This window comes from Callithrix jacchus, chromosome 7 (assembly GCF_049354715.1).
Source record: "Callithrix jacchus isolate 240 chromosome 7, calJac240_pri, whole genome shotgun sequence".
In the NCBI taxonomy this organism is placed as follows: domain Eukaryota; kingdom Metazoa; phylum Chordata; class Mammalia; order Primates; family Cebidae; genus Callithrix; species Callithrix jacchus.
This window is the reverse complement of record NC_133508.1, coordinates 47,076,587-47,137,534: the sequence shown is the minus strand read 5'-3', so window position 1 is coordinate 47,137,534 and position 60,948 is coordinate 47,076,587. Positions and strand designations below refer to the sequence as shown.

At 49.9% G+C, this 60,948-nt stretch overlaps 1 protein-coding gene across 3 annotated transcripts; it reads right to left on the bottom strand.

Annotated features, from left to right (window-relative positions):
• Positions 1-594: 594 nt before the first annotated feature.
• H6PD (hexose-6-phosphate dehydrogenase/glucose 1-dehydrogenase) lies at positions 595-37,579 on the bottom strand. Of its 3 annotated transcripts, none has more exons than XM_009000371.5 (5): positions 37,283-37,579; positions 27,035-27,671; positions 25,531-25,648; positions 9,668-9,937; positions 595-8,477 (listed from the first exon to the last, which is right to left on the bottom strand). In XM_009000371.5, exons 2-5 carry the CDS (start codon positions 27,659-27,661, stop codon positions 7,117-7,119), a joined length of 2,376 nt encoding a protein of 791 aa, XP_008998619.2. In that variant the 5' UTR covers positions 27,662-27,671; positions 37,283-37,579; the 3' UTR covers positions 595-7,116. The 3 variants fall into 3 exon arrangements, with proteins under 3 accessions (XP_008998619.2, XP_035163520.1, XP_002750296.3); XM_035307629.3 differs by having other exon boundaries at positions 37,408-37,579; XM_002750250.6 differs by lacking the exon at positions 37,283-37,579 and adding an exon at positions 32,253-32,494.
• Positions 37,580-60,948: the final 23,369 nt, after the last annotated feature.

Genomic DNA, 60,948 nt, shown 5'->3' with positions numbered 1-60,948 from the left:
ATCTATTCCAGATGGGCACGCTGCTCCTTTTGCCACCTTGTGATGTCACCATGCCTGCATGGGTCCTGCATGCTATTGGTGACAATCTGCAAATCTCTAACTCCTGTACCTCGAGTGGTCCTGAAATCCTATCTGACTTCCCCAGAACACTTAGGTTCCTAGGAGTGTGACACAGCTTGGACTTAGGGGACAGGAGAGAAGACAAATGAAGGCATCAGGCTCTAGTGTCTTCAAAGACCCTCACCTCTTGACATCTCCCATCAGGTATCCCCATGTGCTCCCTTAGGGGTGAGCTCCTTCCCCTCCCGTGGGCTTCTGGGAAGGTTGGGGGACTCTTCCCAGACTGCTTGGGAATCTATGAGATGCAATCATTCTCCCCACCGCTGTCTCTCCCATGAGGCTCACGAACCCTCTTGCAAATGGAACGCACTGGCTTGCTCAGACACACTCACACTTGCAATGGGCATGTGGCTGTCCGAGGTTCAGGTCCCTCACCCACCCGAAACCTCCCCTTCCTCTAAGAACACACCAGCACGATGCCGGGGCCCACAGACCCCTGTATCCCATCCCCCAAAGAAAGAATTAAAGCATGGATTTTGGCAAATCAGTTTTATTGTTTAAAAAATAAGTGTTACATTTGACATAGAAAAAGGCATTTTGAAAACGTTTTTTAAAGGTTTAAAAAGGCAATTGTTCTGGCCAAGTCTGGTAGCTCATGCCTGTAATCCCAGCACTTTGGGAGGCTGGTGGCAGCCTGCCCCCAGCACTTTGGGGGCAGGTGGATCGCCTGAGGTCAGGAGTTTGAGACCAGCCTGGCCAACAGGGTGAAACCCATCTCTACTGAAAATACAAAAATTTGCTGGGCATGGTGGTGTAAGCCCAGCTCTTAGGAGGCTGAGGTAGGAGAATCACTTGAACTCAGGAGGTAAAATTTGCAGTGAACCGATATTGTGCCACTGCACTCCAGCCTGGGCAACAGAGCAAGACTCTGTCTCAAAAAAAAAAAAAAAAAAAAAAAAAAATGGCATTTGTTCTGAATGTGTCTCGTGTCTCATCATCCCAGGGATCTTTGAGTTTCCAGTGTTTCCATAAAAACCAGTGGGGTTCCCCTGTCTAAAAAAAAGCACGAACATTCTTGCTGCTTGGCAATGGGTGGCTCTCATGCCCATGCCTCTCCACCCAAGGGAACAGCCTCTTTGCTCCTCACCTGGCAGAAGCCCAGACCCCGAGTCCCTGGCACAGGGCAGAGCGCAGGAACGTGATCCAGATGCAGCAGGCCCCGCCCCTGTCTAGTTCTCCTGTAACAGCCTCTCAGCACTGCTCCAATGTGACATGTCCAGCTGGAATCACAGTTCCCTCTCAGACACAGGTAAAGACACGCTCCTGGGACTCAGCAGGGGCTCTGCCCCTGGGATCTGCTGCCAGCTGGCTCTTCCCGGTGGACAGAACCAGGAAGTGAAGGCTGTTTCTAGCACATCTCAGAGAGGTAAAGGCAAGTCGGGTTCCTGATTTCTGGCTAACACAGATCCTTCCTCCTACATGCAGGCAACCCATAATGCTTCACAACAGACCCCTCTAGGCTTCTGTGGGGATAGAGTGAAGGACCCAAACTGACACAGGTGGGGTCTGTTAACACTTCCACTTTCAAAGCTAACTACCAGCTGTTCAAATACACTCCATACAGCTTTCAGCAAATCCAAGTGATTACCTCTCCCACACCAAGGGAAGAAAAGATGCAGACTGCCTTTAAAGCCCCTGACGGCAAGGTGAGGGTTTAAACAAAGATCAGCCTTGAGAATCAAAACAGCAGCAGAAGTGTAATTACTCTAATGCTCCTGCTTCCCATGTGTGGGTCACACAGAGATGGGCACCTCCCCGGCGACTTCCTTTGCAAACAGAAGCAGTCCCAAAAGTTGGCTAGAAGGAAAGCTTCAGCAAAGGGATCGCATTCCCCCTGGCTTGCTGGAATCTCAGAAATGCATCTGAAAGCCCTTGCCATCCCGTCTAGTGCTGACCACAGCGTGAGTCAAGTTGCACCTTGCTCAGCAACGAGCTGCGAGAGCCTCAGTTTCTCACTCACACCCTGCCTTGCAATGCTGATGGTGGGTTGGAGAACCATGTGTGTGGCTCTTCCTGGATGGCATCTGCTGCCCAGGGTTCCTGCTCCTTTCCCCGGTGGCCAGATTTTGCAGGGAAGACTGAAGAGATGGGAGGGAGAGCTCTGCTCTGGAGCAGAAGGCACAGGAGGAGGTGGGCTGTTTTATAGGGAGACTGCCCAGGGCACTGCTAAAGGAAAACCAAGAACCTGGGAGTGTCCAACTCAACTCCTCTGCATGAGCAAATGAAGACGGACATTGGACTGTGCCAAATGACACCTGGGCTCACACATGCTGTGGACAAGAGACAGAAGCAGGCAAGACTATAGCAATAAATCTGCATTTCCAACGAGGCAGCTCCCATGACTGAGTTACAATGCTTGGTGCCTCCAAAGGCAGACGGCACCAGCCGGGAGGTTCGTATGGCATCACCGCTTCGGATGCCCTCACAGGCTCAGATTCGCTGCCAGATGCTGGTGAGACTGAAAGCACTTCCTTCCTTCCTGTGTACAGTATGAACGGTACTGCTTCAACTGCCACCCACACAGGTGCAGCCTCATGGGAGAGTTGTAGAGAGAGGGAATGTGTTCAGTTCAGCCAGCGGATGACAAGGGGTAAGTGGCCCCTAGTGGGTCACATGGCCTGTGACATCTGGTCTCCACAGATCTTCGCCCTCTGGAGCCTCATTTGCAGGGCGAATGGGTGCTAGGGTGTCATCCGGTCACTGCGGCCACCTCGCCCTTGTCACCACGGGCCTTTCCTGTGCCGTGCTCACTCTGACACTGAGATGCTGCCAGGGTGCTTTTGTTTTTCTAACCAGTGGAGTAAGTTCTAAGGGAGCTCCATGTGCTGAAGATAAAAATGTAGCTGGGGAAAACGGATGCACAGGCTGCTTCTCTGAGGCTGCATATATCATACAGGACAAAAAGAGTTTTGTACCTGAAAACCAAATTCTGGGAAACAGTCCTGTGGCTTTGGAAGCTTCTCCCTCCCTGAGAGGTGTTCCACCTGGGCCCTCTCGGAGAACAGGAACAGAAGAAACTCAAGAAAAACACCAGGGGCCAGACTAGGGAGCCTGAGCCCTGCATAGTTTGGAATGAAACCCCTCGAGGGAATAGTCTGGAATATTAGGCCAAAAGGTAGGAAGCTTTGAGTATGATTATAATTTGGGGGCCCAAGAGTAAGGTTAAAGTATTGTCTCCAGAGAAACAACAGGGAAATTCAGTAGGATGGGCCTATTTTAACTTGAAGTTGGCAGAAAATTTGCCCCCAGATTTTGATCTATCTTACATCTAGCTTCAAGTCCCTTGATTCCTTCCCCTCTACAAATGGTGATCATGCTTGCTCTAGAGCTGCTGACTGAAAAGGTCTCCCAAAGGAGGGGCCCTTCTGCCATTTATAGGCCCCCAAGTGCACATGTGAGCCTCCATGTGGATGGAATCATTGGTCCACACCAGGGCACCTGGACTGTGGTGACTGCTGCCACCATAGGCCTCAAGGGCTCCCAGGCCAGGAAGAGGCCAGAAGCATGCCTGGGAACACAGCCCTGGAATCCCACAGACCTGGGTTCTGAGCAGGGCTGCTGCCTGGGCTGTTGTCATCATTCTTTCCTTTTCTTTTTTCTTTCTTTTTTTGAGAGAGGCTCACTCTGTCTTCCAGGCTAGAGTGCACTAGTGCAATCACACCTTACTGCAGCCTCAGCCTCCTGCACTCTGGTGATCCTCCTACCTCAGCCTCCCGAGTAGCTGAGACTACAGGTAGGCACCACCATGCCTGGCTAATTTTTTAAAAACCTTTTGTAGACGGGGGTCTCACCATGTTGCCCAGGCTGGTTTCAACCTTCTGAGCTCAAGTGAACCTCTCACCTCAGCCTCCCACAGTACTGGGATTACAGGCACTAGCCAGGGCACCTAGCCCAATTTAGTGAAATTTAAGAAGCATTTTTTAAAATGAAAACTACAAAATAGAGGATATCCAAAGTCCTAAAAATAAGAATTTTTTTTTTTATGAAACTTGCTTGAGACACAGTTGTAAACGAATGGACTAATTTATGATGGAAGGCACATTTCTTGCTGCAGACTCTGGTCTGAAGTTTGAAAGCCACCAGCCCAGAAGGTTCCAAGAACTTCTGCTTCCTAACTCAGGTGAAGGGAAAGGGGTGGGCAGGGGCAGGGGAACATGAAAAGCTCCAAGTTTGGACTTTTCCAACATGATCTGAAGAAGGCACTTGATTCTGGAAAGACAACCTTTGGCCTTTTGACCCCCACTCACACTCCCACCCACGATCTGCACAGACCCATGGTGCATCCCAGGCAAGGCTGAGCTAGAACACGACATCCCAGACTCGGCGTCAGTGACTACTATTCAGAAATGGTGACTTCAAGGGCCGGCTCGCCCTTCATCCTGCAGGGGTACTTGGGCATGTGAAGGCCCCTTTCTCTCTGGCGTTGCCACTGCAGAGGAGTCAGTTCCTGAAGAATAGATGGGAGAGTGCTGGGGCCAGGCATCCGGGGAGAGAGGAGGGAAATGAGAAATCAGGCACAGGAGCTGCTCAGGGACCAGGCACTCAGGAGGTGGCAGTGTAGTGCAAGGGCTCCCCCACGAGGGCAGCTGTGAAACTTCCACTGAGACCCCCTGTACTCTCCTGAGCCCGCCCATCACGTGCAGAAGCAGACACTGGGCGCCGGGATGGGGTCTTCCCGGCTCTGGGCTCTATGGTTCTGTCCTAATGAGGGGCACTCTTCAGGTTTATAAAGACAGATGTACTGGCTGGGTGTGGTGGCCACACTTGTAATCCCAGCACTTTGGGAGACTGAGGTGGGTAGACTGCCTGAGCTCCGGAGTTTGAGACAAGCCTGGGCAACGTGGTGACACCCTTGTCTATGAAAATACAAAAATTAACTAGGCATGGTGGTTGGCACCTGTAGTCCCATCTACTCATGACGTTGAGGCACGAGAATTGCTTGAACCCAAGAGGTGGAGGTTGTAGTGAGCCAAGACCTTGCCACTGTGTTCCTGTCTGGGCGACACAGAAAGACTGTCTCAAAAAAAAACAAAAAAAAAAACGAGAGAGAGAAAGATCCCTCTGTCTGGTCTGGGTTGGTGGCCAGAGTAAGCAGTCTGAAAAAGAGCCCCGGCTTGGGAACCAGGTCTCAGGCTGGCATTGCAAATGAAAGCCAAGATTCCTTGAAATCCATAGCCTTGAAGTGTAAATAGTCCAGAAAGAAACTGACTTTGCCATGCTCCCTCATCCATGAAAGCCCCCTCTGAAAATGTGGTCGAAATTTTTTATCTGCCCAAACGAGTTCAAGTGTAAGGTGGGGGAGAAGCCAGACAGAAAAATTGACCTTAACCAAGAGTTCTGTCTCCCAGCCTTGACTGTGGGATGTTGAACAAACAAAACTACACATGTCCTGGGAATTTTGCTTTGTGTTGTTTTTTAAAAGAATGTCAGAGCCTTCCTTGGGGGTGTCAGAAAAGCAGGTATTGCTGGCCCATGGCTTCTCAAGATCACAGTCCCCAACCTATGCTTATGGAGAAGCTATCCACTTACTTCCCCAGTCTTGGCAGTGTTAGTGGTGAGGTGAGAAGTGGCAGGAGAGATAGCAGACGGGAAGTCATGGGGCCACCAAGGGGTAGGGAGAGAAGGCCTGGCTGCAGCCCTGTCAACTGCCAAGCGAGCCCCTGAAGGGCTGTGGACAGCCGCCCTGCCAGTGAGGCCTGGCTCCTATCTTGGTGGGAGCAGAGCCGTCTGGATGACCCTGTGTCACTTGATGCTCCATCTCTCTCCCCACTAATGAGCTGTCACCTCAGTTGGTGATTTAACTGGATCTGTCCTGGTAAAACAAGAAGGGCTACTGAGAGTGGAACACCCACCTGGGAGTCCCCTGAGATGTAACTGACCCTCTTAAATTGGGGCTCCCCAGGATTATGTGCACCCTGATTATGTGCACCCAGCATGCTTCATGGAAGAAGACTAGCAGGACAGAGAAGCAGCAGAGGTCGGGGGTCCTCTCTGAGGATGCTGGGGGCGTAAGACCCCACCTCGCCATGCAGAGCAGGTCATCAGCTGAGAAAGGGAGCTCCAGACAGCACTCTGAGATTTCTGGGGCCTGGCACAGTGGCTCACACGTGTAATCCCAGCACTTGGGGAGGCTGAGATGGGAGGATCGCTTGAGCTCGGGGGTTTGAGACTAGCCTGGGCAACTAGAAGGGCTCATCTCTGCAAATATTTTTTTTTAATTAAAAAAAAGTTCTGGAATCTTTTTCATTGCCTAATCTGTGCTGCTGTATTCCGGTTATCAGCCCTGATCTCTCTATAAACGGAGTCTGAGGAATAGCAAAGATGCAGGCAGGAGACTGGAATTCCCACTGCACAGCCAGGATGGAGGAGAGAGGGTCAGTGAGTGGGAGCCGGTGGAGGCAGCAAAGAGGAGAGACAGAGGCTGGATGTGCAGAGGTTCTAGAAGAAGGGGCAGCTGGGGAAGGAGGGGCTTGACCCCTTCAAGGTCTCAAGATGGTCAGCAGCGCCCCTGCCTTGCACAGGGTAATGTACTCCCCTGGGTACCTCTGCACCCTTCTGTCTGCCAATCATGCTCTTTGAATGTTCCCCAGGAGCCAGTTCAAGGACCACCTCCCCCAGGAAACTTTCCCTGATTAACCTCAGCCCACCACGTCTCCTCCTGTGAACACGGGAGCTGGGCGCCATCTGCGTTGTGCTGGCTGATGGGAATGTGTGACTGCTGCAGGGCTTTTCTTAAGGTTTCTCTCCTGGCCTGGATTTGGAGCTTCTCAGGAGCAGATTCCATTTCTTCTTTGTTTCTGCATCTATCCACCACTAGACAGAGCTGCCTGTCAAAGGTATTGGGACAAGACCTTGTCCTGCCCTCTCTGGGGCCTGACTGTGGGGCAGCAGGGTCTGGAGAGCCAGGGCATGCTGGCAGGTGGTGGAGCCGAGAGGGGAGGGAGACAGAGGTGAAGGAAAGCACAGGAGCAGACCGGGCAAGGGGCGCAGACACCCTCATCCCAGGAAGGCGTCGTAGTCCATGTACCACACCAGCTGACCGGAGTGTGGCAGGACACCTGAGATGGGCCACTTCTTGGGCTCATGGCCCACCCGGCTCACCAGTGTGGTGATTTCACGCTTCATCCTGCCCATGACCAGGACCGCCACCTTCTTGGCGCGGTTGATGAGAGGCAGGCTGAGGCTCATGCGGCGGTGTGGCTGGGAGGGGCTTGTGGTCAGCACGACCAGCTGCTCGCCATCCAGGCCAGTGGGCGACTGTGGGAAGAGGGAGGCTGTGTGTCCATCAGTGCCCATGCCCAGCAGCACCAGGTCGAAGCTGCTGTTGGCCACTAGGGTTGAGATCTCCCTGGCATAGAGCTGGGCACCCTGGTCCTCCTCAGCACAGAGCCGCTGCTGCAGGTGCACCGGCATGGGGTGGATGTTGAGGTAGGGGACCCGGACGTGCTGCAGCAGGTGGGCTTGCAGGCCCTGGAAGTTGGACTCTGGATCAGAGAGCGGGACACAGCGCTCGTCAACCAGCCACAGGTGCGTGTGGGCCCAGGGGAAGCCATAGTGTGCTGTGGCCAGCTGCTGGAATAGGGCCACAGGACTTGAGCCCCCTGACAGCGCCAGGTGGAACTGGCCAAAGCGCCGTACAGCCTGCACAGCGGTGGCCTCGATGTCAGTGGCCAGCTTAGAGATCAGCTCCTCAGACCAGGCAGACACCAGCGGGCTCTCTCGGTACTTGGCCCGGAGGACCTGGAAGTCACTGGGCATTGGGGCTGACCCTGGCCCTGGCACCAGCTGCTCCGGCTGCTGCTGGGAAAAGAACAACCGGCCGCTACTGAACTCAAAGTCCAGCAGATGGCCGTTCTCAGCTCCTCCAGGATACAGGCGTGGGACCGTGTGGGCCAGGCTTTCCAGTAGGGGCGTCCAGAAGCCCCAAGAGGCCAGCAGGTTCTCTGTGGTGATGAAGGAATCCTTCCGGCCGTGGTAGATGTGGGATAAGAGGATGGAGTAGGCGTCCCGCTCCTGCACGGGGCTGTAGGCATAGTAACTGGACAGAGGGCTGCCAAAAATGCGGAGCCCGGGCGGGCCCTCCACTTCCTTCCAGCTGGAGGGCAGAGAGGGCCTGAACAGGTTCTTGCTGACCAGCACAGCCGGGCTACCCAGGTCACCATGGCCAATGTGGAAGACGAGCTGCCGAGGCAGGCACTGGCTCTGCGCTGCGGCCCAGTGCTTTTCGCTCTGGACACAGCATGCCTGGTTCTTGAACAAGATCCGAGCGTAGCCCACTCTCTCATCCAAGGCTTTGCCAGACATCAGGATGAAAGGCACACCCTCCCAGCGAAGGTTGTCAACGTGCACGAGAACGCCTGGGGCGAGGGAACAGCAGAAGGTGACTCTCCGGCACAGACCAGGACTCTCTGGCCAGCCCTCTCCTCGCCGGCCCCTCCTCCGGGCGTCCCCCTGCCTGTGGGAAGCCCCTTGCCTTGTCATGATCACCCCTCAGCTGGCCTCTCTTCTATGACCTTCTCTTCCTGGTCCATGCTGAAAAACTGGCCTCTGGGGTTATCTCTACAGCTTTGCCACCTCCCTTCCTTGAGGCCTCTCTTAGAGTCATGGTCCCCCAGCAAAGAAGAGCCTGGCTGAGAGCCTCCAAGCTGGAGATTCTACAGGAAGCCCCACAGTGGGGGCAAGCAGGGTGGGGGATCCTGACTCAGCTGTATAAGGGGGCGGGGGCCCTACAGAGAAATGTTCTCCCCTCCTCTGTTTGTGAAGCATTCACGATGCACCCGACCCAGGGTCAGATGCAGGGGGGTGGGGAGACAGTCACTCAACCAGAGGCCCATGGGCGGGGTATCAGCGGGGAGGATGACTTTGGGGAGGGCAAGGGCTGGTGGCAAGAGCCCAGAGCTGACAGGACTCCCTGGCCAAGTTCCAAGCCTGGTTCATTTTCATGACATCACCGAGCCTGACATTTCCTCACATATAAAACAGGGCTAATGACCCCCGCCTCTTGGTTTGTGCGTGAGACTTGCAAGAGAGACGTCTACAAGGCACCTGGCACGTGGCACATGCTCCGCAGGCAGCGCTGTTCTTGCTGCCTCGCTGCTAGCTGCCGAGGAGTCAGCCTCTCCCAGAAAGCCCTGGGCCTCTGGAACTGCCTACAGGACAACCCTAGTCTGGCACTTGCCCACTGGAAGTGTCTCCAGCTGTGGCCAGGCCAGGCCAAAGGCTTGCGGCCTTGCTGGGTAGGCCCTATGAGGCGGGAACCAGGTCTGTCTGAGCCTCCCATGACAAACCCTTGGGAAGCATCTGGGACTGAAGTGGGGCTGACGCGAGGCCAAGGCCATCAGGACTTCCTTCACCCTGAGAGCACCAGCAGGTGGCCTGCTGCTCTGAGCTGGTAGGAGGCCAGGGAGACAGGGGAACGCTTTCTGCCAAGCACCCTGGGAGAAATTCCACTGCAAGTCCCCTCCACCCCACCCAAAGGAGTGTGGGTTTGGAAAGTTGCTCCCGGAAGTCAGCAGCCCAGCGCCCCGTGCCCGACCCCAGGGCCCACCTGCAAAGGTCGGTGTCAGGCTGTGGAAGCTGTCTAGCTTCTGCAGCTCCCTGCGCACCTGCTCGCTGTAAGCCTGGTACTGGCCCACGACGGCACTGACCCTCTGCAGGCCCCGCAGTGCCTGGAAGAGCCGAAGCTTGTGCCGCAGCACCGCCTCCACGCTGCTGACGCTGTGGGGCAGCTCCATGGCCACCAGGGTGAGGATCTCTGTCAGGTGGTTCTGGAGGACGTCACGAATGACACCGTACTCCTCATAGAAGCTGGTGCGCCCTGGTGAAGGGAGGTGGAGAAGGGGAGGATGTAAAGAGAGGCCAGGGCATCAGATTTCCCCAAGGTGCACCAAGACCCCAGCCCCACATTCGTCCTGCATCCAAGCATCCTTGCCCCTGAGTCCACAGATCCTATAAAAATGGTGCATACCAAAGCCAACCTCACCAAGAGAAGGGAGGAAGTCTTAAAGCCACCGTCTCTGTCAAACAATGAGAACTTCTGTAAGAGAATGCGTTAAATCCATAAGCCTCTCCAGAAATCCACATGAAGAAAGCTCTATTCCCAGTAAAGGCCAGATTGCACCTGCAGATACTGGCCAGCCCCTCACCCTGCCCTGCCTGGCCACTGGCGGCAGACGGCTTGGCACTGTGGGGGCTATGGTGCCATGGTGGGGGCAGCAGCACTGTGGCAGGGGCTCGGGCCCTAGAGTGTGACTGCCACTTACTAATGTGTGATCTTGGGCAAGTAACTTGACTTTTGTTCCTGCATCCTGCCCTCTGATGGGACCAACAAATGGCACCTCACTACCAGGCGCACATCTGTGCCAAGCAGTGTGCAGGGGAGTGGGAAAGAGGGAAAGAGGGAAGGAGAGAAAAGGAAGCAAATAAAACTACAGACTGGCTGTGACTGAGGGTAATGAAAAGGCTCCTGTGAGACCCGAAGAGCCAGCCGGGCAAAAGACCAGGGAGAGAGCGTCTCAGATGCATGGACCCTCCAGTGCCAAAGCCCCGAGGCAGGAAGGAACTTGGCGTGCTGGGGGCCAGATGGAGGTGAGCAAAGAGTGGGGACAGCAGTGAGGCTGGAGAGGAGTGCAGGGGTCTTGCAGGACAAGGCAAAGAGGATGCACTTTTTCTAAGCTCACTGGGGGACGCTGAAGGGTTTGAGTCAAAAGACGAGACCCATATTGGGGAACAACCCCTGGCCTGCAGGGGAGAATGGGTGCAGAAGCAGGGAAGGCAAGAAGGAGGCTGCACGGCTGCCCAGCGGAGACGACAGGGCCTGGACTAATGGGTAGTACAGGAGCTGCGGGGGAGGGAGATGCACCTGGAGTCAGGATTGGCTGGACCTGCTGACAGACAGGGTGGGCGTGAGCAACACGGAGGCCCCAAATACGAGCCCTGGAAGTGGGGCCTGAGTGGAGGGATGGGCAGTAGAGGCGCTCACAGACACAGGGAGGCTGGGAGTGGAGGAGTTTGGTGGAGGATTTAGATGTGTTTATGCTGAAGATCCCAAGGTGCACACGTCCAGTTGTCAGGTGTATGGGGTGACTGTGAGAATAAAAGGGAAGAACACCTGGAGAACACAGAGCAGCAGGCCCAGCGTTAACAGCAACATAACAATACAGGTGTAAAAACAACATAACACTGGCATAACAACAGCAACATAACACCACCAGTATAACAACAACATAACACTGACATAACAACAATGTAACAACACCAGCATAAGGACATAACACCAGCGTAACAATATAACACCAATGTAACAACAATGTAACAACACTGGTGTAACAACAACATAACAAAACCAGTGTAACATAACACTGGCCTAGCAACATAACAACACTGGTGTAACCACAGCAACATAACAATACCAGTGTAACAACATAACAGTGACATAACATTACAACACCAGCATAACAACAGCAACATAACACCAGCTTAACAACAATATAACACTGGCATAACAAAACCAACATAACACCAGTGTAACAACACCAACATATCAACACTAGCATAACAACACTGGTGTTAACAACACCAGCATAACACCAACAACGTAACACCAGCATAACAACACTGGCATAACAACAATGTAACAACACCAGCATAACAACAATGTAACAACACCAGCATAAGAATGTAACACCAGCATAACAACATAATACCAACATAACAACAGTGTAATAACATCAGCATAACAATGTAACAATAGAGTAACACCAGCAACATAACACTGGTGTAACAACAATGTAACAACACCAGCATAACAACATAACACTGGTGTAGCAACATAACAACACTGATATAACAACATAACACTGGCATAATGTTACAAAACCAGTGTAACAGCAGCAACATAAGACCAGCTTACAACGATGTGACAACACTGGCATAACAACACCAGCATAACACTGTAACATCAATATAACAACAATGTAACAATACTGGCATAATATACCACTACTGTAACCCCAGCATTACAATGTAACAACACTGGCATAACACCACCACCAGCATAACAGCAATGTAACAACACTGGCATAACACCAGCAACATAAAACCGGTGTAACAAAGTAACAACACTGGCATAACACCAGCAACATAACACTAGTGTAACAATGTAACAATACTGGTATAACAGCAACATAATGACATTGGCATAACATAACAACACCAGCCTAACAATGTACCACCAGCATAACAACAGCAACATAATACTGGCATGACAATATGTAACCACACTGGTGTAACAGCAGCAACATAACCCCAATGTAACACCATAACACTGGTGCAACAACCTGCCACTATGTAACAATGTAATAATACCCGTGTAACACTAACACTGGCATAACAACAGTGTAACAACACTGGTGTAACAGCAACATAACACTGGCATGTTACAACACTGGCATAACACTAGCAACATAACCCCAGTGTAACAATATGACAACACTGGCGTAACAACACCAACATAACAATACCAGTGTAACAACAAAACATCAACATGACAACACTGGCATTAACATCAACATATCAATGGCATAACAGCAACATAACACGGGTGTAACAACATAACACCAGCATAATGGCAACATAACACAGGCGTAACAATAGCAACATAACACTGGCATAATATAACACTGGTATAACAGCAACATAACACCAGCGTAACAACAGCAACATAAAACATGATAGTGGCATAACACTGCTGTGACAACAATGTAACAGTGTAACAACAGCAACCTAACAACAGCATAACAATGTAACAACACTAGCATAACAACAATGTAGTAACACAGTTGTAACAACATAACACCGAGCAATGTAACAACACTGGCATAACAGCCACCTAACACCAGTGAAACAATGTAACACCACCAGCATAACAATAGCAACACCATATAACAACAATGTAACAACACTGGTGTAATAACACCAACACAATGTAACACCACCAGTGTAACAGGAACACTGGCATAACAACACCAGCATAACAGCAACACAGCATAAAAATGTAACAACACTGGCATAACAACACCAGTGTAATAATGTAACACTAGCATAACAACATATCAACACCAGTATAACAAAATCAGCATAATAACAATGTAATACTGGCATAACACCACCAGCATAACACCATATAACAACAGCAACAGCGTAATGACTACACCAGTGTAAAAACATCAGCCTAACAACACTGGCATAGCAATCCCGGCGTAACACTGGCATAACAGCAACATAACACTGGCATAACACAACCAACATAACAACACTGGTGTAACAACACCAACATAACACCGGCGTACATAACAGCAACAACATAACAGCACCAGCGTAACACTAATGCAACAACACTGGCATAACAACAGCAATGTAACGACACCAGCGTATCAACAACAATACTGGTGTAACAACATAACGCTGGTATAACAACAACATAACAATACTGGTGTAACAACAATGTAATAACATGGTGTAACAACAGCAATATAACACCAGCTAACAACAGCATAACCTCAGTGTAACAAAACTGGTGTAGCAACACTGGTGTAACAATGTAATACTGGCATAACACTGGCGGAATACCCACATAACACTGGTGTAACAACAGCAACGTAACACTGGAGTAACAACATAACACTGGTGTAATAATGACATAACAGCAGCATAACAATGTAACAAACCGGCAAAACAACATAATACCGGTGCTCCTCCCCACACTCACAGAGACCCGGCACACAGGCACCGTGGTCACCCCTGCTTCATGTGTGAGGAAGGACGTGGGTGACCAGGCTGGCGGGGCAGAAGCAGGAACTGCTTAACCACGAGCTCCACTCCACTCCCTCCTCCAAGGCTCGACCCCTCAGTGAGTGCTGTTTATCAGTGACTCAAATATACAGGACAGTCCCAGAGCTCAGGGTTCCAATGCATACCACCTTACATGCGAGTTCCAATACCCAAGTCTCCTCACAACCTCACCTACACAGAGAGCCTGGCCTCATGACATGAGGCACCATCGTTCCTCAAAGGCTTCTGCATGCAGGACCTCTAACCTGGGATTCGTTTGTTCACCCAGCAAACTCCCTCTCAGCCTTATGGGCTCAGCTTGTAGGAGCTTTGGCCTACCCCTTCTGAAGGGCCCTATCTTTTCCTAGGCCAGCCGACTGTAATTCAGCGTCCATTTCTCCTTCTTCCCCACTACAAGGGAGGCTTCATCTGAGCTGTATCTGCCCTCTGCTGCATCCCTAGCCAGTCATACAGCACTATGTTCAGAGAGTGGATAGCAGAGAAAATGAAGACACAGATACTGTCATGGATAAACCTCAAAAACGTAACGTGGTGAGAAAGCAATATGATTACTTTGATAAAATAAAGATTAATTTGAAAATAGGATGTAGGCCAGGAGGAGTGGCTCATGCTGGTAATCCCAGCACTCTGGGAGGCCAAGGCAGGAGGATCACTTGAGCCCAGAGTCCAGGAGTCCAAGACAATCATGGGCAACAAAGTGGGACCCTGTTTCTACAAAAAATAAAAATAAATTAGCCAAGTGTGGTCCCAACTATTTGGGAGGCTGGGGTGGGAGGACTGCTTGAGCCCAGGAGGTCAAGGCTGCAGTGAACTGTGATCATGCCACTGCATTCCAGCCTGGACAATAGAGTGAGAACCTATCTCAAAAAAAAAAAAAAGAGAGAGAATGATAATAGGATATAAAGTGACCAGAATAAACAGAACTTCAATAAATGAAAAATATAATTGGAAATTAGAAATTCAGTAGATGGGCTTTACAGACGAAAAACAGCTGTAAAAAAGTCAGCTAGCAGAAGACAGATCTGAAGCGATTATTCCAAATGCTGGACATACAGACAGAAGGAGCCACACTCGGACACATACAGGATGACTCTTGTTCAAAATTAAACAACAGACTGTCTAGGGAAGCAGGCATGCATGGAAACAAGAAAGAGAAGCAAGGGAGTCATCATCCACAACTTAGAAGTGTGAAAAGAGGAAACAGGACAGAATGTGGGGAGGCACACACAGGAGAAGAAAGTTGTTTTTAAAAACAGGTAGTGGGGCATAGGCGTTTGTTCTACCATAGTGCTGTAGCTCTTCCATGCATTCTGTAAACTCTGATTTTACCTAGTAACTAATTAACATTTAATTCAAACAGACAAAAAGCAGCGGGTCCTAAGTTCAGGCCTGCTGAGCCCCGTGTGGTCCTGAGGGAAGGTGTTCTCTTTCCAGGTCCACAAGGGGGCGTGATTTTGAGGGCAGAACTTCCTAGCGCAATGTCCCCTCCCATCTCTCTCCCTCTGGGAGATTTAACGATTTATGTTTAAATTTCGCTGGCGAGGGAAGAAACTAAGAGTCAATCACTCCAGCGGAAGTTCTAAGGAACTTCTTTCATTGGCCAGGGGTCTTAGAGAAGGTGGGGATTCCTTCCAGGTTAAAAGTCCCCTTCTTCCACACCCCTTCAGACTCCATGTTTGGGTCCGCTTCCACGAACGCTCCCTTCGTGGAAGCCGTCTTTCTGTCTCCGGGATCTCCCCTCTGGAGTCCCCTTCCACGCTCTCTCATGGAAGCCTGTCTTCCCCTCCTAAACTCCATCTCTCTCGCTCTATTCCCTTCCACTCAGTGTGGAAGCTGCTTTCCTCTCCTGGATTCCATCTTTCTGGATTCTCTAACTCAGTGTGAGTTAGCTGTTTCTTTCTCTCTCCTCCTGTTTCTCTCTCCCTAAATAAATAAATCACTTTCTACAAACACTTTTGAGTCTGGCATTTACTGTGCATTGTGCCGTCGTCCCCTCTCTCATTCTTGAGAGGGCAGGAGACCAAGAACCTGGGGAAACATCCTCTCAGGGGAGCTGAGGGCACCCTGAACCCCAGTGTTACAGTTCCTCCCAGCAGCCACCAGGTCCATGATGCCTGTCCTGACCGGGTTGGTGGTGTGCTCTCTCTCTCTCTCTCTCCAGCGAGACAGCAAGCATGCCAGGTCATGGCTGGGGAACACTCTGCCCTTAATCAGCCTGATATGCCATTCCAACAGCAGCACCAGTGTCAGGGGGCAAGATATGAACCCAGCAGCCACTCATATAGCAAGGCATACTGTCCCCAGACATAGCAACTGAAGCTTGAGGGTGCAGCTCTGTCCAGGGACAGTCTGAAATGAGCAGGACAGTCCAGCCCAACTGTGCCAACCAAAATGCCAAGAGTGGTCTCCACAGGGAAAACAATGGGTGGGCTCCTGCAACTCCGTAGGGTTGAGGCCTTCAAAGTTTTTGTGCTGTTGTTGAGAAGACATCCAGAAAAAGAGAATACTGATGACAGCAATGTTTGTGGATCAGTCCATTTATCCTCATAATAATGACATAAGGAAGGCCTTCTATTGCCCCTATTTTAATATATTTTAATATATTAAAATATAAGGAAACTGAGGTTCAGAGAAGTTAGATAACTTACCCAAGGTCACATAGCTGGCAAAGAGGTTAAAATGAGATTGAAATCCAGGCAGTTGGCCCCAGAGCCTGCAATTCTTACCACCAAAACATTTCCCTTTTAATTACCTACTACTCAACCCTACAAAAGAACAGGGTGGAGTGGCGTGGGCACCCCTGGCCTTTAGAAACAGCACAATGAAGATGCCTATTGAGCTTCTGGAAGGAGGGGTCTAGAGCAAAGGTCAGGGATTCCAATGCCTACCGGGGCCAGCAAAAGAGAGGAGGATGGAGTAAGGCTGGCGTCCCTCAGAGGAACAGTTAAGTGCCTCAGCTGTAGTCAGGTGGTGCCTCACAGGAGTGTGGGCCCAGGGTGACCAAATCTTCCAATTTTTCGGAAGAAGGTAAAAATGCAGATGATTAAGTATAATCTCAAGGCTTTAAAATGTGTGCAAATAATTTCGATTTTAAAAAAATGCTATGGGTCTCAAAGAAATATATGTGTGGGCTGACTGCAGTGGGCCACATCCTAGGTGGGGTGAACAGCATGTGACTGACAGCAGAGGCCTCCACACAGAGGCCAAACGACAGCAGTGAGCTTGACAGCCGGTCTGTGATTCAGAAGAGCAGAAACTGAGAACACACGGAAGGGGTCTTAGAAACTAGACTAAGTAGTTTAAGGAGCTTCTAAGAGTTCTTGAGGTCAGGCACAGTGGCTCACACTTGTAATCCCAGCACTTTGGGAGGCTGAGGCAGGCAGATCCTCCTGAGTCCAGGAGTTTGAGATCAGCCTAGGCAACATAGCAAAACCCCGTCTAATATAAAAATTAGCTGGGCATGGTAGCATGCATCTGTGGTCCCAGCTACTTGGGAGGCTGAGGTGGGAGGATCACTTGAGCCCAGGAGGTCGAGGCTGCAGTGAGCTATGACTGCACCACTGCACTCCAGCCAGACTGACAGATCAAGACCCTGTCTCCAAAAATTAAAAAATAAATAAGTAAATAAGAGTTCTTGGCCTCAAACAGTTTAAACAGAGTCATGATCCAGCAACTCCACTGCTGGGTTTATACTCAAGAGAAATAAAAACACAGGTCCACACAAAAGCTTGTACATGAATGCCCACTGCAGCATTATTCATAATAGCCAAAGAGTAGAGACAACCCAAATGCCTGCCAACTGGTGACTGGAGATCACGGCAGATCTATACAGTAAGGCATTATGCAGCAGTAAAAGGAAATGAAGGGCTGATACATGCTAGAGCATGGGTGAACTCTGAACATAGGATGCTAAGTGATAGAAACCACACACCGTATGATCCCGGATGTATGAAATATCCAGAATAGGCAAACCCACTGAGAGAATGCAGATCTGTGGTTGGCAGGAGCTGAGGGAAAGGGGAAGTCAGGGGATGACAACTAAGGGGCACAGGGCTTCCTTTGGGGTGATGAACATGTTCTGATGTCGACTGTGGTACTGACGCACGATCTTTGGATATACTAAAGTTCACTGGCCTGTCCACCTCAACTGGGTAAACTGTAGGATTTGTGAGTTACAGCTCAATAAGACTTTTTAAAAAAGGTTTAGAGCAGGGAAGCAGAACCATGAAAGAGGTACTTCAGAAAGATGAAGCTGTCTGTGACCTGCAAGATGAACGGGATGGAACTGGTGGTAATGGAATCAACGAGGCAGCCTTTGCTGCAATCAAAGTAACAAAGGTAGGAGGGAACAAAGCCACCGTAAGACGCAGAGACGTTATTACAGTAGATGAATAAAAGCTACTTAGTGACTGGCTGGATCTGTGAATGGTGGTGGTGCAGAGATGTGGTCTGGAGTGTGGTCTCTGGAGCCAGGTGGCCCTGGTTTTTTATTTTTGTTTATTTTACCTTACTTTTTTGGGAGTCTCCCTGTCACCCAAGGGAGTGTGCAGTGGCACAATCTCGGCTCACTATAACCTCTGCCTCCCGGGTTCAAGCGATTCTCCCGTCTCAGCAGCCCAAATAGCTGGGATTATAGGCACGTGCTATCACACCTGGCTAATTTTTGTATTTTTAGTGGAGATGGGGTTTCTCCTTGTTGGCCAGGCTGGTCTTGAACTCCTAACCTCAAGTGTTCTACCCGTCTTGGCCTCCCCAGGTGCTGAGATTATAGGTATAAACCACCATGCCCAGCCTGCCCTGGTTTAAATACCAGCTCTGGCCTCTTTCAGCCCTGTGATCGCCAGCAAGTGACATCACCTCACATGTGGAAAAGCAATAATCCCTGCACCTCCCTTGCAGGGCTGCTGTGAGGCTTAAGGAGTTAATATCCAAACAGGGCTTTGAACAGTGGCTAGCACACAGGAAACACTGAATAAATATTGGTTGGGATTTTTCTTATGATAGACGCTGAAAGAGAGGGACGACCAGCCTGGGCACTCAGAGAGCACTGTTCCCATTTGGCATAAAGAACTTAGAAAAGGAGGTTGGTATTTCATAAGAAAAATGCAGTGATGGTTTGAATTCTAAATCTGCTGAATCTGAAGTGATGGTGCGACACCCCATGAAACTATCTTAAATGCGGCTGGAGGTATAAATGAAGGCCTGGAGAGACAATGGACATTGCAGATAAACTGGGTTTCATAAAACCTGAAATGCCATCAGTGGTGGAAGCATCGCTGTTTTATAACCACTAAGAAAGAAAAGGGCTTCCAGTTCCACTATTAAGGATAATCCCAACTTCAGAGATGTCCAAATATGAAAAATATGCCTTCCAATCAATGAATTATAGTAGATTTATATGTAAAGAGCATAGTTAAAGCTTTAAAAACAGATGAATTTTTGATGAAGGAACACAGCAGAGTCCCTAAAAGCCCTATTATCTGCTTACTATTCATTAATTTAGCGAGTCCCTAAGTGGCCCCTTTCCTATTTTTATCCTGTCTCAATTCTCAGAGAGAATGCATTCCCTGGGTTTACTACCTGATGGGTAAAAGAGAGCTTCCTTTATTCCTTAATTTCAAGCTTCAGGGGGTGCGCCTGTGTTTAACACAGGCCTGCAGATTTATGGATGTTGCTCCTCTCCTGGTTAGCTCTGTCTCTTGAGGGTTTACTGCAGTGACCGGATGGTGGCCTGGCACCTCCCTGGGAAGAGGCCATGCAGCTGAGTGCAAGGACAGGAAGTGAGGGGCTGGCCCTCCTCCTGGTGCTGATCTTTCCTAGTTACTGCCAGTTATGGTGGACTGATTTCTCCTAAAAATGATCTATATTGGCTCCTAGTATGTGTGTTTTCCTGGGTTGAAAGTTGAAGGCCGAAACCCATTAGTATATGAAAAGGATAGAGAAAAGCACAACGAAGTTAGACACTGGGAGGAAAGACCTCCTGTAAACCTGGCTCCCACCTGTGCAGGTCCAGAGCTCGCCAAGGTCACAGGGCAACAAAGCGGGGGGGCCATGGCAGCGCCCACCAGCTGTGCTGCTCAGTTCAGAAGAGGGAGTAACAGCCAGGAAGCATTTCTTCCCCTTCGGCCCAGTCATCCCTCTGCAGAAGTTTACTAAAGGGAAGATGTTTTTTAAAATGCTCATAAATGTTCTCAAATTAGATAGTGGTTGCATAACTTTGTGAATATACTAAAAACCACTTAATTTTATATTTTAAAAGTATAAATTTTGTGGTATGTGCATTGTACCTCAATTTTTTTAAAGGCTCCCAAAGTATTATCTAAAACAGAAGCCGGAGGAGGTGGCACACACCTGTAGTCTCAGCTACTTGTGAGGTCAAGGTGAGAGAGGATCACTTGAGACCAGGTGTTCAAGACCAGCCTGGGCAACACAGCAAGACTCATCTCTAAGATAATAATTCTAAAACAGCAAAAAGCTATAAACAACCAGAAAGCTTACTAACAGAGTTTATAACACGTATTCTGTGGCATGCACAGAACTGAACATAAATATAAATATTAAAAGGTATATATTATGCATACTGCTAATACATAGAGATTTAAATACATATACAACTGAGTGTGTATATGTGAGAGAGAAATATTACATAAAGAATGGACATAAAAGAGTATGATAGATTAATTACAGGATTTACATAATAATCCAATATAAGTCATGTGGAACTCAGACACACTGCAAGATCACTGCCACTACCTCTCCTTGCAAACTTGGAAGAAGAACAACACTTCCATTTGTAAGGTATTTCCGTGTGCATTATCTGATTTAATCCTTAAAACTACCAAGAGAGAGGTATTGGGGCTATCGGCATTGCACAGAGGTGTGCTGAAGGTCACAGCCTTCAGAATTGGGACCAGAAGCCCCTTCCTTATTGCTTCCACATTGTGGGAAATCCAGGTTTTCCTAACAAAAAATAGATTAAAAAAGAGAAAGACAAACAACTACGAGCCAACTGCAATCCCTATCGACACCTTCTGGGATTACTAAAAATAAAAAGAGGTGAGGGCCAAGGAGAGTACAGTGTGCTGGCTGGTGCTCTCTCTGGACAGGAGGTCCAGCAGCTGCCCTGGGCTCACCTTGCAGACAGCTCTGCAGATGAGGTGGGAAGGGGAACTGGCCCTGCTGAGCGAGCTCCCGGCCCCTTCTGGCACACCAAGCTGGAAGGCAGGACAGCTGGTGTGTGCCTGGAAGGACCCTGGCTGCCCTGGTCCCTCGGTGAGAGGCACTGAATGGTCACTCCAGCCCTCAGAGATGGGCACGCATCAGGCTCCTCTCCCCATGTCAGGACAGCGACCCTCCCTCCCAGCAGTGACATCCTTATCTGCCTCCTGCCTTCTAAAACAACAACAGGCCTTCTATACAGAGGGAAGCCAGGGTAACAGAGAGCCTGGCCCTGAGTGCGTGCCAGCAGGGAGGCCAGCTACTGAGGGCCTGGCCAGATTGGGAGGCTATGGAGCTCAGTGGTTAGAAGCTTGGGCTCTGAGGTGCCGGAGAGAGACCTTGGTTCTGATTCCAGCACTCCTGACAGAAAAGGCAGCTGACCCAGACAGCTGAACATGGCCCATTAATCACATGGGCCTGCCTGTCTGCAGAGCCCCTCGTGACGCCATGATGAGGGCCAGCCAGGGTCGTCTCTGGGATGAAGATGGTGCAGTGACTCTCCTTCTATGGTTCATGCTGCTTCAAGAGACGCCAGTCAGGGTACCCTGGGTACTCATACTCTCAGGGGCTCAGAGACTGGATGAATGGGAGAAGTACCCCAGGTCAGGCTGTATGGGAGCTGAGCACCAGATCGCTTCTTCCTTTCCTCCTCCCTACCCCCTCCGGCCTGTGCAGCAGACTTGACTCTGCAGCAAAGTCCTCTGGGCCAGAGGCTGCAGCATTAAAAAAAAAAACAACACTCACCCAGCATGGAGGATGGAGGGAAAGGGAGGGGAGGGAGCTGGGGAAGCCACTTCCACCCACTTAGATGTGTGTGATGGGGGTGGGGAAGACATCCAAACGACCTTGCAGCTCAGAAGTCCCTTTCCTGGGCCCTGCAGCAGCTCTGGACAAGGAACACTCTATTTCCCAGGCCTGGCTTGCAGCCCCTCCCTTCCCAGTACTCAGGGTGCTGGCTTGGGTTATGCAGGTGTCACTCCTGCCTAGGAGTCAGCTAGGGTTGCACAACTGCAGAGGTGGGGGGCAGCTGGGATCTACCAGAACTTCTGGCAGGGGCAGAGCACAGGGTGGGGGAGTGAGGGAGAATGGCCTGTGGTGTACATGGGGCAGGGAGTTGAGGAGAATGGTCTGCCCTGAACTTTGCCCCTCTGCTTAGCAGTCAGACTGTGGGGCTCTGAATCTGGCCTTGGAAAAGTTCTGCCCACGCTGAGCCCCACTGCAGCGGCACTCACCTGCTAACCCACCAAAGTCCAGCAGGAGACAGCATTTCCTCCTGCCTGTTTCCCATCTTCACCCAAGGCACAGTGGCAGCCGAGGCCCTGCTGTGCTGGGTACCAGGATCCTGGCGTTGCTAAGGTACACTGCAGGTTGGCGGTGCCTGTCCCCTCTCTCCAGCCTGAACCACAGGCAGGGGGCCTCTGAGGGGCTGGCTCCAAAGCAGGACCCAGAGGGGACAGCACAGAGCAGTGCTGGGGCCAGTGGGGCTGCACCAGGCCACCTTCTTGGGATGCAGACAGAATGTGTCCTCTGGCACGCAGGCACACAAAATTGAGAGAGACAGAGAGAGAGCAAGCGAGCTCATTCTGTTGCCAAAGCACCTTGTGTCCAAGGCCCTCTTGCTGGGGGCTGGGTGCAGCAGCAGGCAGTCCCTCCCTGCTACCAGCTGTCTCAGGCCTCTGTCTGTAAATGGCAGGTAAACAAGCCATTGAGGCCCAAACTCCAGGACAGCTGCAGTCCTGGCCACCTCTGACAAGGAGCATGAACTGAACCAGCCCCACTCAGGCCTCAGCATGACAGGCTGCAAGCCCCCAGGACTAGTGGATCCCCCACTGCCTGTCCTGTGCTGAGGCCCCTTTGCCCCTGGGCTGAAAGTGCAGGGCCCAGCTGAATGAAAGGCCTTGCACTCTGGAGCTTAGGAGCATCGGACCCTCCCTTAGAGCCCCCCTTGGCAGGCAAGGCTGGGCCTGCTTTAGTGACAACAGGGCCCCGGGTGCCTCTCCCTCCTGGGCCCTGAGGATAGCCAGCCCAGGCTGTTGTATTGAGGACGTTCAAACTCAACATCCTCAGACCATCTCGGCAGACAGACCTGCCCAGAGCTCCGCCTGTCTTTCTGTCTTGTCTACTGTTTTTCTTTCTCCAAAATCCGAAAGTACCTTTGCTAGGGTAATCAGGCCTGAAATCTGCCTGGTCCCTGGCTCCACAGGACCTGCAAAGAACCCACATATGACACTAGATACCAAGAAGGAAACAAGGTAGGAAGGTTGGAAAAACTAAGAGGCAAAGCACCAACAGATAAACTCCAGACATCACAGCTCTTCCCCAGCCCAGGGTGGGGATAGGAAGGAGTTGCCAGAAAGGGGAGAGGGGAGGAGTCCTGGTATCCCAGCCTCGCTGGGGATGGGGCCAAGTCCAGGAGGAGAGGTGCAGGTGCTAGCCTGTAGGCTGCAGCAGGGGCAGGGGCCCCTCCCATTCTGCTCCATGCTCTCTGCACCAGGTGCAGCTCACTTCTCTGAAGACAAAGCAGGGATAGGCCCACCACACATGCCTGCCAGGATATCACACACACACAGGTGCGGGAGGAAACCCACGGCCGGAGCCCTGGCTGAGGACAGGGAGGGGAAACTTGCAAGGGCTGGAGGACAATTCCCTGAGACCCACGAAGGCTCACTGCAGGGGGCAGGGCCTCTTTTCTGCTGTGGGTTCTGGAGTAGAGAAACCTAGTACCTTTTAGAGCCCAGCAATGTCCTTCAAGGCTTGGCTGGGGAAGTCCTGCTTGGCCTCCTGCCCATCCCCCATGTCGTCCCCCTACCGCGCTGCCTACCTACAACACCCGTCACCCATATTGTTTTCTTTTTCAGAGATGGGGTCTCACTATGCTGCCCAGGCTGGTGTCCAATTCCTGAGCTCAAATGATCCTCTTGCCTCTGCCCCCGAGTAGCTGGGACTACGGGTGCACCACTGAGCCTGGCTGGCTCCATTTTGGCGTCTGTCCTACCAGCGCGAGTGATGAGAATCCAAGCACCCAAGAATCTGAGCAGTATTAGGGAGACGTATCTGAGAAGCTGAGTTTGGTACCTCACTGGCATCTCAGCCCCTCAGAGAGCTTCTGGCACTAAATACACATTCAGAGAGGAATGGAGAAACAGCTGAAGAGAGAAATCAAAGGGGAAAAAAAAGAACAAGACAATGGCCCAGAGAAAGAGCAAGGTAGAGAGAAAAAGAGGAGAAACCTCCTGGCCCACCCCGGGTCCAGGGCTCTGGGCCCTGCCCTGTGGCGGCATGCACTGCGGGGGCTGGGGGGGAACAGTGGCCTCGGGTGCTCCCACTGCAGCTGCAGAAAGTGGCCACGGGGATGAGCTGGCCACTGACGCAGAGCTGGCAGCACCAGGCGGCAGCGCCAGGTCCGGGTGCTGGGGCCAGACTGTTGCCCCCAGAATCAGGCTCCACCACCTTCCACCATGGGCTGTGGACTCGCCACCATCCTCATCTGGAAGGAGGCTAATAACGGCGCACACCTCACCTGGCGGCTGGGGGAACGGGAACACAGTAAACATTAGCTGTCATCATTACTGGGCAAGAGCCAGGGCTTTACATATTCACAGTCAATGCTCCAAAACTTTGCTACCATCACGAATGCCAGGTCCCAAAGGGACATTAGCTGTCCTCGTTGACAGGACGTGCTCATCTCACAGCTGCAAGGAGTGACATGCCACCCAGCTGAAGGCAGAGGTGGGCCTGATGCAGGCCCCCCGCCTCCTGGGTGCATCTGAGGTGTGTGGCAGGTGCCAGAGAGGAGGTGCCCTCCTGGAGCCTACAGGCTGGCAGGAGAGACAGGATGGACAAGGACAAGGCAAGGGCATCATCATGCAGGGCAGGGGAGGGAGGAGTGCGGCACCGTAAGGGTGAGAGGAGTGGGCCTACAGGGCTCAGAAAGCCTTCCTAGAGGGCCATGGAGCTGAGAACTTACACGAGAGAGGGGTCAGGAGCTGAGGGGGACCCGAGGGGCAGTGCCCAGATAGGGGCACCACAGCTGCAAGCACCACAGTCAGAGAAGCCCTCACACAGCTCCCAGTCTCTACATACTTGGGAACTTGGGGGAACTCCAGCCTCTGCTGTGTGCCAGTGGTTTCGGGAGTCTGTGCCAGGCCTACTTCTCTGGACTATATGCTCTCCACGGGCAGCAATGGCTACTTGGGCTTTGCCAGCCAGCACCCTGGGGTTTAGTCCAGCTCAGAGCAGGGCACACGGGAGGCTTGAAGGGAGACCATACACCCACAGAAAACCTCCCTCTAAGAAGTGCCCAAGGCCTACTGCAGACAGCGGGCAGGGCCACTCACACACCTTTGGCATCCACGGTCTCCTTCATGATGATCTCCACCCGCTCCACGTGGTGCTGGTTCCAGAGGCCGTCCAAAGCCTTGCGGTTCTGGTCTCGGAAAGGCAGGATCTGTGCCACAGCCTGTTGGGAGGAAGATGGTGTGCTGCAGGGTCCTCTCACGATGAAGGAGGAACTCTGGGCCCCAGGAAGGGCTCTGCCCGCTCTATTCCCTTCTTAGACCAGAAGATGCCCTCTGAGCAATCGTTCTGGACTTCAGGGTCTCATGGGCCAGTAAAGCCTCCAAAAATTTGCAAGTTACCTCCAAAGGGTTACCAGATTTGTATTTTGCCAAGAAAAAGAATATTCAAAATCACGTATCTTTTAGTATAACCACTTTTTAATAAATATAGGTTTAACACCAAGAATGTAGCAAGAAAAGCTTCAAATTGAGCACATTCAGTTTTTCTTCTCATCTTGCCATTAACAAGTGAAAACCTCCCCAGGAATGGCCTAGGTCTGAGGACCACTATTTGGGAATCCGGCTATGGGCAACTCCAGACAGGATGTGATAGAAACCATGTCTCTGTTCTCAACAGCCGCCTGTGCCCACCCGCACCGCCTGGGCTCAGTACCAGAACACAGGGCTGCTGTGCTCTCTGCTGGGGTTCCTGGGACAGGATGCCCCTAAGGGCCTCCAAGGCATTTTGAGTGACTGACATGTGTCACACAGGAGGTTACCCCATGTTCCTCCCCAGGGCCTGGGCTTAGGGTCCCACTGCTCCCTGGTTTAAGCTCTGATTGCTGACCTTCTGGCTCAACACAGAACTCAGGAAGAAAAAGATTTTGAAAAGAGGTAGATGAGGCCAGGTGTGGTGCCTCACTCCTGTAATCCCAGCTCTTTAGGAAGCCAAAGTGGGCAGATCACTTGAGGTCCGGAATTCGAGACCAGCCTGAGCAATATGGTGAAACCCCGTCTCTACTAAAAATGCAAAAAATTAGCCAGGCATGCTGGTGTGTGCCTGTTACTTGGAAGGCTACTAGGGAGGCTGGGGTGGGAGAATCACTGGACCCAGGAGGTAGAGGTTGCAGTGAGCCAAGATCATGCCACTGCACTCCAACCTGGGTGACAAAGACTCTGTCTCAAGAAAAAAAAAAAAAAAAAGAAAAAAAAGGTAGATGAGTGCAGGAGAAGAAAGCTCATTCTAAGTCCCACAGCACACCCAACAGGAAGCCAGATCCAGACACTGGAGTCCCTGGGCCACCTCTACAGAGGATGCAGGGCACATGTGAGAAGCTAGAGCCCAAAGGACAAAAGAGGCCAGACACATGGACAGGGACCCAACAGTCCTGCCTGCTGCTGTCTTTCCTTCGACCCCTCACCTCCTGCCCACTTTCAGGAGACCATGGGAGCTCTGAGTTCACAGTGCCCTGGGGCCCAGCTCCACAATGAGTAGGTGGTCTTGTTGCTGGGGTCTGCCACCACCCAGCTCCTACTCTAACCCTGGCAGGCTCCGTGCTGATGCTCACCTGCTTGCCCAAGTAATGGTCCACCCGGTACATCTCCTCCTCCTGGAAAAAACTCCCGAGTTCTGTGGCCAACTGCTGGGCTGAGAGGTGGTCATGGCCAAAGGGTTTCTCAAGGACAACCCGCAGCCAGGCGCCTGGGCCTGGCCGGCAGCTGCTGTTGATGTTACGGGCAATGTCTGTATAGGCGAAGGGCGGCACTGAGAAGTAGAAGATCCTGCCAGCCTCCCGGAGGCCCTTGGGCTGGAGCTGTGCCTCAATGTCCTTGTTCAGGGCCTGATAGTCCTCTGCCGTCTTCAGCTGGTGGTACCCGCTCAGCTGCAGGAACTGATCCTTGTACTCTGCACAGTGACTGGGTTCCATGTCCTTGGGGCAGGAGAGGGATTCCAGAGCCTTGGCCATGAGCTCTTGGCCCTGCTTAGGGGCTGTCAGAGCAGCTCCATGGAAGCTAAAACTGTGGCCCCTCCCCGCTTCATCCAGGTACAGCTGGAACAGTCCCTGCCACAAGTACTTCTTAGCCAGGTCCCCAGTTGCTCCCAGCAGGATGATGGAGACATGTCCCTGGAGCTCCTGGGCCTGCAGGCAGCCCAGAAGGGCCACACACATTGCCACTGTGAGCATCTTCCACATGCCTGGGTGCCTGGGGAGCAGAGAGAGACAGATGAGGAACAAGGAAGAATCAGACATGGTTCAGGTGGCCGTGATGTGAAGCAAACATTTCCTGCCTGGCAAGAAACCACCACCACGTGTTCCTTAAGAATATGTTAGAGGCCCACAGCTTGTCCCTCCCTTCTGGCAGCCAGGCTTCTGTGCCAGGAAGTCAGTGAGTAGGGAGCCTGCCCTGTAGACGGGGACTCTGCCTGGGAAAGTTAGAGGCCACATGCTAGAGGTGAACCACTTTGCTACCAGAAGCGTGGGAAAGTGGCAAAGGCCGCCAGGGAGGGCCACAGGCCTGGGAGTGGAGATGTCCATTTGATGACCAAGGCCGGTCTCCTCCAGGAGCACAGGTCACCTGGACAAGCAGGGCAGCCCCAGCCTAGGAATAGCTGCAGGTCCTCAGGTGACAGCTGCAACGGCAAGAGGATAGAACCACCTCCTCTCACCTCTCACTTTCCTCTTCTCCATGTCTACTGGGCTCCGACTACAAAATGCTGACTAATAACTGCTGTAGCATAGTGACAGAAAACATGGACTCCAGACTGACTGCCTGAGTTTGAATCCCAGTACAACGCCTTAGTAACTGCACAATTATTTAATCTGGCTGTACGTCGGTTTTCTCATCTGAAATGGGGGTAACAGTGGTACTTACACCACAGAGTTGTTATAAGGATAAAAGGAGTTCATGCTTATAATGCACTTAGGCCTATGCCTACCACCTATTAAGCACCAAGTGGTAGGTGTCATTCTGGAAGAGTGATAATAGCTAACACTTAGTGCTGGCACTAAGTATTTACGTCCATTAGAGCTCACTGAATCCAGACAATCCCAGAAAGAACCACAAGGGGTGGGTTCTGTTAGTTTTCTCATTCTGCAAATGGAAAAGCTGAGGCTCGGGTCAATGATGGTCCCAGGGTAAGAACGCAGGGGAACTGGGACTGACACTGTGCAGCCACTGCAGGCTACAACCTCCCCAGGGAAGCAAACCACCTGAGCTAGTGTTCAGCCTAAACTGAAGGAGCTGACGTGCATGAGAGGTAGAGGCCTAGGGTGGGTCACAAATGCACCAAGCATTTGTTTTTTCTGGCCTTCTGTTCTAACAAAGGTTGTAGGGCTTTACGTGCTGAATGCTTCCTCCAACCAAGGCCAGTGTTGGAGAGAAGGGAAGAAGGAAGTGAGGGGGAAAGTAACCATGGCCAGCATGCCCATTGGAACTAGTGGAAAATCTATGGTGGAAATGGGGCCTGGCCTGCAGGTGGGAGCAGTGAAGAAGGAACTGAGATGGCTGATTAGCACAGGCTATATGTCAGGCATTTTACCAGGTAAAGGATTAACAAAATCTTTGGCAACTTTAGAAAGCTGTAATCTGGTAATACAAATGGGGAAACTGAGGTTTAAAGAGATAACTTACAAAGGTCCCATAGAACCGGCCCAACGACATCTCCACCATCCCTATACAGAAGGGACAAATCTGCCTCTTGACCCTGACATCAGACCCCCTCCTCCCACCACCCCCCTTTGCCTTGTCCTCATCTCTCTTGAGATCCATCTCCGAGAGGGTCCTAGTGAGTGACCAACCCAAGATGAGGCTCCAACAACAGTGTCTGAGCCAGTGTCTACAGGACACATGGTGCGTCCATTACTGGAGCTTTAACTAGAGGATCGGGGCCAGAGTGGCTCCCGAACCTTCCTCTCCCATGCTCCCTGTATGTATCTGCACTCACCCCTAAAAACACACACGGACCACAGGACCATTCTGCTTTTTCCTCCTGCTTTCCAGTCCCTGTCCTTGGCCCTTAAAGCGTTTTTTCCTAAACTGGCAATCTCGCCCCTGTCTGGAGGGAAGGAGAAGCTGCAAGGTCAGTGCGGGAGAGAGGCAGCAAGAAATCTGAAGCCCAGAGAACAGCCTGGAGAAGGAGGAGCCGCCAGCTGGCAGGCTGCGCTTCAGAGCTGCTGATCAGATCCTGGTAGCCAGCGCTCTGGACGTGCCTGGTACAAAGGGAGGAGCTAAGCCCCCAGAGTGCTGGCATGGGCAGGTGGGGGAGCCCCAAGAGCCGGCACCCCTGCCCCCACCCCAGAAGACTGCAGGCAGCTGTGACAGATGGCCACCTGGCCTGAAGTGACTCCTGGCCTTCTGTTTAATCCTGTTCTGACTCAGGTTTGCCACAGTCCTCATTGACCAGTTCTGTTGTGGGTCCCCAGTTCTCAGGCTGACCTCCCTTATCTGTTACTTATGTTCCCAGCACTCCTATAAACAAATCCAAGATATTGGGTATTACAACATGGTTGCTTACTCTGTGGTTGCAAAACAACCAGAGAACAACTCTTTTCTAAATGAGTGTGAGTGGTACATTTTTTTTTTTTAATGTTTTTTAACCTTAACAGTGTTTCTTAAACTTTAATGAGCATTTGAATTTCCCGAGGATCTTTTTAAAAGGCAGATTCTGATGCAGAAGGAGAGGTACCTGAGGTGCTGACAGCTGGTCCAAGAGCACACTTTGAGTAGCAAGACTCTGGAATACTAAGCAGTTAATACTAGAGCAAAGAGTTTCACAGCAATGATTCTCATCAAAGGAGGGCATCAGAATAAACATGCATGCCTCACCTCCTGCTCCCTTTCCCAAGACAAAGACATTCCGATTCAGTAGGTGCAGGGGAGGGCCTAACACTGTATTTTGAAACACTCTCAAATGGTTTCATTTGCCCATCCCCCTGTAAAAACTGGTTGTTCCTGAGTCCATTAATAATACCTATGTTTACCAAGTAGTTAGCGTGTACAATGACTTAAATGCACCGTCCCAATCGTTCCTCACAACAGTCTCCTGGAGGGGGTTCTGTGAGAAGTCTCATTCTACAGACAAGGAAACTGGGAGGTGAAGGAAACTGTCAAGCCACAAAGTCTGGGCTCTCAGTCACGACACTAAACAGCCTCCTTAGTCAAGCAGAAGAATATGGTATTTGGGTCCAAGGACCTGGGTCAAGATCACTGCCTAGCTTCATGATCTAATTAAATCAGCTAATCAGGTCAGGCACAGTGGCTCACGCCTATAATCCCGGCACTCTGGGAGGCAGGAGGATCACTTGAGCCCAGGAGTTCCAGACCAGCCTGGGCAACATAGTGAGACCCCTATTTCTACAAAAAATTTTTAAAAATTAGCTGGGCGTGGTGGCACATCTGTAGTCTCAGCTGCTAGGGAGGCTGAGGATCACTTGAGCCCAAGAGGTCCAGGCTGCAGTGAGCCATGATTGAACTCCTTTCTGTAACAGCAGGTAGATGATTAGAGCCTTAGGGCCCACACTTCTTCATCTATAAAACAGGGCAAGTACCATCAACTGGGGGGGAGTGGGGGATTAATTGAGATGATACACGTGACAAAACTGCTGTACAAATGTTAATTAATTAAGCTAATCAAATGCAAAGTGCCCTCCTGGCCCCCAAGGGTGGCATAATACCATTGCTGTCAGGAAAAACACTGAACCTCCCTCCTCTCCTGGGGCTACAGAGTCAGGCCCTGCAGACAGCACTGAAGAACACCCTGTTTCCTAGCTTACCCCGGCTAGTCTGGAAGCAGCAAGGGGAAGGCTGGCTCGGTCATCCTCCCTGCTGCCCTGACAAAGAAATAAGCAGGCCCAGAGAAGCCCAGTTAAGTCAAAGTCAGGATGGGGGACCCCAGCCTCTGGGGCAGAGGCGCAGACAGCTCCAACACATTTCCTGGGCTCACTCCTCCCCCTCAGCTGCAAGGCTCTGCTTCAGAAGGTTTTTTTCTGAAGCACTTCTCCCCTCTGCCTCCTTGCCTGCTCTGAGAGGAATGGGCTGTAAAATAAATCTTCGAAAATTACATACTTGAAGTTAGCCAAAGAGCCTGAAAGTAGCCCTTCAAAGGCTTATCCAACTACAAATCACTTCTTTTTAAAAAATGGATAATCAGTGAGAAAATCTTTAGTGAAAGTTTGAGTAGTTGTAAGAGGGGCATCAGATTGGGAACTGGAACGTATGGTGCCTCTTGTCAAGGCCCTGCCTCTAAACAACTACATAACCTTGAGCAAGTCATTTAGCCTGGCTGGGCCTCAGTTTTCTCTTCTAGGAAATGGGAGGGTGAGATAAAGGATCTGTGTGATCTTTCAGTGTCCCTAAGTCCTGTTTTCTGAGAAAAGAAGATCTGTACCCTATTTTCCGGGAGCTGCCCTCCACATTTCTATAAGGCAAAAGAGCCTTGACCTCGGCAGCCATGCAGGGAAACAGAGAACTAAAATATGAAGCCAAGAGCTGATAACTGTGCGTCATTCAGCAGTTAAGACAAAGCTCTTTGAAGCTATGACTTAACGTGTGTGGAGGATGCAATTTCATTTACAATTCTTATTTAAGATACTTGCCAGAAATACACTCACTACAAAACAAGGTGCTGCGGAGGCATCCTGTAGGTAGGTGGAAAAGACGTTCTTCTGACGGCTCATCTTGGAGCCAGGGCTGGCTGTGGGCACACAGGCCCAGTCCTGGGCACCCTTCACTGTCTCTAACTCTAATCCTGAGAGGCTCCTAATGGTCATCCTGGGAGAGACTTACCAGTTAAAGGGCTCTGCTAACATCCCAGAAGGTGGGGACACTGGCTTGGCCAGCCAGGGGGTTTGGATCAGAATTCAGGTTCCGGCCTTTGTTTTCACCCAAGCGGAAGAGGCATGCAGCTGTCCCTGACCAGACTGGGCACACACAGAACCAGCCTGTGCTGAAGCTCCAGCCACAGAGCGTTTTTTGGTAAACCACAGGAGGATACAGTTCTAATCCTCAGTGCCCAGCAGACAAGGGGTGGGAGAGAGGAGCTGGGAGGTAAAGGTCAATGTCTGCTGCTGCCCTGTTCCCTTTCCAGGCCTTTGACGTTACCTTCTGTGCGCCAGGCGGGAGGAAGGGAAATTTTCTTCAAACCATGACCCATGAGTTTGGAATTTTTTTAAAAGAACATGTGGGAGTAAAACAAAAGTTCAAACTAAAGATCATTTTAAACTAAAGCACAAGGTGATGTGCCTCATCTTTTCACAATAGCCAACCCAAGTTTTTTGTCTGTTTGTTTTTGCAGTCTGCCTGTTCTGGTCCATTCATGCCGAACCCATCAACGTAGATAAAAATCAAGCCTGCTGTCAATGACCTCTGATCTGCATTCACTGCCCTCAGGGCCAGAATGGGGACAAAAGCTTCCAGATCAGGCTCTGGGGTCCTTGTTCCTCTATCTCAGAGAATCCTCATTTCCATCTTTAGGCACCTGTCCTGGGTGGCTATAACCAGGGATGTGCTGGAGCCACCTCATATCTGTACGCAAGAATCGACTACTAAATTTCTAGGAATTTTCAAGCCAGTTGTTTAACATGGCCATTATTAAAAAGTTATATAAATGTATAATTAAATAGCCAGGCACGGTGGCTCATGCCTGTAATCCCAGCACTCTGGGAGACCGAGACGGGAAGACTACTCTAGCCCAGGAGTTCAAGACCAGCCTGGGCAACATGGAGAAACCCCGTTTTACTAAAAATACAAAAATCAGCTGGGTATGGTGACAGATGCCTGTACTCCCAGCTACTTGGGAGGCTGAGGCAGAGAATCGCTTGAACCCAGGAGGCGGAGGTTGCAGTGAGCCGAGATTGTACTCTAGCTTGGGTGACAGGGCAAGACTCTGTCTCAAAAATAAAAAAAATCACTAAATAAATTATATTAAAAAGGTAATAAATACTCAAAACTCATTACTTTCTAATCATCTGACTACATTTCACTAATATCTATGCTCTTGATATTATTTATCTCCACTGCATCTATGAGGTAAAGACATTCTATTGAAGTTGGCCAACGTGGGACTATTTATACCACATTTATTGGCCTAGACTATGAATTAGGTTCCCTACCCCTCACAAAGTCCTCTGGTAGACATTACAGCACACAACTGCCTCTCTGCCCAAGTCTCTGTTTACAGCCCAAACTTCTCCTAAACTCCAGACTCATCAATCAACTGCTACTCAGAGCATTAGCGGCGTGTTTGCCAGATTTAATAGGTACAAAATTGAACTGCTTTATCTCCCAACCTGCTTCCAATGTAATTTTCCCCATTTTCAGTAAGCGGCAACTCTACCCTTCCAGGTGTTCAGACCCAGGAACCTTGGGGTCATCTGATCTGTCAGCAAATCCTGTAGTTTCTATCTTCAAATTATCTGGAATCTGGCTGGGTGCGGTGGTGCACACCTGTAATCCCAGCACTTTAGGAGGCCAAGGTGGGTGGGTCACGAAGTCAAGAGATAGAGACCATCCTGGCCAACATGGTGAAACCCCGTCTCTACTTAAAATACAAAAAAATTAGCTGGGCATGGTGGCAAGCGCCTGTGGTCCCAGCTACTCAGGAGGCTGAGGTGGAAGAATCGCTTGAATCCAGGAGGCAGATGATGCAGTGAGCCGAGATTGCGCCACTGCACTCCAGCCTGGTGACAGAGCAAGACTCCGTCTCAAGAAAAAATAAAAGTATCTAGAATCCAACTGCTTCTCACCACCTTCCACCATGCCACTCTGGTGCCAGCCACTGTCATCTGTCTGGATTACCGTGGGAACTTCCTAATTGGCCTCCTGTATCTCCCGACCCTCTATGGTTAAGCCTCAATGAAGCAGTCAGTGACCTTTTTTATGCCAGATCATGTCATTCCTCTGTGCAGACATCTGCAGAGTCTATACATTCTGGCCTTCCACCCTTTAAGTCTTTGAGCGCTTCTCTTACCATCCTGTAGGTCTAGGTTCTGGCTGCCCAGCCTTCTGCCCCAGGGCCTTTGCACTTCTCTCCGCCGGCCGACTCCCCCATGTTCCCCACCACGTCCACGTGGTTTACTCCCTCACTAACTTCAGTTCTTTGCTAAAATGTCATCTTCTCAGTGAGGCTTACTCAGACCACTCTAAAATTGTAAACCGCCCACCCCATCCTCCTCCCCTGCTTTATTTCTCTCCATAGCACATTGCTTTCTAATACACTGCATGATCATTACATTCGTTTTGCCTATTGTCTGCCATTCCTTTCCCCAAGGCCGTGTGTGCCAATGAGAACAGGGACTTTTGTTTGCTTTTTTCTCCGCAGTACCTCCAGTATCCAAAACAAGGCCTGGCATACAGAAGGCGCTCTATAAATATCTGCCGAATGAACAAATAAATCCCATTTGCACAGGACCACTGTCATTTCTGCATTTGAAAGATGGCACAAAGGAACACATCTCTAATGGTGACTTCAAGCAAAGCGACACAGCACACATTAGCAGCAGCTTACTACTTGAAACAACACTTTTAATAATAAAAGAGCTGTTTATGAAGTATTTAACGATATGCCAAATGCTAGGCTGTGAGTATGACATGCGTCAGACCATTTAAATCTTGCCACAACCCTAAGAAGTAGGTACTATGATTATCTCCATTTTAGTAGTGAGTAGAGAGGAAACTAAAGCAAAAAGAAGTCAAATAACGTGGCCAGGTGCGGTGGCTCACACCTATAATCCCAGCACTTTGAAAAGTCAAGGCAGGAGGGTCACTGGAGGTCAGGAGTTCAAAACCAGCCTGGCCAATATGGCGAAACCTCGTCTCTACTAACAATACAAATATTAGCCAGGCATGGTGTCATGCGCCTGTAATCCCAGCTATTCAGGAGGCTGAGGGAGGAGAATCGCTTGAACCCAGGAGACAAAGGTTGCAGTGAGCTGAGATCACACCACTGCACTCTAGCCGGGGCGACAGAGCAAGACTCTACCTCAAAAAAGAAAAAAAAAAAAAAAAGAGAGAGAGAGAAGTCCAGTAACTTACCAAAGGTCAAGGAGCTAGAGGTGACAGGATTTGAAAACAGGCAGTCTGGTTCTAGATCTAACCTTCCTATAAAACGTGACTACATTCCTGAATGGCGAAATTTAAAACACTGTATTAGTATAGATACCAAACAGTGGTTCAAACCAGATAGGCTATTTCTCTGCTCCATGAAGTCAAGCTGCTCTGAACACCAACTGCTCTAACTAACTGGCCTCGGCCTCTTGGGTCCACTTTGCCTTTCACAGTTCTTCCTTCTGACATCATGAAGACATGTGTAAGCCTCAGTTGCTTTGCTGAAACCTTGAAAACCTTCAAGGGCTAGTTTCTGGAGAACTGGCTCCACGAGAATTATTCTGGATTCAAATCTCTGCTACTCAGTAACTGTGTGACTTCAGACAAGTTATTTAACCTCTCTGTACCCCAACCACAGAATGGGAAAACAAATTGATAGGAGCCATGTAAGGTGCTGAGAGCAATGCCTGGTATACAGTAAGCACCCAAGAAATCCGAGCTTTTTTTTTTTTTTTTTTGAGATGGAGTCTAGCTTTGTCTCCCAGGCTGCAGTGTAGGGGCATGATCTCGGCTCACTGCAATCTCTGCAGCGGGTGCAGGATGGTTCAAGCAATTTTCCTGCCTCAGCCTCCCCAGCAGCTGGGATTACAGGTGTCTGCTACCACCAAGCTAATTTTTGTATTTGTAGTAAAGACAGGGTTTCACCAGGTTGGCCAGGCTGGTCTTGAACTCCACTCCTCAAGTGATCCATCTGCCTTGGCGTCCCAAAGTGCTGAGATTACAGGTGTGAGCCACTGGGCCCAGCCGGAAATGCTAGCTTCTATTATTAAGCCATTGGCGTCACGAATGAAGGCATTCTTGCTAGCTTCTTGAACTGCTGTTAAAACCAACTAACCATCCACCACAGAAAAAATGCCAAGGAATAACTCAGACAGCTTATCATGGCCTTCCAATCATAATGATGAAAAATTAAAGGGATATGATACATAATTTAAAATACGCTGGCTGGGCGTGGTGCTTCACACCTAGAATCCCAGCACTTTGGAAGGGTTAAGCAGGATACTGTTTGAGCCCAGGAGTTAAAGAGGCCAGCAGTCGGACCTCTGTCTCTACAAAAGGTTCAAAAATTAGCCACAGGTGTGGTGGTGCACGCCTGTGGTCCCAGCTACTCAGGAGGCTGAGGCAGGAGGATTGCCTGAGCCCAAGAGGTGGAGGCCTCAGGGAGCCGTGTTTGTGCCACTGCACTCCAGCCTGGGCAACCAAGCAAGACCCTATCTTTTATTAAAGTGAAAAAATAAAAAATACGCCCATTTGACACCAGTTTTCCCTCATCTGCTAATTTCATGAGCTAAGGGGCTGTTGGGGGTGCACGGGGAGTGGGCAAGGATTTTTCCAGAAGTTCTCACTTCTGGCTAAGCATTCAAGGTTGGGTGAGCTGATTTTCAGAGACCCAGAGAAGTCTGCCTCTGGAAAACCGTTCACTGGATCCGGGTACAGGACACGCTGTGTGAAACCCGAGGGCCAATCAATGCCAAGGATTAAGCAGGTCCGGGGGAAAGCACGGAGTTCCCCCTGTCCTGGAACTCAGTGTCAGGAAGCCCAGGGAAACGGCCGCTCGGCCGCCGCTCAGCCCCTCGGAGCGACCCTGGAGGGAGCCTGGCCGCCCTGAGCAGCCCCGAAGCCGCCAGGCCCGGGGGATTCGCGCGGTCTAGGGCCCGGAGGCAGCGCGGGTTGGAGGCGCCGGGGCGGGGGCGGCAGCGGGGGGCGCTTACTTCCTCTCGCGCGGCGGCGCAGGCCGCTCCTCCGGGACGCGGCCGGGGCAGCGCTGAAGGCCGGGCCCGCTCCCGGGGGCTTCCCTGTGCCCCAGGCCGCGCCTCCTCTTCCGCAGGGCCCTCACCCGGACAGGTGCGCGCGTCACGCCGCTACGCGCCTCACGACGCTTCGATACCACCCGCGGAGCCCGCGGCTACAGCAGGGGAGGGCGCGACGCCAAGGCGGGCCCGGCCACCACCCCGCCCCACGCCTCAGGCCTCCGCGGCCTCGCTAGTAGCGGACCCGAGGCCCCGGCCGGGGGCGCGCGGCGGGGGCGGGGCGGGGGCGCAGGCGAGGCCACGCCCCCGCTGGCGGCCGCCAGGGCGGGGCCTCGGAGCTTCCGGGGCGAAGCAGTGCGCCCGCCCGGGGCCTCTGCCCCGGGTTTTCCCTCTGGCCCGGGGGGTCTCCGTGCATCCTAGAGCTGTCCTGCTGCGTCCGAGACGCGCGCGGGCCCCAGAAGTGGCCGAGGGACGTTTTGTGTCGTGAAGGGGGTCTGGGGTGCTGGCTGCTCCCCCACGATCTGGCACCCGCTCTGGGACTCCCCAGGTCTGGCTTTTCCCAGTCTGTAGAAGGAGCGACTCGGTCCTTAAACGTCTTTAATATCGACAGTAGGGATTTAGGGGTCGGAGCGCACACGCCTGCCACGCCTCAGCGCACAGCTTCAGATCTCTGCCGCCCCTTATCACTTGTGTGACCTTGAGTTCAGTTTCTTCATCTGTACAGTGGGGACGATGGGAGTACCTGCCTCCGGGGTTGTCTGGCACGTGGGTGCTTAGTAAGAGGAAGCTTGGACCCGTGTGGCAAATGGAGGACGTTTGCTGAGACATTGCTAAGAAAGCAAATGGAATCAGGGCTTCTCTGTAGGGTGAGAGGTGGTATCTCACTTAGATAATGGGATCAGCTGCGTTTCAGATCACTCAGTCACCTTCCTGCCCACCCCCCCCCCCACCATTATCAGGCAGTATATGGCCCTTACCCTGCTCCCCAAACAGCTGTCCACTTTTTTTTTTTTTTTTGAGACTCGGTCTCCCTCTGTTATCCAGGCTGGAGTGCAGTGGCGCTATCACAGCTCACTGCAACCTCTGCCTCCCAGGCTCAAGTGATCTCCTGCCTCAGCCTCCTGAGTAGCTGGGATCACAGACATTGGCCACCATGCCTGCCTAATTTTTAAACTTTTTGTAGAGACGGGGTCTCACTTTGTTGCCCAGACTGGTCTCGAACTCCTGGGCCCAAATGATCCTCCCACCTTGGCCTCCCAAAGTGCTGGGAGGAGATTCTGACCTGAGAGAGAAAATGTACTGCAGCTTTTTATTTTCTGATGGTTCCATTAGAGGTGGGAGTGTCTGGAACTAACAGAGGGAACTTGGCAGTGGCCGGCAGGACTGAGTGAGCCCAACAGGCATGATTACCACACAGGATGTTAGGCAAGGGGTTCTGGGAAGGCTGGAGGCCGAGGAGTGCTGGGCCTCACTGTCACCAAGGCCAGGGGCCATCTGGGCGCCGGCAGAGGGCTGCCAAGCTTGGCAAGGATTTAGGTCACACTGAGAGGGCCTGTCGGAGTGGGGAGCCAAGGAGCCAGGCACCCTCTGGGCTGCCTCCACAGCTGGAAGTGAGCAGGAGGGTTTAGGGCAGGAGCTGGCCAGAGCAGATTCGAGTGATGCCGGGACTGTTGGCCTAGAGCCCTTCCCATGTTCTGTGGCCGAGTGTGTCAGGCACCCACATGGCTCTAAAAACCAGGGCCCAGTGAGGCACAGATAGGAGCGGGCAGGTGTCAAGAGGCATGACCTGGAGGTCGGTTCCCAGATCTCCATGTGGTCCTCAGAGGGTGAGCTTCTGCTCCCTTGAGCGCTTCTTTAAATATAGCCCCAGGTGGCTGGGTGAGGTGGTTCAAGCCTGTAATCCCAGCACTTTGGGAGGCTGAGGCTGGTGATCAGGAGGTCAGGAGTGCTAGACCAGCCTGGCCAACATGGTGAAACCCCATCTTTACTAAAAATACAAAAAATTTGCTGGGCTTGGTGGCAGGTGCCTGTAATCCCAGCTTCTTGGAGTGCTGAGGCAGGAGAATCTATTGAACTTGTGAGGCGGAGGTTGCAGTGAGCCAAGACCGCACCACTGCACTCAGCCTGGGCAACAGAGAGACTTCATTAAAAAAAAAAAAAAAAAAAAAAAAAAAGCCCCAGGCCAGGCGCAGTGGCTCATGCCTGTAATCCTGGCACTTTGGAAGGCCCCGGTGGGTGGATCACATGAGGTTAGGAGTTCAAGACCAGCCTGGCCAACATAATGAAACACCATCTCTACTAAAAAAAAAAAAAAAAAAATACAAAAATACACACACACACAAAAGCCGGGCATGGTGGCGTACCTGTAGTCCTAGCTGCTTGGAAGGCTGAGGCACGAGAATAGTTCGAATCCGGGATGCCGAGGTTGCAGTGAGCCAGGATGGCGCCACTGCACTCCAGCCTGGCAACAGAGTGAAACTGTGTCTAAAAAATAAAAGCCCCAACCCAAGTCAAGTTGTCACCTGTTTCCTAAGAAAATGTCCACCTGATTAGGTAACATCGGGGTGGGGTCTGAGGTGGGAATTAGCCTAGGGTGTCGCAAGCTCTCCCAGCCCCGTGTCTGCTCCCACACTGCTGTGAGAGGTTTCATTTCTCTGCCTGTCTTTCCTCACCTTACCGTCATCTCTGTCTCATCCTGCCTCTGTACTTTCCAGTTTTCTCTGGGCAATTGCTTTGCTTTCTTCCCATCATGAAAACGATGAGGTCGTGCTAAGCCCCAGTCATCTTGGTGTGAGAGTATTGCCACCCCAAAAGCAAAAATCTAAAACCTTGTCCCTGTGGGCCCTGGCATTGGTTTCCACACCTTTTTCTTTGTGAAGCTTTTCTCATTTTTGTGCTAACGGCAACTACAAGGGACCAGGTGTGCCCAAAACCCCATGAAGGAAGCCAGGAGAAAAAAATTGATGCCCCGTGGGGTGGGGATGGGGGTGTCCTGTGACAATAATTCTGCCTGTAGTTTATCTCATGCTTTATGTATTTAGCGGATTTGGGGGGATTTTTCTTGCTGGCCCTTTAACTGTGGGGTAGGCAGGAGTCAGGGTGAATTCAGCCTGCTTTACAGACATGGAAAGTGAGACCCAGAGAGATGAATGACTCACGGAGATGCCTGTGGAGTTAGAAATAAAATCCCGTTGCAGTTTCTATTTTCAGGTGCCACTCCCTAAGGCAGCTCTGCTGGCTTCCTCTTACTTCTTGAAGGAGGTGGGGAGGGAGGGGAACAGGGGAGGGAGAGGATCAGGTAGAGATTTTTTAGCTGGGAGTAGATCTTTTCATCCTCAGATATGAGAAGCCTCCTTTTTAAAATTTTTATTTTATTTTTTGAGACAGAGTCTCACTCTGCCACCCAGGCTAGAGTGCAGTGGCGCCATCATAGCTCACTACAGCTTCAACCTCCTGGCTCAAGTGATCCCTCCCCCTTAGCCTCCCAAGTACCTGAGACTACAGGTGTACGCCACCACAGCTAGTTAATTTCTTTCTTTTTTTTTTTTTTTCTGAGATGGAGTTTCGCCGGGCGCGGTGGCTCACGCCTGTAATCCCAGCACTTTGGGAGGCTGAGGCGGGCGGATCACGAGGTCAAGAGATTGAGACCATCCTGGTCAAATGGTGAAACCCCGTCTCTACTAAAAATACAAAAAATTATCTGGGCATGGTGGCGCGTGCCTGTAATCCCAGCAACTCAGGAGGCTGAGGCAGGAAAATTGCCTGAAGCCAGGTGGCGGAGGTTGCGGTGAGCCGAGATCGCGCCATTGCACTCCAGCCTGGGTAACAAAAGCAAAAAAATAAGAGATGGAGTTTCACTCTTATTGGGAGTGCAATGGTTCAATCTCAGCTCACTGCAACTTCCGCCTCCCGGGTCAAGAAATTCTGCCTCAGCCTCCCGAGTAGCTGGGATTACAGGCACGTGCCACCATACCTGGCTAATTTTTTGGTTTTTTTAGTAGAGACGAGGGTTCACCATGTTGGTCAGGCTGGTTTCGAACTCCTGACCTCAGGTGATCCGCCTGCCTCTGCCTCCCAAAGTGCTGAGATTACAGGCGTGAGCCACCGAGCCTGGCCTTTCCTTTCTTTCCTTTTTTTTTTTTGTTGTAGAGATAGGCTCTTACTATGTTGCCTAGACTGGTGTCTAACTCCTGGGCTCAAGGTATCCTCCCTGCTTGGTCTCCCAAAATGCAGGGATTACAGGCATGAGCCATTGTGACTGGCCTTTTTTATTTTTTAAGATTATATTCCTAAAGTCCACATAAAGTAGTTATGTAATGGTTTCCATTGCTGCCATAACAATATACCACCATTTAGTGGCTTAAACAACACAGATTTATTATCTTACAGTTCTGGAGGTCAGAACTTGGGTCTTACCAGGCTTAAACAATGGGTCAGCCTAAATTCATATCTGTAGGAGCCATTTCTGGTCAAGGCATAATTCAGTAACTTGTGGTTTTAGGACTGAAATCCTCATTTCCTTGGTCGCTTCAGCTGAAGGCTGTTCTCAGCTTCTCGAGGGTACCACTCTCCTTGGCTTGTGGCCCCTTCCTCCACCTTCGAAGCCAGTAATAGGAGTTTCAGTGATTTCTCTCTCTCCTGTCTCTTTTTCAGGGTCATCTCTCTGACTCAGCTGAGGATGGGTCTGCTTTTAAAAACTCATGTGAGCCAGGCGTGGGGCACACACCTGTAATCCTTGCATTTTGGGAGGCCGAGGTGGATGGATCACTTGAGGTCAGGAGTTCAAGACCAGCCTGGCTAACATGGCGAAACCCTGTCTCTACTAAAAATACAAAAGTTAGCAGGGTATGGTGGTGTGTGCCTATAATCCCAGCTACTTGGGAGGCTGAGACAGGAGAATCGCTTGAACCCGGGAGTCAGAGGTTGCAGTGAGCCAAGATCACACCACTGCATGGGTGACAGAGCGAGACTATGTCTAAAAAAAAAACCTCAGGTTTAGCTTGGGGGCATTTATATAATTCAGGATGATCTCCTTATATCAGGGTCCACACCCTTTGTCACATCCTACAAAGTCTCTTTTGTCACTTCAGGTAACAGACACTAGCTTCAGGCATTGGAGGCTGGATTTTTTTTTTTTTTTTTTTTCCTGAGACACAGTCTCATTCGGTCACCCAGGCTGGAGTGCAGTGGCACAATTATGGCTCACTGCATCTTCAGTCTCCTGCTCAAACAACCCTCCTGCCTTAGCCTCTGCAGTAGCCAGGACTACGGGCACACACCTGATTTGCTTTTTGTATAGACAGAGCCTCATTCTGTTGCCCAGACTGGTCTTGAGCTCGTGGGCTCAAGCGATCCTCCTGTCTCAGCCTCCCAAAGTGAATACAGGTGTGAACCATTGCACCTGGCTGGATTTTTTTTTTTTTTTTGAGATGGAGTCTCTCTGTCACCCAGGTTGGAGTGCAGCGGTGTGATCTTGGCTCACTACAACCTCTGCCTCCCAGGTTCAAGCAGTTGTCCTGCTTCAGCCTCCCAAGTGGCTGGGATTACAGGCACCTGCCACCATGCCTGGCTAATTTTTTTGTATTTTTAGTAGAGATGGGGTTTCACCATGTTGACCAGGCTGGTTTTGAACTCTTGACCTCAAGTGATCCACCGATCTCAGCCTCCCAAAGTGCTAGGATTACAGGGGTGATCAGCCATGGTGCTCAGCCCCAGCTGGACATCTTTAGTCATTGTTCTGCCTACCAAAAATTATAAATTTGCAAATTCTCAAACCGTCTTAATGATCCAGGATCTTTATCGTAATTTTTTTTTCAGATAGAGTCTCGCTCTGTAGTCCAGCCTGGAGTGCAATGCTGTAATCCCAGCTCACTGCAACCGCCACCTCCTAGGTTCAGGTGATTCTCCTGCCTCAGCCTCCTGAGTAGCTGGAATTACAGGTGCTTGCCACCACACCTGGCTCAGTTTTGTGTTTTTTAATAGAGACATATTTTCACCATGTTGGTGGTGGAACTCCTGACCTCAGGTGATCCACCCATCTCGGCCTTCCAAAGTTCTGGGATTATAGGCGTGAGCCACCAAGCCTGGCCCACAATTTTTTATATTAGCTGTGTTGAGAGAAAACTTACCTACTATACAACCTACTCATTGAAAGTGTGCAATTCAATGGTTTTTAGTATATTCAGAGTTTTGCAACCATCACTACAATCAAGTTTACGATATTTTTGTCACCCCGACAAGAAAGCCTGTACGGAACCATTAGGAGTCACTCCCCATTCCCCCCACCCTCTAGGCCCTAGGCAATCACTAATCTATTTTCTGTCTCTATGGATTTGCATGTTCCAACATTTCATATAAGTGAATTATATAATGTGTGGCCATTTGTGGCTACATATGTTATACATAGACACAGACATATGTGTGTCTTAATAATGTTTTCAGGGTTCATTCACATTGTATCGTGTATTAGTGTTTTTGTTTTGTTTTGAGACAGAGTCTAGCTCTGTCGCTCAGGCTGGAATGCAGTGGCCTGATCTTGGCTCACTGCAACCACTGCCTCCCGGGTTTGAGTGATTCTCATCCCTCAGCATCCAGAGTAGCTGGGATTACAGGCATGCGCCACCATGCCCAGTTAATTTTTGCATTTTTTGTAGAGACTGGGTCTTTTTTTTTTTTTTTTAATCAAACACCAAAAACCAGAGAGACTGGGTCTTATCATGCTTGCCAGGCTGGTCTTGAACTCCTGGCCTCAAGTGATCTGCCCACCTCAGCCTCCTAAAGTGCTGGAATTATAGGCTGTGAACCACTAATCCCAGCTACTCGGGAGGCTGAGGCAAGAAAATCACTTGAACCAGTGAGGTGGTGGTTGCAGTGAGACGAGATTGTGCTACTTGCATTCCAGCCTGGGCGACAGAGTGAAAGATTTCATTGCTAAATCATATGTAATTATATGGATATACACCACATTTTGTTGATCCATTCATTGGTTGATGCACATTTGGGTTGTTTCTGCTTTTACTTTTATGAACATGCATATACATGTTTTTGTATAGATATATGTTTTCATTTTTCTTGGGTGTATACCCATGAGTTAAAGAACTGGATCAGCTGGTAATTTTTTTTTTTTTTTTTTGAGACAGAGTCTCTCTGTCACCCAGGCTGGAGTGCAGTGGTGAGATCTCGGCTCACTGCAGCCTCCATCTCCTGGGTTCAAGCGATCGCCTAGCTGCTTTTTTTTTTTAGTAGAGATGGGGTTTCACCATGTTGGCTAGGCTGGTCTCAAACTCCTGACCTCAGGTTATCCACCCACCTCAGCTTCCCAAAGTGCTGGGATTACAGGTGTAAGCCACCACGCCCAGCTATCTATTGCTTTTTGTTGCTTGTGCTTTTGGTGTCATAGTAAAGGCTTTGCCCAATCCAGTGTCATGAAGATTTATGTTTGCATTTTCTTCTTCTAAGAGTTCAGTGGCTTTGGCACTTGCATTTAGGTTTCTGACCATCTTCAGTTAGTTTTTGTAAATGATGTGAGGTAGGGGTCCAACTTCCGTCTTTTGCACATGGCTATCTTACTGTCCATGGGAACTACCCAACAATGCGGGCTGTTCCATGGTGTGCTCAAAGAGCCTTTGCTTGCCCAGACATGCAACACTGTATGCCCTGAGTGCCTCCCTGGTCCAGAAGGCAGGCCCTGGATGACCAATGCCTGGCAAATAACAGGCCGTCAAAAACTGTTTGTCAGATGAACATGGTGTAAGCTGGGGAGCCAGAGCCACCGAGTCCAGGTGCTGGAGTCCCCTTTGCTCTGCAGAGGCTCCAAGGGACTCCAGCTTGCTGTCCAAACCAGATCTCAGGGTGAAAAGGCCCCCAATTTAGTTTTGAGGCTGCCTGGGGAAAGGAGAGTCGAAAGAAGAGAAGAGAGGAGACTGGGAAGCCGCCGGCTTGGATATGAACCATGACAGGGGACCTTGAGTAATGAAGAGGGAAGCTCCTGTCCTCAAGGTCGACATTTCTTGCCTTAAGCTTCAAGAGGCAAAAGCAGGGAGAAGCTCTTGGCTGGCAGATAAAATGAGAAGATAAAAGTGCTGGCAGCCACCCCAGACATCTCTGCACCAGCAAAAGCTGCATCGTCTCCTTCGGGCCAAGCAGAGACACAGCCTGGGGACAGCCAGGCGATGGATGATCCTGGTGCCTGGGGGAAGGACAAGGCACACTCGGAGGGGAAATGTGCTGGTCAGCAGGACCTCACCAGACAGCTGCTGGCTTCCCGTTGGCTTTTCCAGGAAGCAGGCGCTGTCTGCCTCTCCCCAGCCCTGACACTGCAGTGGCCTGGTCTGGGGCCAAGAGTTTGGAAGCCTCTGATGAGGCGGCAGTTCCCAAGTGGCTGCAGGGTTACAGCAGGAGACAGCTCTGCGTTGGTCCGGCCCTGGCACCTCTCTGCTGTCCAGTCCTGAACGAGGTAAGGCACCCCTCATTCATGCACCCAACACCATGCACCAGGCATGTGCCAGGCTCAGAGGGCACAGCAGCAAACCAGGCCCCTGCTCTCGGGGAGGCTCACATTCTACTTCAAGTAGGTGGGCATGGCAGGCAGGGAGACAGACAATAATCAAGTGAATTATGACAGTGGCAGATGCCACAAAGCACACAAAACTGAGTGATGGAAAAGAATGTCAGAATGGGTTCTTAAGAGTGGCCTCTCCAAGAGGTGACATTTGACTGAGACTAGAGGGAAAGAGGCCAGTCATGCAAGAGCTGGAGGAAGAGCATTCTGGGCAGAGAGAACAGCGGGTACAAAGGCCCTGGGGCGGGAACTGGCTTGGCGTTGCTGAAGAACAGGGAGGCGGCCAGCACACAGAGCACTGAGCTCAGCACCCAGGAGCAGGTTGTGGGGCTGAGTCCTGCGGGGCCTCGTGGACCACAGTGGGAACTGTGGGGTTCACACTAATTCGCAACAGAAGGTTCTAGGGAATTTTAAATAAGAGAGTGACATGATCAGTTTTCATTCTAGAAAAGTCATTCTGGCCCCTGGGTCACAGGCCTAGAGGAGAAGCACATTGGTCCGGTGTGGAGGAACCTTGTAGCATAGTGCTATGGTGTTTTAAACTGATGGCTTTATAGGCCAGATGTGGTGGCTCACACCTGTAATCCCAGCACTTTGGGAAGCTGAGGTGAGCAGTTACTTGAGGCCAGGAGTTCAAGACCCGCTTGATCAACATGGTGAATCCCTGTCTCTACTAAAATTACAAAAAAATAGCTGAACGTGGTGGTGTACATCTGTAATCCCAGCTACTTGGGAGGCTGAGGCAAGAGAATCACTTGAACCAGGGAGGTGAAGGTTGCAGTGAGACGAGATTGTGCTACTGCATTCCAGCCTGGGTGACAGAGTGAAACTCTGTCTCAAAAAAAATATGTAAGTGAAGGTTTTATTCTTATTCAGGTTTGGCAGAGGCCAACAGATCAGGATACAAATGCCATTGAAGGATAATTGTTTAGACTCACAGACTCCAAGAAGAGGAAGTACACCACACCTTGGGGGTCCATGCAGAAAAGCACCAGTGTGGGTTGCGGGGTAGAGAAGGCAATGGGCAAATGTGGCAGAGACCCAATTGTGGTTTCTGTGGAAGGAGTGAGTGAGGCAGGGCAGACCGCCCTAGGATAGGATAGCGTGGATGATTCCGGTGGGCTCTGGGCTATCCCCAGCCATCCGATCCCTGGCCTGGGATTACTAGGGCAAGTGGTTGGTGGTCCTCGGGGTAGACCTGATAGAGCAGGTGGTGGGGTATGGGCTGTGAGTGGGTTGGTATGAAAGGTGGGCTCCCAGGCGAGACCTTTGCTATCTCTAGGAATTGGCAAGCCCTGGGAAGGGCAGTCCCTCAGGGTCAGCAAGGCCTCAGAGGTCAAAGCATCAGAAACACAAGGCTAACACACAGAGGATGTCAGTGTTCTGTGGAGAGAGGTTAGGCAAAGGAAATGGACCAGATTTGCTGATGGATTAGATGTAAGTGACCAGGGAAGAGGAAGAATCAAAGATGCCACCTTGGCTGGATGCGGTGGCTCATACCTGTGATACCAGCACTTTGGGAGGTTGAGGTGGGCAGATCACTTGAAGTCAGGAGTTTGAGACCAGCCTGGCCAACCTGGTGAAACCCTGTCTCTACTAAAAATACAAAAATTAGGCTGGGTGTGGTGGCTCACGCCTATAATCCCAGCACTTTGGGAGGCTGAAGCGGTGGGTCATTTGAGGTCAGGAGTTTGAGACCCGCCTGGCCAACATGGTGAAACCCCATCTCTACTAAAAATACAAAACTTAGCCGGGCATTGTGGCTCACGCCTGTAATCCCAGCTATTTGGGAGGCTAAGGCACGAGAATCACTTGAATCCAGGAGGTGGAGGTTGCAGCGAGCTGAGGTAGTGCCACTACACTCCAGCCTGGGTGACAGAGTGAGACCCTGTCTCAAAAAAAGCCCCCCGAAAACAAAAATTAGCTGGGTATGGTGGTATACACCCATAATCCCAGCTACTGGGGAGGCTGAGGAAGGAGAATTGCTTAAACCTGGGAGGCAGAAGTTGCCATGAGTTGAGATGGTGCCACTGCATTCCAGCCTGGGCAACAGAGCAAGAATAGCAAGACTGTGTCTCCAAAAAAAAAGAAAAGAAAAAAAGAAAGAAAAAGACGCATCCTAGGCTTTTGGTTCAAGCAGTTGACTCCTCCCATTTTTAATTTTTATTTTTCATTGTTGTTATTCATTTACTTATTATTTATTATTTTTGAAACGGAGTCTCGCTCTGTCGCCTAGGCTGGAATGTAGTGGTGTGATCTTGGCTCACTGCAACCTCCGCCTCCCGGGTTCAATCAATTCTCATGCTTCAGCCGCCAGGTAGCTAAGATTACAGGAGCTTGCCACCATGCCCTGCCTTTTTTTTTTTTTTTTTTTGTATTTTTAGTAGAGATGGAGTTTTACCATCTTGGCCAGGTTGCTCTTGAACTCCTGACCTCAGGTAATCCACCCTCCTTGGCCTCCCGAAGTCCTGGGATCACAGGCATGAGCCACCAAGCCCGACCTGTTGTTATTTTATGTTTCTTTGGCTCCTCCCAATTCTTGAAGCGTTTCTTGGGGGAGCTGGGAGACACGGCTATTGCCAGGCAGCTTCAATCTTATAGATGAGCCCAGCTTCAAGTGGAGTGAGGTGGCCAGCAGGGCAGCGGCATTAAGCTCACTGAAGCGTGAGTGTATCTTGCCTTAAATGACAGATATGTTGCTAAAAAGTAATGCAGAGGGCAAAAATTCATATTCACCATTTAGAAATACTATTTCCCCCATGTACTTAAATTATCATTTCAACAACCATGATTTCCAGTTAGCTTTCCCTTATCCAAGGCCCAGGACACTGCCATGATGAGGGTCTCTGCTGCTGGAGTCCGGGAATCGAATGCTTCAAGAAACAAAACTTGTCTTAGAGGATCTCTTCGTAGGAATTTAAGACAAGCCTTTAAAAATATATAGACTCTTTTGACCATGGAAATCATTGCCTTTTAACATTTTTTGTTTCGTTAGATCTTTTTTCGAAGACAGAATCTTGCTCTGTGACCCAGGCTGGAGTGCAGTGGTGCAATCTCAGCTCACTGCAACCTCCGCCTCCCGGGTTCAAGTGATTATTATGCCTCAGCCTCTACAGTAGCTGGGATTATAGGCATGCACCGCCATGTTCATCTAATTTTTGTATTTTTAATAGAGATGGGGTTTCACTATGTTGGCCAGGCTGGTCTTGAACTCCTGGCCTCAAGTGATCCACCTGTCTCAACCTCTCAAAGTGCTGGAATTACAGCATGCCCAGGCCTGTTTTGTTAGATTTCATTTCATTAAATTCAATTGTATGTAACAGTAAATAACTGTTACAATTTGTTTGTCTTTTTGAGACAGGGCCTTTCTCTGTCACCCAGGCTAGATTGCTGTGGCATGATCACAACTCACTGTAGCCTTGACCTCCTGGGCTCAGGTGATCCTCCCACATCAGCCTCTTTAGCAGCTTAGGAGTAAAGGCATGAACCACCATACCTAGCTAATTAAACAAAAATTTTTGTAGAGACAGGGTCTTACTATGTTGCCCAGGCTGGACTTGACTCCTGGCCTCAAGTAATCCTCCTACCTTGGCTTCCCAAAGTGCCAAGTAGGGATTACAGGCATGCACCACTGCATCCAGCCTGTTAATGTTTTTAAAAACCAAGATTAAGAAAGCAGAGCACCAATATAAAACACAAAGTAGATGCTTAATGAAAAATGTGGCACAGCCTCCAGAAAGGGCAGAACTGGTGATGTTTTTATTAAGTCTATTGCAAAGCCACAAAAAAGTTCCCTGCCTAGAACATGACATTGACCCGGTGAGAGACTGAATGAACTGGGGGTATTACAGCACCTAAACGTAATGCTCTTGAATTTGTGCTAATTAAGAGGCCACGCAGCACATACTGCGTGGACGGAGCTGTTGATTGCTGGTGAGAAATTTGGTTGTGTGGTGTAGGGCAGGTGAGGAAGAACCTGTGGGGTTTTCTCTGACCAGCCTGCTTGGACATTGGGGCATCCCATCCCATCTGCTGAAATTCACATGAAATTCACCAAACAACCCAATTGTCACATGAAATGGTCATATGACACCTACAGACATCATCATTACTGCTTTTCAGCCTTTTTTGTGGGGAGTGTCTCATCAACTAGACTGTAAGCCTTTGCAGGCAAGATGTCTGGGGCTACTATATCTTTTTTCTTTTCTTTTTTTTTTTTTTTTTAAGAGATGGGGTCTTGCTATGTTGCCCAGGCTGGTCCCAAACTCCTAGACTCAAGCATTTCTCCCACCTCAGCCTCCCGTAGTGCTGGGATTGCAGATGTGAGCCACCACACCGGGCCAGGCTACTGTATCTTATTCGTAGACCCCTACCCAGCACCCAGCACCAGGCCCTCCTTCTACGTGTTTGTTGGTTCAATGGATAAATTGATTAATATAGCGTAGTTTACACCTAGCCCATCTTTGTCAGATCAATGATTATTTTTTACATATGCAGAAAGTCACATTTGGTTATGTGTCAAAAGATGCCATCAAGAAAGTGAAAAGACAATCTGCAGACTGGGAGAAAATATTTGAAAATCATGTATCTCATAAAGAATTAATAGTCAAAATATATAAAGAACGCCTACACCTGAACAGTAAAAAAAATCAAACAACCCAATTGGCAAAACGCTTGAGTAGACTTTTCCATAGAAGATATACAAATGGCCGATAAGCACAGGAAAAGATGCTCAGTACCATTAGTCACTAGGGAAATGCAAATCAGAACCACTAGGAGACAGCATTTCATACACACTAAGATGGCTGTGATAAACAGCAACACAAAAAGAAAATAACAAGGGTTGGCAAGGATGTAGAGGAAACGGAAACCTCACGCACTGCGGATGGGATGGTAAAATAGTACAACTGCTGAGGAAACAGTTCAGCAGTTCCTTTAGAAGTTAAATATAGGCTGGGCTCGGTGGCTCACCCCTGTAATCCCAGCACTTTGGGAGGTTGAGGCGGGTAGATTACTTGAGGTCAGGAGTTCGAGACTAGCTTGGCCAACATGGTGAAACCCCATCTCTACTAAAAATACAAAAATTAGCTGAGTGTAGTGGTGTGCGCCTATAATCCCAGCTATCAGGGAGGCTGAGGCAGGAGAATTGCTTGAACCTGGGAGGCAGAGATCACGCCACTGAGCTCTAGCCTGGGTGACAAAGCAAGACTCCGTTTCAAAAAAAAAAAAAGTTAACTCTACAATTGCTGTGTGATCCAGCAAATTCAACCCTAGGACGAATTGAACGCATGGACTCAGATGCTTGTACATTAATGTTCATAGCAGCCATATTCACAGTAATCAAAAGGTGGAAGCAACCCAAATGTCTGTAAATGGATGAGGATAAACAAAATATGATCTATCCATACAATGGACTATTACTCAGACGTGAAAAGGAACAAAATTCTGACACATGCTACAACAGGGATGAAACTTGAAAATATGATGCTAAGTGAAAGAAGCCAGTCACTAAAAGACAAATATTGTGTGATTCCACTTATATGAGACACCTAAAATGGGCAAATTCATAGAGACAGACAGTAGAAGGGTGGCTGCCAGGGGGTTAGAGGACAGGAAATGGGAGTTAGTGTTTAATGGGGACAAAATTTTTTGGAAACGTGAAACGTTCTGGAGATGGATGGTGGTGACGGTCACTTAACGTTATGAAAACGAAGTGGGAGCAGTGAGAACAAACCTCTCGCGCACCGAACTGGGAAGGAAGTGGCTTTTTATTTGGCTGGGCATCTCAGCAGATGCGAGTCTCAAGAACTGAGCTCCCTGACTAGAAAATCCTGGCCTCTTTTAAAGGCTCACAGTCTTAGAGGATACATGTGATGGATTGTGATCGATGAGGTAAGTGAGGGGTACGTGACTTAGGTGGGGTCTAATCCTGATTAAGCAAGAACAACGCCTTCCAGGGAAGATTCCTCCATACCTTGCCTGGGATCTACAGACAGAATAGGACCTGGGGTGCGGGGTTTCATCTGTAACCTCCAGGTCCGGCTAGTGGCCCTGGTTTTGTGTCCTCCACTGACCTTGTTGCCTTCTATTTTCAACTTTTACTTCTCCTTTTGAAACAAGGCTAAGGGGAAGTGGTCTTAGAAGCTTAAGAGGAAGGGGTCTCCTTCCTCAAAAACACCACCACTGACCGGAAGCGGTGGCTCACACCTGGAATCCCAGCGCTTTGGGAGGTTGAGGTGGCTGGATACCTTGAGCTCAGGAGTTGGAGACCAACCTGGGCGATGTGGTGAAACCACATCTCCCCCAAAAGTATGAAAATTAGCCAGATATGGTGGCACATGCCTGTGATCCCAGCTACACTGGAGGCTGAGGGGGAGGACTGTTGGAGCCCCGGAAGCTGAGGCTGCAGTGAATGGTGGTAATGCCACTCCAGCCTGGGAAACAGAGAGAGACCTTGTCTGAAAATAAAATAAATAGATAAATAAAATTAAATTAAAATAAAATAGTGCCACTGAATTATACACATGAAAGTGATCAAAATCGTAAATTTTACATTTGCATATTTTACTGTAATAGAAGAATTACTATAAAGAAAAGGCGAGTCACCATTGGAGCCATATTCCCTGAATGAGAAGCTACGTGCCACTCATTTAACCCCGGATCCTGTCTGGCTGTCCTGCCTCCTGGGATTAGGAGGAGACCAGCTGCCAGCCGGCCATCCTTCTGCATTTGTATGGGAAGGGTTAGACACAGGGGCGTTTTCATCGCTGTGGCTGACACCTATCAAAGCTGGGACGGCAGCCAAGTCCACACGGTGAAAACAGAAGCCTCTTCAAGGGCCCAGGTCTCGTCTCCATTTCTGTGTCCCTCTCAATGGCTTAACAACGCCTGTCCCATCTGCAGTTTATTGTAAAGGGTGATTATGTGTCAGTTGAAGTCAGACACTTCACTTTCATCACAGGTCCATCCAGTGTGGTAGAAGGTTATGGAACAGGGCAAGAATTCTGGTCAGAGCTGGAAACATTTTAGTTTCCCTGATTATTTTCTGAAAAGGAGATGAGGGAATTGGTTGGAGGATTGGGCTGGTGTTTTTGACATCCATAATTGCTGGCCGTCACATTTCCTATTTGGCAGATGTCTTTAATTATCAGCTTGTGAGGACCACACATAGGTCCTGTGAAGTACACTTATGGGTTTGCTGTAAAATTCGTTGCAAGTACTGTCCATTGCATCATGTCATGCCTTCTTTTTAAAAGTCCTTCATGAGAAATTTTTGTAGAATTTAGTGTCAGAAAAATATTTTTGCCCATAAAAATATTTATTTTGTTCTTTCTGAGAATGAGAACCCTGTGTCAGAACTTTTGTCCTCCCCTTTGCCCTTGTCCTCTGATTTTATGCTTTATTAAACATACCTATATGTTCTTTGTGGTAGAATTAATGCAGAAATAAATATATATTGGTGAACTTTAAAAAGAAAAAAAAAGAACATTTAGGCTGGGCACATCTGTGGCTCATGCCTGTAGTCCCACCACTTCAGGAGGCTGAGGCAGGTGGATTGCCTGAGCCCAGGAGTTCGAGACCAGCTTGGGCAACATGGAGAAACCCTGTCTCTACAGAAAATACAAAAATTAGCCAAGTGTGGTGGCACATGCCTGTAGTCCCAGCTACTCAAGAGGCTGAAGTGAGAGGATCATTTGAGCCCAGGAATTCGAGGCTACAGTGAGCTGAGGTCGTGCCACTGCACAGAGCAAGACCCTATCTCAAAAAAAAGGAAAAAAAAAAAGCATTTAAAATAAAAGGCATACGCCTGGGCACAGTGGCTCATGCCTGTAATCCCAGCACTTTGGGAGGCCGAGGTGGGTGGATCACCTGAAGTCAGGAGTTTGAGACCAGCCTGGCCAGTATGGTGAAACCCAGTCTCTACCAAAAATACAAAAATGAGTCAGGTGTAGTGGCACACGCCTCAGCAGTTTGAGGCAGGAGAATCACTTAAACCCAGGAGGCAGAGGTTGCGGTGAGCCCAGATTGTGCCATTGCACTCCAGCCTGGACAACAGAGCGAGACTCTGTCTCAAAAGATAATAATAATCAATAAAATAAAAATAAAAGGCATATGAAAAATTCAAATGTATGCTGAGGTCTGTTCCCAGAACGCATCCAATCGAATGACATGCAAGCGATGTTCTCCCAACTCTTCTAGAATTGAGCACCCCACGGATGAGGCCCCAAATCCCCAAATGAGGGCATCTGTACGAAGTTCCAGGACATTGGGTAACGTTAGGGTGAGGTTGCCAGGTACCTGAAACCCACATCACAAATAGAACACTAATGAGTGTGACCGATAGAATTGGCAGGTATTTAGAAGGGAGGCAGGAAGTGTAAATGGAGCCCTAATGAACGCATCTGCTAACTCTGCTTCCCTGAAATTGGGAGAAATTGACCCTGTCATGTTTTTAAAGCTTTGTGTATAACTAGTACATTGAACAAGTGGGACTCACTGAGTGCAGAAGAAAACACTTCATCTTCCCCCACCGCCGGTTCGAATCCGTTAGAATGCTCTTATTCATGCCTTGTATAAGATCTAAGGCAGGCCCTTGACTTTCTGGCCCCTCTCTCCAATCAGGATCTAAAATGTGCAGTCCCAGACCAGGCACGGTGGCCCACACCTGTAATCCCAGCACTTTGAGAGGGCAAGGTGGGCAGATTACCTGAGGTCAGGAGTTCAAGACCAGCCTGGCAAACATGCTGAAACCCCATCTCTACTAAAAATACAAAAATTAACCGGGCATGGTAGCATGAGCTTATGATCCCAGCTACCTGGGAGTTTGAGGCATGAGAATCGCTTGAACCCAGAGGTGGAGGTTGCAGTGAGCCGAGATCACACCACTGCCTTCCAACCTGGGCGACAGAGCAAAACTCCATCTCAAATAAATAAATAAAATGTGCTGTCCCATTTAAGAGTCAAGACCCCAAAATGACAGCTTCTCCCCACCCCCAACTGCTCATGGGGAGGTGGCTGGCCATGGGATACTGTTTTCCCCCGGGGCACCCCTTTGCTTGCTAGCTGCACTTTCTGGCCTCCCAGGCTTATGGTGGGGAAGGAAGAAGACACGGACAGAATAGGTGCGGTTGTAACTGGACAGGTAGGTTGAAGGCTGGCCTCACTATCCCCTGGGTTTGATAGGAATTTCAACTTGACACATGGGAGCTCCTTTAGGATCTTTCTTTCTTTCTTTCTTTCTTTTTTTTTTTTTTTTTTAGATAATGTTTCTCTCTGTTGCCCAGGCTGGAGAGCAGTGGCTTGATCTCGGCTCACAAGAACCTCAACCTCCTGGGTTTAAGAGATTCTCCTGCCTTTGCCCCAGCTAGTGGCTGGGATTACCGGTGTGCGCTACTGTGCCTGGATAACGTTTGTGTTTTTAGTAGAGACAGGATTTCACCTTGTTGGCCAGGCTGATCTTGAACTCCTGACCTCAGGTGATCCACCCGCCTTGGCCTCCCAAAGTCCTGGGATTACAGGAATGAGCCACTGTGAGAACGTCTTTCTTTCGTTCTTTCTCTTTCTCTCTCTTTCTTTCTTTTTCCTTCCTTCCTTCTTTTCTTTTCTGGTTGAGATAGTTTCACTCTGTTGCCCAGGTTGGAGTGCAGTGGTGTGATCACTGCAACCTCTGCCTCTCAGGTTCAAGTAATTCTCCTTCCTCAGCCTCTGGAGTAGCTGGGATTACAGGCACACACCACCATGCCTGGCTAATTTTTGTATTTTTAGTAAAGGCAGGGTTTCACCATATTGGCCAGGCTGGTCTTGAACACCTGGCCTCAAGTGATCTGCCCGCTTAGGCCTTTGGAAGTATTGGGATTACAGGCGGGAGCCAGGTACCCGGCCCTCAGGGTCTTTCAAGACTCCTTCAACAGAAGGATCTCACAACTGCTGTTCTTTTGATTCCAGTGAAAACGCCTCCTGGGGCTGGTCTTTAATCTGTAATTTCACCTCCAGCTCCTGGAGATGAGCTGCTCGAATCCAGAACTCTTCCTCTAAATTCTTCTTTCGCTCCAGGTGGTCTGGTTGGGAGGATCCCAGGCTCTCCCAGCCCCACACCTGGTCCACAGAATCTCCCACCTTAGGCAGGCTGTTGGGATGTGACCACTTGGCTGCTTTAGCCAGGTGCCTCCGCCCCACTGTCAGGTCTTTCCGGTGAGAGCTGCAAGGTGGTCACTGAGTTCTGGGACCGTGGATGTGTGCCTGCTCTCTGGTTTCTCTCCATGGGGACCCTCAGTCAGCTTGGTGTAAAGGAGAAGCAACCCCTCCGCACCCCACTGCTCCTCCAGGGTTGGGGGAGGCATACTTGCAAGGCATTAACCACTTTCTCTAAAAACACTCTTTCCCTAATTGCAGACTTTCTGGATCTCTGTCACCCAGGCCGGAGTGCAGTGGTGCAATCACGGCTCTCTGCAGCCTTGACCTCCCAGGCTCAATCAATCCTCCCACTTCAGCCTCCCAAGTACTGGGGACTACAGACATGCGCCATCATGACCTGCTAATTATTGTATTTTCTTGTAGAGACGGGGTTTTGCCATGTTACTCAGGCTGGTCTTGAATTGAGCTCAAGCAATCCTCCTGCCTCGGCCTCCCAAAGTGCTAGGATTACAGGCTTGAGCCACCACGCCCAGCCAGTCTGGATCTTTTTCTTTAAAGTGGTTGTTGAGCTAGTGGATGCAAAACTGTCCTTTGAACCTTCCTTTGCACATTTGCCTGGTTGTCCACACCCCACTCTGGTACTGGGAACAGTTGGCGTCTAAAGTCTGGGCCCTCAATGGAAATGAAGCCCCAGTCCCCGTTAATGCCCGTCACACGCACTTTTCACAACCCATGGATTGACTAGCAAAGCAAGGATTTCTCTTTTTCGTATCTTCACAGTGTGTTTGGCTTCATACTAAATCTAAAAGGTGACATATTCTCAGCAGAACTCAGGAAACCCAAGTGAGTCACTAAGCAACTTCAGGAGGCCCAGAAAATTGCTCAAAAACACGAGTCACTGTTAAGACTCCATAGCAAATAAAGGTGTTTATGGCCCACATGGTGAATCGACAAACCAGAATTCTCCTCCATTGGCTGAGTTTTGTCAGCAATATTCACCATCTCAGGGGTGCCCTTCTTCCAGGCACTACAGTACAGGTGCGGTCTCTTTCCTCGATTAAACTAATTATGAAGGGCCTGGGAACCTTCTCAGTGCATCTCAGCGCATAGTCATCCCCTCCGCAAGCAAGCATGACAGGCACCCCTCACCCATCACTGCATCCTCACGTCCTAGCACCGTGCCTGGCTCATAGCAGGATCTAGACAAAGCCTGATTGAATTACAACCCCAGGATGAAGTGGGGAGATTCTCAGAGAACAGGAATTTATTCTTCAAGGACTTTACTCTTCTCCTTAAAAACATTCTTCTTAATTAGATTTTAGATATAAAAAAATCAATCTGCTGCTTTATTTTATTACTCTTCTGTTAGATTGTGCCCTTGGTGGCTAGAACTGTAATGAGAGAAGTCAATAAAACAACATAGCAAGCACATTAAAATTGCCTATATTTTTAAAAGAGTGGGCCCCTAGCATCCTCTGTTAGAAAGGGCCAGGCTTGGCTGGGCGCGGTGGCTCACGCCTGTAATCCCAGCACTTTGGGAGGCTGAGGTGGGCAGATCACAAGGTCAAGAGATTGAGCCCATCTGGCCAACGCGGTGAAACCCTGTCTCTTCTGAAAATACAAAAATTAGCTGGGTGTAGTGGCACATACCTGTAGTGTAGCACACCCAGCTACTCAGGAGGCTGAGGCAGGACAATCACTTGAACCCGGGAGTCGGAGGTTTCATCGAGCCAAGATGGAGCCACTGCACTCCAGCCTGGTGACAGAGCGAGACTCCATCTCAAAAAAGAAACAAAAAAAGGGCCAGGCTGCAGGCCAGGTGTGGTAGCTCACACTAGTAACCTCTGGGAGACCAAGATGGGCTGATTGCTTGAGCTCTTGAGGAGTTCGAGACCAGCCTCGGAAACATGGTGAAACCCCTTCCCTACCAAAAATTACAAAGTTAGCCAGGTGTGGTGGTGTTCGCCTGTAGTCCCAGCTACTCCTGGGGCTGAGGTGGGAGGATCACTCTAGCTGAGGAGGTGGAGGTTGCAGTGAGACCTGGGATCAGGCCACTGAACTCTAGCCTAGGTAACAGAGTAAGACCTTGTCTCAAAAAAAAAAAAACAAAAAAAAAAGACCATGTTTTCTAATCTCCAAGGTGAGAGGACATTGTATTTTATTGAGGTTACTTGCCTACCCAATATCCCCTCTCCTGTTCTTTGTTAGTAACAGACCCTTGATTTTATTCAACATGGCAATGAACATAGTTATAATCCTATATTTCCAAGCTTCTCTTGCAGCTGAGTGTGGCCATGTGACTAAGTTCTGGCCAGTAAATATAAGCAGAAGTTGTAAGATAGAGTTTACTGAAAAGGGGACGGATGGCTGACGTGCTTTTTTTCCATAGTCTTCTTTTCCCTACCGCTTGCTTTTTGCTTGGGATACTGATGTGACAGATGGAGCTCCAGCAATTGCATTGGCTCATTAGGCAACTGTTAAGGTTAAGGATGGTAGAAGAGAAGGGAGGGCGAGTCAGGGTCTCTGATGACACTGCAGAGCCACCATAGCAGTCAGGGAACTTTGACCTCCGGAGTATTTTTATGTGAAAGAGAACTAGACTTCTATTTTGTGTAAGACTTTATTTGTGGCATCTGTAATTTATGGTTTTGGTTGGTTGTGTCTGTTATAAAGGATCGCTTAGGCATGATGCATTTTATTTTACCCATTGTGGAAGGATGTTATTCTAAAGTGCCTGGCACGGTCTCTTGCTTCCTCAGACCAGGCATAAAGTGAGCACTGGGTTTAAGGACGCAAGAGAGTGGGCCATGCATTTTAGAGAGACAGCCTTCCACAACTGGCCCGAATAAAATGTGTCATGCCTGAGTGATCCTTTAGCATACAAAGTATCCAGTTAAAAAAAAATTTTTGTTTTTGAGATGGAGTCTCACTCTGTCACCCAGGCTGGAGTGCAGTGGTACAATCTCGGCTCACTGCAACCTCTGACTCCCGGGTTCAAGTGATTCTCCTGCCTCAGCCTCCTGAGTAGCTGGGATTTCAGGTGCCTGCCACCACGCCCGGCTACTTTTTGTATTTTTAGTAGAGATGGCGTTTCACCATGTTGGCCAGGCTGGTCTTGAACTCCTGACTTCAAGTGATCTACCCACGTTGGCCTCCCAAAATGCTAGGATTACAAGCGTGAGCCACTGCGCCCTGCCTAAATTTGAATTTTAGATAAACAACAAATAAATTATTAGTAAAAGCATGCCCCAAATATTTCATACTTTTACTAAAAAAAAAAAAAATCAGTATTTATCTGATTCAGACTTAACTGGGAGTCCTATAATAATATTTGCTCAATCGACCAGCCCCAACTGAGCAGACTCTTTTTCTGCTGTGTGTTACGGTTCTATGGCAGTGATGCATACGGAGCCTATACAACACTTAGTCCTTATATGAAAAGGGCCCAGATTGCCATGTTTTTCATTCCTATATTTGTATTCTACTCTTTATTATGTTCCTGTCTGTTCCTTGGTCATTGCTTTATCATTTGCCTCATGTGCTGAGGCTCGCAGCGTGCCAGGCTGCCTGTTGCCCCCTCCCCATCTGTGACGTGCCTGGTAATCTGTGGGTTAACAGTGCTCAGAGCTGGTGCCTGGAGCTGAAGCCCGGGTGGACTCGAGGTCCCCCGATTTCTGCTCTATGACCTCGGGTGACTCATTTGATCTGTCTGAGCTTGGGTTCCCTCCCACGTAACAGGAGGGAGAGTCAGAGCTGCCTTGTGGGTTACATGAGGGTTAAATGTGTTTAATGTGGAGAATATGGCCAGGCAGCCCTTAGCTCTCAGTAAGCACTGAACCAATGGGGGCAACTGACCTGTGGTGGGCTTAGCCACCGGATCCCAGGCTGCATAAACAGGATCTAAGGAGAGGCCCGGATGAGTACAGCATGAGCAACAGGGAGGTGGAGGTCCCTGGGAGGAAGGGGTGGGAGGGAGGCTGAGAGCTGGGCCCTGAAATCCGAGGAGAGCGGAAGAGGGCAGTCCCAGCCAGCCCCAGATGGGGAGGGGGTGGGGGCTTCCTTCCTTCCTGAGCAGATTGCACAGGGCTTATTAGGGGCCAAATTGTGTCCCTCAAATTCATGTATTGAAGCCCCAAATTCATATATTGAAGCCATAATTCAGCATTGCAGCCCCAACCCCCAGTACCTCCGAATAACTCTACTTGGAGATGGGTCTGTAACAAGACCACTGAGTGAAAATAAGGTCCTTAGGGTGAGCCCTCATCCAGTGGAACTGCTGTCCTCATAAGGAGAGGCACTTGGGACACAGACACTCGTGAAGGGAAGACCCTGTGAGGACACGGGGGTAGGTGGTGTCTACAAGCCATGGAGAGGCCTCAGGAGAAACCAGCCCCGCCCATACCTCTTGGCTTTGCAGCCTCCACAGCTGGTGTTTCAGCCCCCTCCGTCTGTGGAACTTTGTTACAACAGTCCTGGCATTCATGCAGAAGAGAGTGGAAAGACAGCCACCGGCCACAGGCCTAGAGCGGTCATTCTCCCTTACCCAGCAGATATTACTGTTGTTTAGTGATGCCAGGTGTTCGTTTGGGCACAGGTTATTCATTGAAAAGGGAAGCTTTCGGCTCACTGCAACCTCCGACTTCCAGGTTCAAGCGATTCTCCTGTCTCAGCCTCCCGAGTAGCTGGGATTACAGGTGCGCACCACCACTCCCAGCTGATTTTTGTATTTTAGTAGAGACGGGGTTTCACCGTGTTGGCCAGGATGGTCTCCATCTCCCAACCTTGTGATCTGCCTGCCTTGGCCTCCCAAAGTGTTGGGATTACAGGCGTGAGCCACCGTGCTCAGCCTACAGAGCTGTAGCTGACAGAGGCACATGTGCGTTGCTAGAGAAGCCGGAGACACACACACAGCAGACGCTGGGGGCAGGGACTG

Coding starts and splice junctions, on each gene's coding strand:
- H6PD (XM_002750250.6), bottom strand. CDS start 32,275: ATGTTAGCAGAGCCCTTTAACTG. Junction 27,672..32,252: donor TTAGCAGAGCCCTTTAACTG/GTAAGTCTCTCC, acceptor TCTGCTCCCCAG/GCACCCAGGCATGTGGAAGA. Junction 8,478..9,667: donor CCTGACACCGACCTTTGCAG/GTGGGCCCTGGG, acceptor CCCTCGCCCCAG/GCGTTCTCGTGCACGTTGAC.